At 42.1% G+C, this 72,089-nt stretch overlaps 1 protein-coding gene across 1 annotated transcript; it reads left to right on the top strand.

Moving 5' to 3' along the window:
- Positions 1-20,041: 20,041 nt before the first annotated feature.
- On the top strand, positions 20,042-50,518 carry LOC124589942. Its single transcript, XM_047131610.1, has 3 exons — positions 20,042-20,175; positions 35,018-35,907; positions 49,770-50,518. Exons 2-3 carry the CDS (start codon positions 35,044-35,046, stop codon positions 50,163-50,165), a joined length of 1,260 nt encoding a protein of 419 aa, XP_046987566.1. The 5' UTR covers positions 20,042-20,175; positions 35,018-35,043; the 3' UTR covers positions 50,166-50,518.
- Positions 50,519-72,089: the final 21,571 nt, after the last annotated feature.

Genomic DNA, 72,089 nt, shown 5'->3' on the forward strand with positions numbered 1-72,089 from the left:
AATTTTCTTAGACGCTTTGTTAAATTGGACGATTTGGCCACACCTCGTTTATCTGAACTATCTGGAAAGAATTCTAATTGGTGTTGGGATGAGGAAGCTCAAACAGAATTTGAACAACTTCGTGATGCTTTAGTTGCTGCTCCACTTCTTTCACACCCGGATTTATCTAAAGATTTTTGTTTGGCGACGGACTCATCATACAAAGGCCTAGGTGCACATTTGTTTCAAGAGATAGAAGAAAACGGCGTTGTAATACAGAAAACTATTGCTTTTGGAAGTCGTGTTCTCTGTAAATCAGAAAAGAATTATTCGATTACGGAACTTGAAGCCTTGGCTGTAGTATGGGCTTTCACAAAATTTCGCATATTTTTGTATGGCAGACATACTAAGGTTTACACAGTTCATCGAGATCTGGAATTTCTTATGTCAACAAAATTAAAACATGGCAGATTGTCACGATGGGCGCTATACCTACAGGAATTTGACTTTAGTATTGTTTCATACAGGGTTCTTCAAATATTGTTGCTGATGCTTTATCGCGTGCACCTATGGGTTTGAAACAAAGTGCTGAAGAGGACTGCAAAGAAAACAATTATTGTTTGATGTATATTCAAGGTGTTGCGTTTGAGAATTTAATTCGTCTTCGCTCCAGGACATCGCTAAGGAGCAAAATAAGGATCCAATCTGGAAGGACATTAAGGAGAAGTGGAGGAGAAAGGAAAGCATAGCGATTAGACAGTATTATTTACTTCGAAATGATATTCTTTTTAAACGAAAATCGGTCGACAACTCTGTTTGGTTTGTTTGTATTTGTGATGAGTGGGTTAATAAGTTGATTTGGTATATACATTTCAGTTATGCGCACTTTGGTCCCAGAAAATGTTTTCATAAATTACGAGAAAATTGCTACTTCAGTAATATGGAAAAACGTATTCGATCTGTTCTTGCCAAATGCAAATTATGTCAAAAGGCTAAGCTGCCAACTATTTCTCACAGAGCACCGTATTTTCCTATCATTCCAGCGAAATTAAAGGAGATGGCTGCAGTCGATTTGTTCGGTCCAGTGGTTCGTTCTACTAATGGTTTTGCGTACATTTTGGTAGCGGTGGAACTGACATCAAATTATGTGTGTTTTACACCATTACGCAAAGCAACAGCTCGTTCAGTATCTAACGCTTTCATCAAACATTTTCTTAAAGGAGTGGGTCATGTTGATAAAGTTATATCAGATAATGGATCACAGTTTCGCTCTAAAATTTGGCTTCGTACTCTACGCGTCGTAAGACTAAACCAATTTTCATTTCACTTTTTCACCCTCAATCTAACGCTTCAGAGAGATGGATGAAGGAAATCAATAAATTGTGTCGACTTTATTGTCATTAGAAACACAGAGCGTGGGATCAGTATTTTCATATTTTTCAAAACATTCTGAATGAACTTCCTAATGATGCAACTTCTTTACCGCCTATATTGATATTAAAAAATAAAGCACCGACAAATCGCATTTCTGAAATCGTTCCTTTTCCGCCTACACGGAAACTGCGGCATTCTGAAGTTGTGAACCTGGCTCTGCAAAATATTGCATCTGCGGCTGCTAGATGAGAGAAATCAGCTAAACGTCCTGGTCGTTTGAAAACCTTGTCAGTTGGTCAAAAGGTGTTAATTAAATCTCATCGTTTGTCTCACAAAGGAAAAGGCTTGTGCCGCAAATTTTTTCTGCTTTATAACGGTCCATATAGAGTTCGCAAAGTTATTCATGATAACACTGTCGAAGTAGAAACTCTTAAATCTCGACGCTCTAAGGGAATACATCATATATCGAACGTTAAAATTTTTGTGGAATGACATACTTTCGAGAAACCAACAGTTATACGTAAACACACGGAGAATGCAAGGATACCGCGCCGTGTTCCGGCGGCGCCAGATACTCAAAGCAACAGTCAAGTCTGCGCGCCGCACAAGGCAGTCGTTGACCGCAAACAATTACTTTCTACGTCACGCGCCTACAGCTGATCGAGCGCTCAGTGCGAATGCACTGACAGCCGTAAACAAATACACAGTCTAATTTCTCCGAATAAATTCAGTATAAAGCTATAGTGACTTGATAAATTATGTTGTTAACGTTCAGTATTTTTCAGGATACGGTTGTATAAAATATTTAAGAACTTCAGATAAATTCTGTGTGTGTCCGACGTTAAGAGGACTTGCTATCGAGAAAATTTCAGGAAGAATGTAATTTCGAAGAAGAAACTAATAAACTAAAAAGGTAACGATTAATTGAGTTTATTTTTCAGGGAAAATATTTCCACTTAGGTACGTACTTTAGACGTAATTTGCTGCTCGCTATTACGTGATTCATACTTTGTGCTAAATTTCATGTTCTATGAATTTACTTGTGAAGCGACGTGCTTGCGTACATTAACTGATTTTGACAATGATTGATTAATGAACAGGGTTGATATTTGTGTATATTATGCATTGCATTGCTGCTATACTTTTTCACTGATGTCACTTTTTTTTATGTGCCTGCTGTGCTTATTTATTTAAATTATAATTGTCACCTGATTAGTTGTGCTGATGTGGTTATATATGTAGGTTACACTTTGTGATTTATCTGCTTGCGCCTTCATATTTACTTATTAAGACTACATATGAACATTTATTTGCTTATGCTATGATGCTAATGACCTGTTTATTATGTAAGATATATATTTGCTGCTTTGCGTATGGATTGCATTTTTACACATTTCTGTTTTGTTGTCATAACTACTCTTTAATTTGGTATATAGAAATGCTGATATACTGTGTACAAACATGGAGTTTCGGTCACACTATGGTGTTAATTATAGATTGTTTGCTTGGCAGAGCCTAGTTGTAGGGATTGTGCTGCATCCACTTGTTGACATTCTGTTCTCTACTGGTATATTTACTCGCTATTGCATGTTTTGCTTACGCTCAGTGCCTTATATTTTTGAGATAAGAAAATGAACTGCTATAATTCTACGAACGACGTTGCTACAAGAAACTTCATTGAAGTCACAAGAGCTGGAGGTTTTATGGAAGCTGTATAAATTTATGTTACTAGGAAGGAAGCTAACGACATGACATACCAACACTAGGTTTAGACCATCGACAGTTATTACACTGCATTCTTAGTGAGCAATTGAAATAGCAAGTGACACTTGACACAAGAAATACTCCACATGTTTGCTTCTGTTTTGCCGTGATTCTTGAAGTGGTGTACACACTGTGAAAAATTATGATCATACACACTCCGTACTCGTACTTACTTACTGAAAGTTATTCGAACTAAAGGCTGTTAGAGGTCATGTATGCATTTCTTTTATTTAATGATAAACGAGGTAACCAAAATGTATTTTATGATTCATAATGAGTAGAAGATTTGGATCAGATGGATTACACAGAAGTTGTGTGTTGACATTGTTTCTTCGGATTGTATGGGATGATGAAGTTTGCACTAGGATTTTATCTGTACATGTTCAAGGAGACTGATTAGAGCAAAGAGTTGTTATGGAAGTGAAAAGATATTGGTAATAAGGTTTATATGTATCGACGTATTGAAGAGGTATTATTGAGGTATTGAGATTGTGTGAAGTTGATGATTATTGGAGTTTTGGTGGGCCAGAGAGTAAGGTAAATGATATTGATGATAAGGTTTATATGTATCGACGTAAGAGGTATTATTGAAGTATTAAGATTATGTGATGATAATGATTATTGGAGTTTTAGTGGATAAGAGGTAAAGTAATTGAGGAGCATATTTGTTTTTTTTTGTTGTTGGTTTATATGGAACAAGGAGGATGAAGATAGCAGACTAGAACACTCAAGTGGAAAGAAGATTGTCTACGCACACACACTTTGATAAATCACTAAGCAGTATATACTTTTTTTGGAGAGAGGAAGTATTTGCATATCTTGGCACACTGACAGTTGTTCAGCAACCATACATTTTGATTTGGCTTGGCAAACATTTGTCTTGACATGATGACTACGACGTTGACTAACTATTATTGACTGTTATACACTGCTGCCACTACTACTTGATACACATGTCCAACATCAAATCTTTGACAGAATTGCATTTACACAGTTAATACTATTCAATTACACAGTAGTACTTAATGTGGATAAAAGATGAGTGAGTGTGTTTTGTGTGTCTCCCCGTCCTAATCCCAAATAATTGGTACCGATCTATCTCCTAATCATTATTTTACTTGTTTGTTGTGGCCTGCACTGACACCCATAAATATTATAGGTTTACTGTTATCTGTGTATTGCAATAGTTAATATGACAATTATATCATTTGTGCGTTTGTTATAATTTGTGTGTTTAGTGTAAGAGCATTGATAATGATTTTGTAAAAGCAATTGTGTGTGCATTCAAACTGTTGTTCATGCTTGCACCTACTCCACATTGCTGGGTGCCACTGATGGAACTGCTACTACTGACATAATGTCACTTGTTGGTGTCTGCACCTGTTCAACAATGCTGGGTCCCACCGATGGACTGCTTCTACTGAAATGATGTCACTTGTTGGTGTCTGCACCTGTTCAACATTAGTGGGTGCTACTGATGGACTGCTTCTACTGAAATGATGTCACTTGTTAGTGTCTGCACCTGTTCAACATTACTGGGTGCCATTGATGGACTCCTTCTACTGAAATGATGTCACTTGTTGGTGTTTGCACCTGTTCAACATTGCTAGGTGCCACTAATGGAACTGCTTCTACTGAAATAATGTCACTTGTTGGTGTCTGCACCTGTTCAACATTGCGGGTGCCACTGATGGAACTGCTTCTACTGAAATGTCACTTGTTGGTGTCTGCACCTGCTCAACATTGCTGGGTGCCACTGATGGGACTGCTTCTACTGAAATAATGTCACTTGTTGGTGTCTGCACCGTTCAACATTGCTGGGTGCCACTGATGGACTGCTTCTAATGAAATAATGTCACTTGTTGGTGTCTGCACCTGCTCAACATTGCTGGGTGCCACTGATGGAACTGTTTCTACTGACATGATGTCACTTGTTGGTGTCTGCACCTGCTCAACATTGCTGGGTGCCACTGATGGGCTGCTTCTACTGACATGATGTCACTTGTTGGTGGCTGCACCTGTTCAATATTGCTGGGTGCCAGTGATGGACTGCTTCTACTGAAATAATGACACTCCTTGGTGTCTGCACCTGTTGACCATTGCTGGGTGCTACTGCTGGAACTGTCAACTACTTGTTTATTGAACTATGGAAAGCATTTTGTGTGAATATTTGTATAAACTATTTTTTTGTGTATTTACTGTTTGTGAAACGTTATGAGACTGTTACCTACACCTATTTGACATTGCTGGTGCCATTGATTGAATGGTACTTGTGTAAACTATTACGTAAAATCATATGTATGAAAGCATTTGTTTTCCTTACTGTATTTTATATATTAGGTTATTGAAGGGTCAGTAGAAAGCCAAAGTTTATCTAGTTATGGGATATTTACTTATTAATATTATCTTTTATTTTTGTCTGTATTTTTTTTGGACGAATTTGGTGGTATTTTCACCACCAATGCTGGCAAAAATACCATCAAATTCTAGCCTGTGGAGGAGGGGAATATGAATGCTTGCTACACTGAGCCACAGCGCCAGAGATTGCGCCAAAGAGTATTATTCAGCCACCTCCACTGGCAGTGCTTGTTGAGATGTGGTAGTGGAGAGTGCTTATTGAGAAGTAGCAGTAGGCAGTGCTTGTTGAGATGTGGTAGTGGACAGTGCTTATTGAGAAGTAGCAGTAGGCAGTGCTTATTGAGATGTAGCAGTGGTGAGTTCTTGTCGAGAAGTCGTAGTAGGCAGTGCTTGTTGTGATGTAGCAGTGGTGAGTCGTTGTTGAGAGGTTCCCATGGAGAGTGCTTGTTCAGATGTTGTCATATTGTTTTGATGGGCTAGACACCAGATGTTGTTGGATTAGGGATGCTGTAACGTGCTTTTCGTCAATATAAATATGAAGGTAAAAAAATTCCTTTTTTTGTATTATTTCAATGTCTTGAACAATAATCAGCAGAAGCAGTCCATCAGTGGCACCTAGCAATGTTGAACAGGTGCAAATAACAGTCCATAATATTCACTATCACTAATCAGACAGTTCATCAGCAGTAATTAAACATTTCCAAGTGGCACCCATGAATGATGATAGATGCAAGCACGAACAACAGTTTGAATGCACACACAATTGCTTTTACAAAATTCGTTGTTGAGAGGTTCCCATGGAGAGTGCTTGTTCAGATGTTGTCATATTGTTTTGATGGGCTAGACACCAGATGTTGCTGGATTAGGGATGCTGTAATGTGCTTTTCGTCAATATATATATGAAGGTAAAAAAATCCTTTTTTTGTATTATCTCAATGTCTTGAACAATAATGCCTATTGGTTACAGGTTCAGTCAACAAAGCATCTGGCTCGTGTTCTTGTATTACACTGTATTTCTGGTTTCTATGTGCAATTATAGTATTTCTGTTTTTTTTAATTACTTCAGTATAAATGATGTTTACAATATCTGGTCTTATTGAGGAAGAACCGTGCCAGATGTGTACGTTGAATCACGCTTCCACACACAGAACAGCTACACTTGTGTTTTGTTGTCTCGTAGGTTTTATAGTTGCTGGGGACTTAATTAATTAATTGTGTGAACGGAAGTTTTCTCTCATTCTTTGTTGTTATTCTACGCAGTCAGATTGCGTACTAATACTAGTCAGGGCCAACCGTTTACGAGACTTCGTAACCGGACAGTTAGCTACTAAAAATTAAAAAATTATTTCGAGAAGTCGTAGTAGGCAGTGTTTGTTGAGATGTGGTAGTGGAGAGTTCTTGTCGAGAAGTCGTCGTGGAGAGAGCTTATTGAGAAGTGGGCAGTAGGAGTTCTGATGTACCCGTGACTAGTTGTGAGCACGTTGTATGCAGTTGTTCTGATGGGCTAGACAGCCGATGCTGTTCGATTGCGGATGTTGTAATGATCAGAGTGTATTTTTCGTCAATATATATGAAGGTAAAGAAAATCTTTTATTTTTTATTTCAAATGTGCTAAATAACAATGCCTCTTGGTCACAGGTTCAGTCAACAAAGCATCTGGCTTGTGTTCATGTATTAGACTGTAATTCGGGTTTCTATGTGCAATTGTAGTATTTCAGTCTTATTTAATTAATTCAATGTAAATGGTATTTAAAATACCTTGTCTTATTGAGGAAGAACCGTGCCAGATGTGTACGTTGAATCACACTTCCACACACAGAGCAGCTACACTTGTGTTTTGTTGTTTCGTAGGTTTTATAGTTGCTGGGGACTTAATTAATTAATTGTGTTAACGGAAGTTTCGTTAATCGTGTTTGAGGGAAGCATTTCGTGTGAATGATATTGTTGGTGATAAGGTGTCATTGTGCGTAATTTTCGTATAATGACGAATTTTTTATATTTTGTAAATGATTACGTGATCGATGCAAAAGGCAAAAATGATAAATAGTGAGAATGACGAAATTGTTAACATGGCGAACTCGCCAACACAGGAGAACAGTATGATGAATAATGAAGTTGAAAACAATTTAATAAGTCGGGAAAATAGTCCGGAACCAATTCAAAAACAAGGCAGTCGTTGATTGCAAACAATTACTTCCTACGTCACGCGTACCTACAGCTGATCGAGCGCTCAGTGCGAATGCACTGACAGCCGTAAACAAATACACAGTCTAATTTCTCTGATTAAATTCAGTATAAAGCTATAGTCACTTAATAAATTATGTTACCAACGTTCAGTATTTTTCAGGATACGGTTGTATAAAATACACTCCTGGAAATTGAAATAAGAACACCGTGAATTCATTGCCCCAGGAAGGGGAAACTTTATTGACACATTCCTGGGGTCAGATACATTACATGATCACACTGACAGAACCACAGGCACATAGACACAGGCAACAGAGCATGCACAATGTCGGCACTAGTACAGTGTATATCCACCTTTCGCAGCAATGCAGGCTGCTATTCTCCCATGGAGACGATCGTAGAGATGCTGGATGTAGTCCTGTGGAACGGCTTGTCATGCCATTTCCACCTGGCGCCTCAGTTGGACCAGCGTTCGTGCTGGACGTGCAGACCGCGTGAGACGACGCTTCATCCAGTCCCAAACATGCTCAATGGGGGACAGATCCGGAGATCTTGCTGGCCAGGGTAGTTGACTTACACCTTCTAGAGCAGGTTGGGTGGCACGGGATACATGCGGACGTGCATTGTCCTGTTGGAACAGCAAGTTCCCTTGCCGGTCTAGGAATGGTAGAACGATGGGTTCGATGACGGTTTGGATGTACCGTGCACTATTCAGTGTCCCCTCGACGATCACCAGTGGTGTACGGCCAGTGTAGGAGATCGCTCCCCACACCATGATGCCGGGTGTTGGTCCTGTGTGCGTCGGTCGTATGCAGTCCTGATTGTGGCGCTCACCTGCACGGCGCCAAACACGCATACGACCATCATTGGCACCAAGGCAGAAGCGACTCTCATCGCTGAAGACGACACGTCTCCATTCGTCCCTCCATTCACGCCTGTCGCGACACCACTGGAGGCGGGCTGCACGATGTTGGGGCGTGAGCGGAAGACGGCCTAACGGTGTGCGGGACCGTAGCCCAGCTTCATGGAGACGGTTGAGAATGGTCCTCGCCGATACCCCAGGAGCAACAGTGTCCCTAATTTGCTGGGAAGTGGTGGTGTGGTCCCCTACGGCACTGCGTAGGATCCTACGGTCTTGGCGTGCATCCGTGCGTCGCTGCGGTCCGGTCCCAGGTCGACGGGCACGTGCACCTTCCGCCGACCACTGGCGACAACATCGATGTACTGCGGAGACCTCACGCTCCACGTGTTGAGCAATTCGGCGGTACGTCCACCCGGCCTCCCGCATGCCCACTATACGCCCTCGCTCAAAGTCCGTCAACTGCACATACGGTTCACGTCCACGCTGTCGCGGCATGCTAGCAGTGTTAAAGACTGCGATGGAGCTTCGTATGCCACGGCAAACTGGCTGACACTGACGGCGGCGGTGCACAAATGCTGCGCAGCTAGCGCCATTCGACGGCCAACACCGCGGTTCCTGGGGTGTCCGCTGTGCCGTGCGTGTGATCATTGCTTGTACAGCCCTCTCGCAGTGTCCGGAGCAAGTATGGTGGGTCTGACACACCGGTGTCAATGTGTTCTTTTTTCCATTTCTAGGAGTGTATTTAAGAACTTCAGGTAAATTCGGTGTGTGTCCGGCTTTAGGAGGACTTGCTATCTAGAAATTTTCAGGAAGAATGTAATTTCGAAGAAGAAACTAATAAACTAAAAAGGTAACTATTAATTGAGTTTATTTTTCAGGGAAAATATTTCCACTTAGGTACGTACTTTAGACGTAATTTGCTGCTCGCTATTACGTGATTCATACTTTGTACTAAATGTCATGTTCTATGAATTTACTTGTGAAGCGACGTGCTTGCGTACATTAACTGATTTTGACAATGATTGATTAATGAACAGGGTTGATATTTGTGTATATTATGCATTGCATTGCTGCTATACTTTTTCACTGATGTCACTTTTTTTTATGTGCCTGCTGTGCTTATTTATTTAAATTATAATTGTCACCTGATTAATTGTGCTGATATGGTTATGTATGTAGGCTATACTTTGTCATTTATCTGCTTGCGCCTTCATGTTTACTTATTAAGATTACATATGAACATTTATTTGCTTATGCTATGATGCTAATGACCTGTTTATTATGTAAGATATATATTTGCTGCTTTGCGTATGGATTGCATATTTACACACTTCTTTTTTGTTGTCATAACTACTCTTTAATTTGGTATATAGAAATGCTGATATACTGTGTACAAACATGGAGTTTCGGTCACACTATGGTGTTAATTATAGATTGTTTGCTTGGCAGAGCCTAGTTGTAGGGATTGTGCTGCATCCACTTGTTGACATTCTGTTCTCTACTGGTATATTTACTCGCTATTGCATGTTTTGCTTACGCTCAGTGCCTTATATTTTTGAGATAAGAAAATGAACTGCTATAATTCTACGAACGACGTTGCTACAAGAAACTTCATTGAAGTCACAAGAGCTGGAGGTTTTATGGAAGCTGTATAAATTTATGTTACTAGGAAGGAAGCTAACGACATGACATACCAACACTAGGTTTAGACCATCGACAGTTATTACACTGCATTCTTAGTGAGCAATTGAAATAGCAAGTGACACTTGACACAAGAAATACTCCACATGTTTGCTTCTGTTTTGCCGTGATTCTTGAAGTGGTGTACACACTGTGAAAAATTATGATCATACACACTCCGTACTCGTACTTACTTACTGAAAGTTATTCGAACTAAAGGCTGTTAGAGGTCATGTATGCATTTCTTTTATTTAATGATAAACGAGGTAACCAAAATGTATTTTATGATTCATAATGAGTAGAAGATTTGGATCAGATGGATTACACAGAGGTTGTGTGTTGACATTGTTTCTTCGGATTGTATGGGATGATGAAGTTTGCACTAGGATTTTATCTGTACTTGTTCAAGGCGACTGACTAGAGGAAAGAGTTGTTATGGAAGTGAAATGGTATTGGTGATAAGGTTTATATGAATCGACGTATTGAAGAGGTATTATTGAAGTATTGAGATTGTGTGAAGTTGATGATTGTTGGAGTTTTGGTGGACAAGAGGTAAGGTAAATGATATTGATGATAAGGTTCATATGTATCGACGTAAGAGGTATTATTGAAGTATTAAGATTATGTGATGCTGATGATTATTGGAGTTTTAGTGGATAAGAGGTAAAGTAAGTGAGGAGCATAGTTTGTTTTTGCTGGTTTACATGGAACAAGGAGGATGAAGTTGGCAGACTAGAACACTCAAGTAGAAGGAAGATAGTCTACACACACACTTTGTTAAATCACTAAGCAGTATATACTGTTTTTTTTGGAGAGAGGAAGTATTTGCATATCTTGGCACACTGACAGTTGTTCAGCAACCGTACATTTGATTTGGCTTGGCAAACATTGGTCTTGACATGATGACGACGACGTTGACTAACTATTATTGACTGTTATACATTGCTGCCAGTACTACTTGATACACATGTTGAACATAAAATTTTCCACAGAATTGCATTCACACAGTTAACACTATTCAATTACACAGTAGTACTTAATGTGGATGAAAGATGAGTGAGTGTGTTTTGTGTGTTTTCCTTTCCTAATCCCAAATAATTGGTACCGACCTATCTCCTAAATATTATTTTACTTGTTTTTTGTGGCTCGCACTGACGCCTATAAATATTATATTTGTGTGTTTGTTATTATTTGTATGTTTAGTGTAAGAGCATTGATATAATTTTGTAAAAGCAATTGTGTGTACATTCAAACTGTTGTTCGTGCTTGCCCCTATTCAACATTGCTGGGTGCCACCTGGAAATGTTTAATTTCTGCTGATAAACTCTGATGAACAGTGTGATTAGTGATAGTGAATATTATGGACTGCTATTTGCACCTGTTGACCATTGCTGGGTGCCACTGTTGGAACTGCTACTACTGACATAATGCCACTTGTTGGTGTCTGCACCTGTTCAACATTACTGGGTGCTAGCGATGGACTGCTTCTACTGAGATAATGTCACTTGTTGGTGTCTGCACCTGCTCAACATTACTGTGTGCCACTGATGGACTGCTTCTACTGAAATGATGTCACTTGTTGGTGTCTGCACCTGTTCAACATTGCTAGGTGCCACTAATGGAACTGCTTCTACTGAAATAATGTCACTTGTTGGTGTCTGCACCTGCTCCACATTACTGGGTGCCATTGATTGAATAATACTTATGTAAACTATTATCTAAAGTCATATGTATGAAAGCATTTGTATTCCTTACTGTATTTTATATATTAGGTTATGCAATGGTCAGTGCAAATCCAAAATTTATTTAGTTATGTGATATTTACTTATTGATATTACTTTTTAAATTTGTCTGTAATTTTTGGATGAATTTTGTGGTATTTTCACCACCAATGCTGGCAAAAATACCATCAAATTCTGGCCCGTGGAGGAGGGGCATATGAAAGGTGGCTACACTGAGCCACAGCGCCAGAGATTGCGCCAAAGAGTATTATTCAGCCACCTCCACTGGCAGTTCTTGTCGAGAAGTCGTGGTGGAGAGTGCTTATCGAGAAGTCGTAGTAGGCAGTGCTTATTGAGAAGTAGCAGGGGGCAGTTCTTGTCGAGAAGTCGTGGTGGAGAGTGCTTATTGTGAAGTAGCAGTAGGCAGTGCTTGTTGAGATGTAGTAGTGGTGAGTCGTAGTTGAGAAGTTGCGGTAGTGAGTGCTTGTTCAGAATTTGTAGTATTGTTTTGATGGGCTAGACACCAGATGTTATTGGATTGGGAGGCTGTAATGATGAGAGTGTGCTTTTCGTCAATATATATGAAGGTAAAAAAATTCCTTTTTTTCATTATTTCAATGTCTTAAACAATAATGCCTCTTGGTCACAGGTTCAGTCAACAAATCATCTGGCTCGTGTTTTTGTATTAGACTGTATTTCTGGTTTCTATGTGCAATTATAGTATTTCTGTTTATTTTTTTAATTACTTCAGCATAAATGGTGTTTAAAATTTCTGGTCTTATTGAGGAAGAACCGTGCCAGATGTGTACGTTGAATCACACTTCCACACACAGAACAGCTACACTTGTGTTTTGTTGTTTCGTAGGTTTTATAGTTGCTGGGGACTTAATTAATTAATTGTGTTAAAGGAAGTTTTCTCTCATTATTTGTTGTTATTCTACGCAGTCAGATTGCGTACTAATACTAATCAGGGCCAACCGTTTACGAGACTTCGTAGCCGGAGATACAGCGACGAAAATTAAAAATATTTGCATATTAAAATTTAATTAAGCCCCCATGCAACGTATCATCCTACATTTACAGCCAGATGGTTCGGATACAGACTGTGACGACGGTATAATGATGTACCTTCCGGAACAAAGCAAGGTAATAATACGCTGACGAAGAAAATGAAACACGAAGAAGGAGTAGAACGACATAAACGAAAGTTGTTAGACGTGTCTCCACATCTCAAAGATGCTGTCCCTTAAGATTTCTCGCCAGTCGCATAAGAGTGGCGTTAGTAGCATCACTATGAAGATGCAAATCCAGTTTGCTGTAAATAGTCGCTGTAGAGGTCATGATCGTTAGTTACCTTTGTGAGTGGGGGTTGTCACTTGATGTTAGCCAAGAAGGCCTCTAAGGCGACAAAGACGCTATTATCAGTACCTCAGTGAGGTTCAACGAGGTCATGTAATAGGGCCATGAGGAGTTGGACCTTTGTTCCACGACATTGCACAAACACTTGGCAGGAATTTAGCCACTGAACACGATTGCTGGCAGCGGTGGTTACGAAATCTACAGTCGAAAGAAGACTGGGCTCCGGACGACCACATGGCACTGCCGACAAGAAAGATCATCGTGTTCGGCATACGGCCCTTGCGCATCGCATTGCATTTGCAGCAGCATTCTGAACAGCAGCTGACACCACACTGTCACAAATAACTGTTACAAATTGGTTACTTCTAGGACAGCTTTGAGCTGGATGCCACATAGTGTGCATTACATTGGCCCCAAACCACCACCATTTGCGATTTCATTGGGGTAAGGCGAGAACTGTCTGCGTGCTAGACACTCTGGACCTTCACCTGGAGCTATGGTCTGGAGTGCGATTTCGTTTGACAGCAGAAACACTCTAGCGGCTGTTCTTTGCAGCCTGTCTGCAAATTTGTACGTCAAAACTGGTGATTCGACCTGTCGTTCTGCCATTCACGAACAGCACTCCAGGGGGTGTTTTCCAACAGGATAACGCCAGGCCACATGCCGTTGTTGTAATCCAACATGCTCCACAGAGTGACGACATGTTGTCTTGGCCTTTTCGATCATCACATGTGTCTCCAATAGGACACTCCAGTGTCATCCAAAACCAGTATTTCCTGTTCTTGTATTCACCGACCAAGAGCAACAGGCATGGAACTCCATCCCATAACTAACATTCAGCACCTGTATAACACAATGCATGCAAGTCTGCATGCTTTCATTCAACATTGTGGCGGTTACACCGTTTGTTATGGTACCGGAAGTTCACATTTGGAATGACTTACTTTGTGCTTACATTAACATGTAATCTTGCAATGTTAATGATTTAAATATGTTACCTCGCCAATGTATTCACGATGTTTCATTACTCCGCAATAACCATTTTTGGTGTTACGTTTATTTTTCTGTCGGTTTAATTCCTGCTTTTCAAATCCTATAAGACCTCTTTATTTTTTGAAAAATGAACAGTTGATTTCTCTGGGAGGATACACAATTGTGAAATAGTTTTCCTAAGCCCTTTGTGATACGACAGATTCTAGAACCATTGGCAGGGGGTAGCGTTTTGATTCATAATCAAAACGTCTCCCGTCCCGGGTTCGAATTTCGCCGCTGCTAAAATTTTGATTAATAATTAGCATTGGCGGCTGAAGACTTCCGGCGTAAGAGGTCACCCTCATTCAGCCAACTACCATGTCGAAGAGGGCGGAGGAGCGGACAGAGATTGAGGGCAAACTCTTGTCTTAGGGGTGGGAAGCTGCCCCTAAGGGTGGAAGAATCAGCAATGATCAACGGCATAAGGATGCAGAATTCAAACCACTGCATTAAAGACACTTGACGTGTATCCAAAGGGCCTTTAATTGAACAATTGTCATGATGAGCTCTCCATTGGCAAAAGATTCCGGACTAGTACCCCATTCGGATCACCGGGAGGAGACTGCCAAGGAGGAGGTTACCATCAGAAAAAGATTGAATAACCAACGAAAGGATAACTTTCTACGAGTCGGGGCATAGAATTTCTGAAACTTGAACGTGGTAGGAAAACTAGAAAATTTGAAAAGGGAAATGCAAATGCTCAATCCAGATAAAGTAAGGGTCAGTGAAGTGAAGTGGAGAGAAGACAAGGATTTCTGGTCAGATGAGTATAGGGTAATATCAACAGCAGCAGAAAATGGTATAACAGGAGTATGATTCGTTATGAATAGGAAGGTGGGGCAGAGAGTATGTGACTGAGAACAGTTCAGTGACAGGGTTGTTCTTATCAGAATCGAAAGTTGACCATCACCGACAACGACAGATCACGTATACATGCCGACGTCGCAAGCTGAAGATAAAGACATAGCGGAAGTGTATGGGGATATTGAAAGAGTGATATAGTATGTAAAGGGGATGAAACTCTAATAGTGATGGGGGAGTGGAATGCAGTTGTACGGGAAGGAGTAGAAGAAAAGGTTACAGGAAAATATGGGCTTGAGACAAGGAATGAGAGAGGAGAAAGTCTAATTGAGTTCTGTAACAAGTTTCAGCTAGTAACTGCGAATACTTTGTTCAAGATTCACAAGAGGAGGAGGTATACTAGGAAAAGGCCGGGTGATACGGGAAGATTTCAGTTCGATTACATCATCGTCAGACAGAGATTCCGAAATCAGTTGCTCGATTGTAAAGCGTACCCAGGTCACAATATAGTAGTGATGCAGATTAGGCTGAAGTTAAGGACATTAGTCAGGAAGAATCAATACGCAAAGAAGTGGGATACGGAAGTACTAAGGAATGACGAGATTCGGTTGAAGTTCTCTAAGCAATTAGGGATAGCTCAGCAGACAGTAGATTTGAAGAGGAATGGACATCTCTAAAAAGGGCCATTACAGAAGTTGGGAAGGAAAACGTAAGTACAAACAAGGTAATTGCGAAGGAACCATGGGTAACAAAAGAAAAACTTCATATGATCGACGAAAGGAGGAAGTACAAAAACTTTCCGGCAAACTCAGGATTACAAAAATACAAGTGGCTGAGAAATGAAATAAATAGGAAGTGCAGGGAAGCTAAGACGGAATGGTTGCGTGAAAAATGTGAAGACACCGAAAGAGAAATGATTGTCGGAAGGACAGACTCAGCATGCAGGAAAGTCAAAGCAACCTTCGGTGACATTAAAAGCAACGGTGAAAACATTAAGATTTTAACGTGAATTCCACCGTTAAATGGAGAGGAGGGAGCGGATAGGTGCAAACTATACATTGAAAGCCTCTATGAGGGTGAAGATTTGTCTGATGTGATAGAAGAAGAAACAGGAGTCGATTTAGAAGATATAGGGGATACAGTATTAGACTCAGAATTAAAAGAGCTTTGGAGGACTTATGATCAAATAAAGCGGAAGAGATAGATAACATTCCATCAGAATTTCTAAAGTTAGTGGGGGGAGTGGCAACAAAACGACCATTCACGTTGGTGTGTAGAATATATTAGTCTGGCCACATACCATCTGACTTTAGGAAAAGCATCATCCACACAATTCCGAAGACGGTAAGAAATGACAAGTGCGAGAATTATCGCACAATCAACTTAACAGCTCGTGCATCCAAGATGCTTACAAGAATAATATACAGAAGAATGGAAAATAAAATTGAGGATGTGCTAGATAACGATGTTTGGCTTTAGGAAAGGTAAAGGCACGAGAGAGGCAATTCTGACGTTGCGGTTAATAATGGAAGCAAGGCTAAAGAAAAATCAGGACACGTTCATAGGATTTGTCGACCAGGAAAAAGCTTTTGACAGTGTAAAATGTAGCAAGATGTTCAAAATTCTGAAAAATGTAGGGGTAAGCTATAGGGAGAGATGGGTCATATACAATACATATGTACAACAGCCAAGAAGGAGTAATAACAGTGGACGACAAAGAACGAAGTGATGGTATTAAAAGGGGTGTAAGACAAGGACGTAGCCTTTCGCCCCTACTGTTCAACTTGCACATCGAGGAAGCAAGATGGAAATGAAAGAAAGATTCAGGACTGGAATTAAAATTCAAGGTGAAAGGATATCAATGATACGATTCGCTGATGACATTGCTGCCGGCCGGAGTGGCCAAGCGGTTGTAGGCGCTACAGTCTGGAACCGCACGACCGCTACGGTCGCAGGTTCGACTCCTGCCTCGGGCATGGACGTGTGTGATGTCCTTAGGTTAGTTAGGTTTAAGTAGTTCTAAGTTCTTGGGGACTGATGGCCACAGCAGTTCAGTCCCATAGTGCTCAGAGCCATTTGAACCATTTTTTTTTTTATGACATTGCTATCTTGAGTGAAAGTGAAGAAAATTTACGTCATCCGCTGAACGGAATGAACAGTCTAATGAGTACAGAGTGTGGATTCAGAGTAAATCGAAGAAAGACAAAGGTAATGAGAAGTAGTAGAAATGAGAATAGCGAGAAACTTAACATCAGGATTGATGCTTATGAAGTAGATGAAGTTAAGGAATTCTGCTACATGGGTAGTAAACTAACCAATGACGGACGGAGCAAGAAGGACATCAAAAACAGACTAGCAATGGCAAAAACGGCATTCCAGGGCAAGGAAGTCTACTAATATCAAATATCGTCCTTAATTTGAGGAAGAAATTTCTATGAATGTACGTCTGGAGTACAGCATTGTATGGTAGTGAAACATGGGCTTTGGGAAAACCGGTATAGAAGGGAATCGAAACATTTGAGATGTGGTGCTACAGACGAATGTTGAAAATTAGGTGGGCTGATAAGGTAAGGAATGAGGAGGTTCTATGCAGAATCGGAGAGGAAAGAACTTGTGGAAAACATTGTTAAGGATAAGGGACAGGATGATACTACATCTGTTAAGACATGAGGGAATGATTTCCATGGTACTAGAGGGAACTGTAGAGGGCAAAATCTGTAGAGGAAGACAGAGATTGGAATACATCCAGCAAGTAATTGAGGACGTAGGTTGCAAGTGCTACTCTGAATTGAAGAGGTTGGCACAGGAGAGGAATTCGTGGCGGGCCACATCAAACCAGTGAGAAGACCGACGAAAAAAAAAAGAAGAAGATCAAGCCTATGTCATATTTCAATATACAACTTCCGTATGAGGACCTACGACTACGTCATAAGTCAAACCAAAAGGAAATAAAACTTTATTCTAGTAGCGCAGGCCTACCTTACGGTGTACAACTACGCATCCTGGTCCGAGATGCCTGCTTGGCAATGTTTGCACCCCAAGTGCCTTTTCGGGCTACCGTGCTCTCGCATTCTAGGAAATTCCTCGAATTCCTTTTGCGACGTGATTCAGGATCAACATTAACAAACGCTGTATCAGTATAATAGTATTCTCAGCAACTATCGAATGCAGTCAAAAAAGTATACGCTTCCATTTAAAAAGACCTGCGTTCTTCAATATCTCTGTTGATACCAGTGCTGGAAAAGCTAACCAAAAAAAAAGAAAAGAATCTCTCGATGCTCTAACATTTGTCTAAAACCGCTTTTCGATATGGGTAACCGTTCACGTACTGAAAGTGGCGTTTCGTCTTACGTGATTCACCCTGAATGTATGTGGTGTCTGTTCTGTCGTACATGTTCGAAAGAATAGAGGCCATTTTGATCCAGCAGCCACTATGAAATAAGAGACAAAGGTATTACAGACATTGGCTGTTGGTGGCCGTTGATCTAAATCAACAGGGAAAGTTGAAAATTTGTGCCGACAGTTCCGCAGTTCCGCACTGTCGCCTGATGAACAAAGTAAGAGCCTACGGAATATCAGACCAGCTGTGTGGCTGGATTGAAGAGTTTTCAGCAAACAGAACACAGCATGTTGTTCTCAATGGAGAGACGTCTACAGACGTTACAGTAAACTCTGGCGTGCCACAGGGGAGTGTTATGGGACCATTGCTTTTCACAATATATATAAATGACCTGGTAGATAGTGTCGGAAGTTCCATGCGGCTTTTCGCGGATGATGCTGTGGTATACAGAGAAGCTGCAGCATCAGAAAATTGCAGCGAAATGCAGGAAGGTCTGCAGCGGATAGGCACTTGGTACAGGGAGTGGCAACTGACCCTTAAGATAGACAAGTGTAATGTATTGCAAATACATAGAAAGAAGGATCCTTTATTGTATGATTGTATGATAGCGGAACAAACACTGGTAGCAGTTACTTCTGTAAAATATCTGGGAGTATGTGTACGGAACGATTTGAAGTAGAATGATCATATAAAATTAATTGTTGTTAAGGCGGGTGCCAGGTTGAGATCCATTGGGAGAGTCCTTAGAAAATGTAGTCCATCAACAAAGGAGGTGGCTTACAAAACACTCGTTCGGCCTATATTTGAGTATTTCTCATCAGTGTGGGATCCGTACCAGGTAGGGTTGACAGAGGAGATAGAGAAGATCCAAAGAAGAGCGGTGTGTTTCGTCACAGGGTTATTTGGTAAGCGTGATAGCGTTACGGAGATGTTTAGCAAACTCAAGTGGCAGACTCTGCAAGAGAGGCGCTCTGCATCGCGGTGTAGCTTGCTGTCCTGGTTTCGAGAGGGCGCGTTTGTGAATGAGCTATCGAATATATTGCTTCGCCGTACTTATACCTCCCGAGGAGATCACGAATGTAAAATTAGAGAGATTCGAGCGCGCACAGAGGCTTTCCGGCAGTCGTTCTTCCCGCGAACCATACGCGACTGGAACAGGAAAGGGAGGTAATGACAGTAGCACCTAAAGTGCCCTCCGCCACACACCGTTGGGTGGCTTGCGGAGTATAAGTATAGATGTAGATGTAGATGTACTGCAGTGTAACAGCCGAAGCAGCGTCGTCACTTGCGAAGAAATATTTCTCTGTAGTATACGAGCAATCGAAATCGATTACAACGTTTGTTATTCTCCTCACATATTTGAACGTATAGGACGATACCCAGTGGCCACATGAGCCTGACAGCCGTCGGCAGCACCACGACAACGACAACGCAAGATGACGTGCCTCCTCTCGGCCTCGGACGCTTACGCAAGCCTCATCCCTTCCACAGTTCCCTACCACTGCCCCACTCCCCCCCCCCCCCCCCCCCCCGCCTCCTCCACCCACAATGCGCTGGAGCCGACGTCCAACGCCAAGAACACTTGTAAAGTGGAACGTCCTGTATCAGGGCATCAGACTACCACCGGCGTTCTCTAGCACAACATACCTCTTGGAGAAAAAGTTGCGAAAAATCTGAGACTCAAGTGTGATGCTGATATTTCTTACTTACATATAAAGGTAAGTGCTGTATTATAAAACACTTCTTAATTATGATATACACTGCCATGAAATGCAGCAGTTTGTTATGTGCATTTCATTTCTTACGGACTAGTGCGTGAATAATGCGCTGGGAAAAAGTCCCATATGTGCTTAGTGAAACAACGTTTGAAAAAAATGATTAGTACTTAGCCATAGATTTATCCTTGAACCCTTCGTTGAAATCGCGAGAGGCAAATAATTTTCATGCTGCTAATAATACGAAAATGAGAAGCCACTATGTGGGACAACTTGCGTTGCGCAATCGCTTATTAAGCTTTAACGGTATGTACACCATATCCTACACATTGTTTTAAATTTGTTTTGCATTACAAGTGATCCATACATCACACACATGTTTTCTGAATTTTGAATGTATTTCTCATATTTAACTGTGACTTAAGTCAACATATTCCTTGTTATAACGCGTATCTCGTTTAAAATATTGAGTTTTAGATGCTTTACCTGCGAAAGTGTTAGAGTAGCAACCAATGTTAAACTCGAAAATACTCTCGTAAACATGGGCTGGATAACGATTAAGCTGTATGTGTTTACTTTTGCAATAAATATTAGAAAAATGAATTACGGGACCGGTGACCTCAGTAGTTTGGTCCCTTAAGAATTCACACACATTAAAATGGATTATATTGTAATCATCACAATGTTTCACAAAGTTTTGGCAGTTAACTCAGTGAGAAAAGTATTTCACAACAGTAATAAAGTGCTTGCTTTATTTAGTATCACAACGTGATTTACGTGAGCTTATTATGCTTAACAAAGGCACTGAACAGATCATCTATTGGATTTAACAACTGTGAATGACTCACCGTGAAGGATTTTGGGGATTGGAAGTGTTCCTAAATTATTCTCCTCATAGATTTGAACGTATAGAAAGATGTAACGTAGCCAAAAGAAGCACTGTTAGGAATACGGATTTCGCTCCCTCATTCCTCCACTCTTTGGCAAACCTAATCCCCTCCACGCTCTCCTATCACTCTCCGTCTCTGCACGGAGCCACCTTCTAATGCGATAAGCAAGGCTTATACAGTAGAAAGTGTTTTATCTGCACATTAGAATCCCACTGACCTCCTCCAGTGGAACAGAGTTCCTGCAGAGCACAATGTACGAGAAATCTGCTGCTAAAGGTTAATAGCGTGCTGCAAAAACATTCTTGAATATGTTATCCAACACAGTGAAATGTAGCATTTCTTTACGTGCATTTCGTTTGTTTCTGGACTGTGACTAATACGACCAGAAAAAGTCCACACAAAGTACCACATTTTTCCACAGGAGGTAGCACTGCTCAAGACCAGGAGAAAACTTTCTGAAAATAAATGCCTAGAAACTAATACACGTTGCATTTTTGGCCAGTCTGTCTTCTCATTCCCTTCTGTCTGTTATGGAGATGTATACACTATAGGCAGTGCTGCGTTTGGTTACTACACATACTGACACATCCTAGAACCCTGCTTCCCAGTGAATCAAGCACTCTTTCAAATACACCTTGCTCCACTCGAATTGCGTCTCATCCATCGGTCACACGCTTCTGTAACGTTTACACGCTATCAATTGACTGAGCATATTCCGATGTCTTTAGATGTCTCGACAGCCGGAAAACCAATGAACTAATGTCTGATGAACGGGAAGGCCACACTACCAATCCATCGTCGTTGTGGAGCGGTACCGTAACACGATCCACGGAAAGTGGGGTGGTGTCCCGTCATAAAAAAACTATAGCCGTGGTCTTTCCCCAAGGGTATATTGTTCAGTAGCTCTAGTAACTCATCGCACAGATATCGATGATAGACAGCACCCGTTAATGTGCTTGGAACGGTGTAAGGCCTTAACATTCTGTCATCAACCCTTTTTTCACAAAAAATGACAATAATGCTTCACTTACATGATTGCTCGACGATTTGCAACTATTCCACACATGCGTAATTTGTAATGTGGTAATTTACTATGCCATTTCTTGCAATTCATGCCTCGTACAATACACTATTCGTAACAAGTAAAATGGCCCATATTTTGAATAAATAATTACCATATATGTAATTCCTTGTAGTTCTGACCAATACCATCTCCTGTAGGAACATGTGAAAAAAACTACTTACTTTTTTTAGCCATAGGCTTACCATCGATGATTTCGTTGAAGGCACATTGAGGAAATAGTTTTCGTGCAACTGTTTATGCGTACATGTCCATGAACTTTGTGAGGGAACCTGTATTGTTCAATCGCTTAATAAACTTACACTTGATCTACACAATATCCTACATGTCATTTTAGTTCTTTGCATTATAGATAATTTATACATCAGGCACATGTTCACTGAATGTGGTATGTATTTATCATATTTCGCGAGGTATTAAGTCAACATATATCTTTTTATTACGCATATCTCGTCTAAAACGAATTATTTTTTAGGGCTGCGAAAGATTGGTCAATAACATTAAATATTCTTCATTGATCAAGTGTACAGTAACATCTTAGCTTTCATCGCTACACACGAAAATACGTCTATAAGTCGAACCTAAGCTGGATAATAATTATACTGTATGTATTTACTTTGCAATAAACCTTAGAAAAATTGGATTAGATCGTAATGTTTTACGGAAATCTGACAGCGCAGGTAGGCATAAAGGTGCTACGTTATCTTTCTCCATGGAGACGCCAGATAAAAAGTTATCTGTGTAATTGTCGTATCAAATTCAGATAAATCCCAAGCTTTCGATGATTTCGTATTAATAGATACTCGTCAAGTGCTACGTCTGACAGTTGTAATCTGGCGAAACTGCCACGGTTATGCGCAGATGACGGCCTCTGATCGGCTGCATTACGTCACGGAGAGGCGCATATTGAGGTGGCGCTCGCTGTGCCCATTTCTCACGTCTGCACTTACTGCCCAGCGTCCTTTACAGCCTAACCGCTTACATGAGGCGGTAAACTATGAGAAGTAATCCTCTGTGCTCTTTCTTAATCGAGTGCAAGCTTCCATGAATTGCTAAGTGCATGGCCAGTGTGTCTATTAAAGTTCTTCTCAAATAACTGCTTCCCTGATGACAAAGTTCAGATAATTTAATGCGTGAACCAGAATTTGGTTTGTTCAAACATAATATTGTGATTTTGTACTTATTTAACAGGCTGATATTCGGCATATACTGCATAAAAAAAACAAAGCACTGCTCCTGGTCACGACTACAGAACCTACAGGCACCTGAAACAGCGCCTCCTCTCCTTACTGGTATGGTAATTCTCGTCACGCTTTATAATATAATCATTCACACGTGTTTCTAATGTGCGCCATGGAAAACTACTAACTAGCCAAGCGTGGGGATTGCACCCTTCCATAATCCTCCATACCTATAAATCCCTGACCTGTCACATCCTCCCCTACACAAACGTTGCATGGATTTCCGCTCCTTTTTCATCATACCCTACACATCCTTGAACATCACGCACTCTGCTCAGGCCCAACAGATCCACTTACCCTCCCCTACACGAATCCTCTACCAAGTTATAAATTTCCCCATTTCCTCGTCTTGCTCTTCCATCTTGGACACCTCCGAATGTAGTGCATTACCCGCAAACTATACACTAACCACCCGCTATTTTCCCTATTGCTCTCCATTCTTGATATGCTGCTACATCTCTACCACCACATTCGCCAACACTACACCTCCACACTCTCCACGTCCTTTTCCAAAGGAACTTTAATCGTCTCACCCTACCTGTAAATGAAATTCATGCTGGTATATACCCATCCTAACAGATCTAGGAGAACCTGCCCTTCCTCCGTTGTCAAGGCTCCCTTCCTCCCCACTCCGTCCGCCCCCCCCCCCCCCCGCCCCCTCGCACCTACAGCTCTTCAGTCTCTCCAAATTGTCCTCCAAGCATCCACCCACCACACAAACCTACTCCTATGCACCGGCCCAAATGCTAGCATTCCGTGATACTCCCATCCTTGGCAGCCTACATACACTCATCATTTTAATCAATCAACACATCAGCTTCTCTCTTCTAATTTATGTAACTGGCCATCTGTCCTTTATATTCTGTTCAACAAACAACCAACTAGAATTTTACTTACGCAACAGGCAACCTGCCTTTCTATTCCGTCAAAAATTCCTTTCTGCTACCACCATTTATATACCATTCATAGTCAATCTGCTGTGGCGCTTCACTGCCATGTCACTAAATTAAAACAGATCGTCAACATATCTGATGAAACAGGGTGGATGGTGAGGGGCGCTATTTTACGCTCTTTGTTGACAACCCTCCATAAAAAATTAAGCTATGGTCGGTGACAGTGGTGAACCCATATTTGTTCCACTAGTCATGGGAGACTTGGGTAGCTATTAGTCTTAATGTCTCTTTCATCAGTACTTTCGTGAAAACGGTACCACGTCGATGTTGACCACAATTTCACTTGGGCATATCATCATCTGCTTAATGACATCTAAAAACATTTGGGAATATTTAATGTTGTGTCTACAGTAGCCAGCTATACGTTCACGATAATTTAGATAAGTACTTTGTCACTCAGTATATATGAGAGCTGATAGAACTCATGACTGGAGGTATTGGCCTCAATTTCTTCACAAGTTCGTCAGAGACTTCTCTCTGATGAACTTGTGGAGAGTCCCAAGAAAACTGAGAAACTTTCAACCAAGAACATCAGTGAGGGAAACCATGTTCATGATCGGGAGATTAGATTCGAAGCACTTTTTTCCGCTGCAGATCGATAGCGATGACGTCCTCAAGGAAGTATAAAAGGAGTCATATAATAAGAGAGTAGACTTTCACAACGCATATTCACAAAAAAGAGAGATATGCCTATGTCTGATCTACAGATTCTAAGTAAAAGGAATTCATGAATGTGGAATAAAACGTAACAACTTAAACACGTATTCATTTAACAGCAAATAACAAACTCTTCACAAAATGTGCAAATCTACAGTTCACAGAGGTTTGTGTGATAATTTTTTTGTTATTGCATCCAGGCATCACGAAAGTGAAAATCGGTATAGAACACTTATTTACAATGATCACATTTCTGCACTGAAGATGCGCGGAATTTAGATTTGACGTAGCGCTCAAATTGTTTGATTTTATTAATACGGCGGTTAGAACTTTAATAGTGGCAACTATTTCTTTACAGCTCCTACAAAATAGATAAGTGTTTCAAAGTCTTACTGGTCTTCAAAGTAGTCACCAGCATTGTGTATAACCCGTTGCCAGCGATGTGGAAGTCGTAGGATACTCTTAGCAGTTCCATTTGTGTTGACAGGTCGAGCGGCGCGGTCTATTGCCCGACGAATTTGTAGCAGTTCTGAAGCGCATGCCTTGAAGTATTTTCTTCAGTTTAGAAATCGAGTTGAATTCACGAGGGCTTAAGTCAGGGGAATGTAGTAGGTGGTATAGCACTTTGGAGACCCATCAGTCAAACAAATCAGTAACAGCTTGCACTGTACGTGATTCAGCATTGTGCTGCAAAACGATGGTCAGGTCCTGCAGAAAGTGTTATCGCTTCTGTCTCTATGCTGTTTATTTTTGGAACACAACCTACAACCAGCTTAGAGACAGAAATGATGACGCTTTCTCCAGGACCTGACCTTGACAATCCGTTTTTTAGTAAGATGATCTGCGGCTGTGACCATTTACTGGCAACACTGCTACCAAAAACGTTACTATTCACTTTCTTCGTCATTCACTTTGTCGTTCAGATTTATAAAACTCCAAAGTTTTAATAACCTATACAGCAGTGTAGACCTCATCGAAATATCACAGTCACGTAAATTTAAACCAATAATTACTGCTTTCCTCTTCGTGGCGCAGGGCTATGGGGGAGTTAGAGGGGAGAAGGAGTGTCTGGGGACAGAGGGAAATTTACTATGAAAATCTGGCTAGCCACTGCTAGAGAATTAAGAATCATTGAAGATGCTGAAACGTTATTTAATATTGAGCACTCATCCATTGCTTGTGAGAGTTTCACAAAGTTTTTGCACAAATACAACATATGTCACTGGACTGCTGGAAACATTTATCATATGTTCGTACGTGATGTACTGCATGTATGACATAATAATCAGTATTAATACATTTAACAATACATTTTTCACTTAGTTTATTAATAGAATAGGAAAAAGTTCAGTTTCAGTGAAGAAGGGGAAGGTGTGCTGGAATATTTGTTCACAAACATGTTTACGTCTGTTTCTTATGGCAACAGTTGTTGACAGATAATGTATGTGAAAGCTGTGTTTAATATACACTGGGTGCCTAGAAGGAATGCTCAGTATCCGTGGATAGGACAGGAATGCTCCATTGAAGCGAAAGACTTTATGTGGACATAAGACCTATTCCGAATGGTTTAGAGATAGAACACATTTAATTTACATTTGCTTTTGGGATAACTGATGCGTTCAGTCACTTTGGAAGAGTGAACTGAACACCCTGAGGACTTTCCGCTGGCCACGTGGACCGCAATGTACTTCCAGTGTGATGGAGCCTCTTAACATTTTACCAGACCCCTAAGAGAACTTCTCAGCCGCACTTACCCTAATCGCTGTATCGACCGCAGTAGTACAATTAACTGGCCACCAAGATCGTCAGATATTACACCATTGGATTTTGTTTATGGGTTGGAGGATATCTGAGGTTTACAAACGAAATGTGAATGTGTGAGATGGAATATGTGGTCAGATTATGGACGCTGCAGAAGTAACACAACATCTTTTCCTAAGGGTACACAAATGCATTGAAGCTGACGATGGAGTAGTCGAATATTTATTGTGAACTGTACCATAACTGCTGTTGTGTGAGTGTACTGTAATGCTTCTATGCGAATGTGCGTATTTTTCAATTAATACTTTGTCAGAAGCACTTTGTAAAGGTTTACTAACAGTTGTGCATGTATAAAACTAACACTGTATTGAATAATACAGAAAATAAATATGAATTACATTAAATGTGTTCCATCTTGGAAACCATTCAGTATATGAAGGTTTTTGCTTCAAAAGATCGTATCTGGCATATCCATTAATACTGACCATTCCTCTTGCGACATTCTGTGTCTATCAGGTGGAACAGAACTCCACTGACAAACAGTCAGAGGTTGTTCATGGTTCCTTGTGTGAATTTTGGTGTAAGAGAGACAAGCGGTCTCTGGCTGCTCGTTACAGAGTTACTAAATTTCGATTGGTTTCTTACCCCACTTAGCTTTTGTCTTTGTATTGCACTAAAAATACTGCACAACAGTGCAAATTTCGGCGGTATGCGTTCTGTGTGTTGTCTCCATTCGCTCACGGTACGTGTTGTTGATAACGGAAGTGTCCTTATCTTGTTGCCCTCATGTCTACATCCAGTACTCCTCGATTCGATGTAGAGTTCTGTTTTCCGGCAGCGTTAACGGTGGTATTGTAGGTAGGTTTATTGATGAAGAGGTGGACAATATGCACTCGTGGGTTTACTGAATGTAATGGAATAGCAGCACAGTGGCGTTATACAAAGCCGTTTCCGTACCGACAGCAACCAAATCACGGTAATTTGGCATCTGTAGTTACACGCCTACGAAATACGGGATCCTTCCGTACTGCAGTGTGGAAAGTACTGGCTGTATGAAGTGTCCTAAAACAGCCGAAATGGAAGAGCATGTATAACACACGATTGGCAACAATCAAAAAAATGACTCTGAGCACTATGGGACTTACGTCTTACGTCATCAGTCCCCTAGAACGTAGGACTACTTAAACCTAACTAACCTAAGGACATCACACACATCCATGCCCGAGGCAGGATTCAAACCTGCGACCGTAGCAGTCACACGGTTCCGAACTGAAGCGCCTAGAACCGCACGGCCACCGCGGCCGGCTGGTAACAATCGTGCCTATAGTAGTCGATGCGTTGCACGAGCTCAGGTCACAACCCGCACAGTCATCTGGTTTGAGGTGAATAACAGCTGCACCTCTGTCATCCACAGAATGTGGATTTATTGCAGCAAGTGGACTTCGCATTCCAGAGAGCGTTTGCAAATTGGTTACTGCAGCAATGCACAGAGTACTACAATTTTCCTGTAAGAGACGACGAAAATCCACACGCTCTGGTGTGTCGATGCTCTCAAAAGAAGTTTGCTTTGAAAGTAGGGCTTGGTATTATCACTGATTACGAGAAGTATCGATCTTACCTACTCCCTGATTCACTGAACAGTCGCATATAGAAAATGTTCCCTCCACATGACCTCCCACATTTCGTACAAAATGTGCCACTGGGAGTTCATCAGCTTAGAACTCGATGCGCCGATAACAGATTAGTCGTGGTGGACTTCTTCATGGCCAGTTCGATCACGAGACACCATACCAATTAACCTTTTCTCCTGGGGACATGTGGGGAGCCTCGTTTACGAGTAGCTGGTTGATACTCACATGGTCCTGGCTGCTAGGATCATCGCAGCCACGGAACTTGTATGCCAAACACCTGGAATCCTTGAGCGTGTGTCGCTATACAGTGTGCCGTGATCATGACGACTTGCATTTTGAGCAATACCTTTAAGGAAACAGTTGTGCATTTGTATGTTCCGTACTGTATTCTGACAGAACACGCTGAACACATTGTGATAAAAAGAGCATGCGTTTAGTTCGTGGGTTGCTGCTTTATGCTGTGTTGCCTATTGTACACTTCAGTTATTTCATATTATAGGCTTCTTGTTGTGTACCAGGCGAGAGGTACGCAACAAAAACCTTGAGAGGCCGCCACCACATAGGCACAGCTATTCGCCTACGTCTCTCAGCTCCACGCAGCAGCCTCGAGATGGCGCTCACAAACACAGACATTTTCTGTTTCTGCGTCACTTCCTCGGGTGCGTACGTCAGCTGATGGAGTGGATACCAGCCAATAGGGAATGCTGTCAAACGTGGACTACCTCGCTTCCACCTTGTACAGGCAGACATGGATATTCTTCCTCCGACAGGCTCAAAACTCGACGCACTGTAGACACTAATTCTGTTCCGCACCAGCTATTGTTCATTTCCGCACCAGCAAGTAGGCAGTTAATTTCAATGCCTGCAGTTAGCTCAGACAGTACTCTGAAGACTTCCTTCCAATGCAGCACTCGCTGTTTACAGAAAACTTCAACCAGAGTGTCGACAAACGTTACCCTCAGTGTTGCTTGGAATATCATAGACTGCCATGAGAAAGGAAAGTTAGCTAGATATCTTTGCATTAATTTTAGGACATGAAGGCATGTGTATCAAACTCTAACAATGTTAAACACCGCTTGTAACACGCTCTTAATAAATGCTATGTGGTGCAACTTACTGTGTTGCCACATTTTTATTAAAGCGTATCCTGCCACAGTGGGAAGCGCCAAGTAGCGACGCTATCTGAACCGCCTTGCCGCAGTCTGCGCGGCTGGCCCCGTTGGAGGTTCGAGTCCTCCATCGGGCATAGATGTGTGTTGTCCTTAGAGTAAGTTAGTTTAAGTTAGATTAAGTAGTGTATAAGCCTAGGAACCGATGACCTCAGCAGTTTGGTCCCATCGAAACTTACCATAAATTTCCAAAAAATGTCCTGCCACAGTATGTGTTTACTTATCATACGGATAAAATGTCAACCATTAAGGAATTATAATGGTGGAAACATATTTCTGCTACCTCAGGTGTTTGGGATGAGTTAATGGTAGCATTTAGTTACGGTATTCACAGCAAATTTGGCGATATTGTGGAACTACGCACATCAAAAAAACTTTTGCATCACCTCGGTTCCGAGAGTTCCGGAACCTGTACAGAAAATTGGAATAGAGATCAACATAAACATCATCTCCGTCCTTTTTATTGCTCATGAAACCACACATTGCATTTTGTACCACCATTCAGCGAAGACCTTCAGAGGTGATGGTCCAGATGGCTGTACACACCGGTGCCTCTAGTACCCAGTGACACGTCCTCTTGTACTTACACATGCCCGTATTCGTCGTGGCATACTGTCCACAAGTTCATCAAGGCACTGTTGGAGCAGATTGTCCCACCCCTCAACGGCGATTCGGCGTAGGTCCCTCAGAGTGGTTGGTGGGTCACGGCGTCCATAAGCATCCCTTTTCAACCTATCTCAGGCATGTTCGATATGGTTCATGTCTGGAGAACTTGCTGGCCACTCTAGTCGAGCGATGTCTTTATCCTCAAGGAAGTCATTCACAAGATGTGCATGATGGGGCCGCGAATCGTCGTCCATGAAGACGAATGCCTCTCCAACATGCTGCCGATATGGTTGCACTGTCGGTCGGATGATAGCATTCTTGTATCGTACAGCCGTTACGACACCTTCAATGACCACCAGCGGCGTACGTCGGCCCCACACAATGCCACCCCAAAATAGCACTCGCTGGACAGTATGTTGCCTCCAAACACGTACGACGATTGTCTGATTGAAGGCATATGCTACAGTCATAGGTGAAGAGAACGTGATGTCAATCCTGAGCGGTCTATTCGGCACGTTGTTGGCCTCATCAGTACCGCGCTGCATGGTGTCATGGTTGCAAAGATGGCACTCAGCACTATGGGACTCAACATCTGAGGTCATAAGTCCCCTAGAAGTTAGAACTACTTAAACCTAACTAACCTAAGGACATCGCACACATCCATGCCCGAGGCAGGATTCGAACCTGCGATCGTAGCGGTCACGCGGTTCCAAACTGAAGCGCCTAGAACCGCACGGTCACACCGGCCGGCCTAGCTGCGCATCATGCAGCCTGTAGCGCACAGTTTAAGTCGTAACACGGCGTTCTGTGGCTGCACGAAAAGCATTATTCAACGTGGTGGCGTTGCTTATCATGGTTCCTCCGAGCTATAATCCGTAGGTAGCGGTCATCCACTGCAGTAGCAGCCCTTGGGCGGCCTGAGCGAGGCATGTCATCGACAGCTGCAGTCTCTCTGTATCTCATCAATGTTCGAACAACATCGCTTTGGTTCACTTGGAGATGCCTGGACACTTCCCTTGAGAGCCCTTCCTGGCGCAAAGTAACAGTGGGCATGCGATCGAACCGCGGTATTGACCGTCTAGGTATGGTTGAACCTCAGACAGCACGAGCCGTGTACCTCCTTCCTGATGGAATGACTGGAAATGATCGGTTGTTGGACTCCATCCGTCTATTAGGCGCTGCTCAAGCATGGTTGTTTACATCTTTGGGCGGGTTTACTGACATCTCTGTACAGTCAAAGGGACTGTGTCTGTAATACAATATCCACAGTCAGCGGCCAACCTCAGGAGTGCCAGGAACCGGGGTGATGCAGAACATTTTTTGATGTGTGTATATAAGGTAGCTTCGATGTCTTGTAAAATCAACATCTTTCCCTTGTTATTTTCATAATTTTTAATTATTTGGACCTAGCTGCAAACGTTCTAGATTTTTGCATTGAACTATTATCAGTTACGAATGATTTGTTTCTTACATAGAGCAAGTTGCCAGTTAACGGTATAACACAACTTCTCTCCTTTGTAGTTTCAACTTCGTCTCTTGTTTTTTTATAAGTTCAGAGTTTACTTGGATTCAGGTATAAGTTTTTTAAGATTTTTGGTCTTAAATTCTTTCGGCTCGTTTACAACTTACCTCGCTCACGATGAAGTTTTTTAACTATGTACTGTCATAGTCTTGTTGGTCCATATTACGAATGCAAGTCGTTGCTTGACTACAGCTAATGGTGACGTTTGCAAATCGTGGGTGTGTGATTGCAATTTCTACTAACGCAGCTGGCCGTTTTTCCTTCTTCATTACCGTCATTTTGTGAGATTATGGCATGTTATTCATACTTTTTGTACCATGCTGTGCTTCGATGTTTCTTATCATTATCCATTTACGTAGGATTTTTTTTTTTTTTTTTTTTACTCACGGCATGGTACCAGGAGGAGGCGACCATGAGAAAAAGATTGAAGAACCGAGGAAATGATAACGTTCTACGAGTCAGGGCGTGGAGGAAGCTATAAAATCTGAAAAGGGAAATGCGAAGTTTGAATATAGATATAGCAGGGGTCAGTGAAGTGAAATGGAAAGAAGACAAGAATTTTTGGTCAGCTGAGTATGGGGTAATACCAACAGCAGCAGAAAATGGTGAAACGGGACTAGGAATCTGTATAATTAGAAAGGTAGGGCAGAGAATGTGTTACTGTGAACAATTCAGTGATAGGGTTGTTCTCAGAATGAAATTTTCACTCTGCAGTGGAGTGTGCGCTAATATGAAGCTTCTTGGCAGGCTAAAACGATTCACACTCTGCAGTGGAGTGTGCGCTAATATGAAACTTCTTGGCAGGCTGAAACGTTTCCAAATACCATAAAACACTGCTCAAGTGAAACACAGTTAGTAGGAAAGTCCGAAAAACTGCAACAATGGATAGCTGGGCAAGTGGAAACGGAAAGAATGTAAAGCCAAAGTAATATGAATGAGACCTGCATCTTTAGCCGGACCGAGACTCGAACTCGGGACCTTTGCCCTTCGCGGGCAAGTGCTGACAGATGTTGCCCCGGCGACTGAACGCAAACGGATACTTGAACTTTTTACGACAAATTCTGACAGAGTTTTTGTAACACGTTCCACTTAGCGAGCGATAGAGAATGTGGTACAACATGAGTTCACCTGCGCACTTCGCATATGCAGTGCGAATTCATTTGGATGAAACTTGTGGTGAGAACTGGATAGGTCGCGGTGGGCCGTTGACATGGCCTGGACGTTCTACCGACTTCAAGCCCACTGATTCCTCTTCTGGGGCCACCTGAACTATGTTGTCTATTAAAAACGTATTGCGACTGATGAAAAGCTGATATCGCCTCTGATGCAATTTCCACTTTTCCAGGAGTGTGTGAAAGAGTGCGGTAGTCACCCCAGCTTCGTTGCATGGCGTGCATTCGAGCAGCGGAGTAATTTCGAGAACTTTTTGTAACTACTCTCAAATTATGGCTATGTAACTTCATTCTGACTTCTTATTTACCTTGAGGCCACAGATTCATTGTAAACGTTGACATACGAAACTGTTACAATGACGTCTCGGATGGCATATTATGTAACGCGACGTTGTTCAATGACGCCAATCGCCATACGCTGAGGGATGCGGGTATGATTTGCTATGTGAAATATGCTTGTTGTGACCGACTCTAGCGGCCCTCCCATTTTCTTTTTTTTTTTTTTTCGATACGCGCTTTAGATTTGGCAGATACCTGCAATTTCCTTTTGCGATCTGCAGCAGGAGTCATAAAAAGAATAGAAAGAAATAAGAACGTCCATCACGTCTTTCATGCGACGTCCGATATCGACGGAAAGCGTCCAATGTTTCTCTCAAAACTTTTATGCAAAATTTCAACAGTCTTTAACCGATACTGAGCGACACAGGGCTTGATTGTTTCCAATAGTGAGTAGTCTGGTGTGGTAAGGTCCAGACTTGGTGGTGGCCATTTGAGCCGGGTTAGACGTGCTGCTGAACCACACCGAATACAGTGGCCTCTAAATCGTTCACCAATGAACGCAGTCACATGAAAAGCAGCTCTGTTCTACTGTAACGACACATTCCATACGATTCCCTTGTTTCATGCTAACATGTTAAGCACGTCCTCAACGTATCTAAATTAGAATTTCCATTCACACAGCTTTCGACAAACTATGGTCCCAACAGGTATTGTGATGACTTCCAGGCCCATATCAAAACATGAGGCCGACTCCTTTCCCAACTCTTTCATATAATGAGCATTTTCCTTAGTCGAGAAAACATCTATGTGAACTGCCGTACGTCGCACAATTTTTAAGCACAACAGTCACAAGTGAGCCATGGCATTTAGAAACTGTCCCAACACGGCAGGAAGCACGGAGTGAGGTGGCGCAGTGGTTAGCATTCGCGACTCCTCGCATTCGGGATTCGCCTCAAACCAACCAACCAACCAAGCAGGAACTCACAAATGTCGATCCACATCCTTCCGTTATCAAACATCTTGCGTTTTTCACAGCAGTATTTTGTCACCAAATTTTACGTAATTCTTTAATTTGAATTAAAATCTGATATTTCATCAATTGCACATTTCAGTTCATTAATGGATTATTATTCAGTCATCTGATAAATAATGTTAAAGTAACTTGTCATAGTGATTTCGTTTTTCATCACAAGATTACTTTCTAGATCTGTACACCATAAATCTTTGTGTCCAATTAAAACTGACACACCCATGCCACCAATTACTCCTCGCCAGTGTAATTGTATGCGCTGACATCAGCCATAGCGTCACAACTGAATCAATGCAATACTGAATCAAAACAATTCAGTACCGACAGTAATTCGTTTCACTAGCTTCAAAGTACGGGTACGAATAAAGCAAGCATGTAATTTCCTAATCGCACCAAGCGAGAAGGGATATAATGTGTGCGACGAAGAGATGATTTCTGTGGGGGTATGAGTGTGTATGTGTGTGTTGCGGCGGTGGGGGGGGGGGGGGGGAGGGGGGAGTGAGAGCGAAAGAGAAAGAGATGGATGGTTAGAGAAGGTAGTTGGTTTGACTCCACTGCCTTTGTTCACGTAATGCATATCTATAGAGCGTACAGCCGGCCGTTGTGACTGAAACGGTTCTAGTCGCTTCAGTCCGGAACCGCGCTGTTGCTGAGGTCGCAGGTCAGATTCGAATTCTGCCTCGGGTATGGATGTGTGTGATGTCCTTAGGTTAGTTCGGATTAAGTAGTTCTAAGTCTAGAGGATGACCTCAGATGTTAAATCCCGTAGTGCTTAGAGGCATTTGAACCATTTATAGGGTGTAGAGATCATTGCCTATGCACGTAATGATGCTGTGTTTTATCCTGTCCACAGATTTAGTTCCAAGACAAGCCAACAACATGGAATTATCAACTGATACGCGAGTTCCACCGCCTTCATGGATAAATCATGGTTTCATAGAATCTGCTTTGAAGAGTGCAGAACGAAAGAAAATTGCCGTCGATTCCATCGACGTCCAGTACGCAAATCCTGAAGGAGTTGGCTATGGAAGCTTGATGTTCAGACTCACTGCCAATATGAGATATGAAGGCAGTGAGCAGACAGAGAAGAAAACCATGATAGTGAAAACGGTTCTTGAGTCTGGTGAACTGCTCAAGGATCTCATAGAAAAATGTGATGTGTTCAAGATCGAGGGAGAGGTGCTGCACAATGTGATGCCGCAAGTCCATGAGCAGTTGGCAGCACTGGAGAATGAGGAGTTCCGGCCGATAGCGGCCAAGTGCTATCAATATGGCCGACAGCCCGCGCCCTTCTTAGTGCTGGAGGACCTGTCAGCAGCTGGATTCAGGCTGGCTCAGGCTGGCCAGCCATTGGACCTCAAACACTGTGAAGTCGCACTGCGGGCGTATGCACGGCTGCACGCCGCCTCAGCGTACTTACTCTGCAAACAGCCCCACTACAAGGACACATTCAGTTTCCACATATTCACAGACAAAAGCGCTCGACAGTTTGTAGCAACTATGGCCAAGAAGATTTTCATAGGACTAGCCAATGAGTTTGACAAATGTCCTGGTTATGAGAAATATTCAGAAAAATACAGGGCTTTTGCTGACCGCTTCCCCGATTTATCATGTGAAAGAATGGAGCAAATCAAGAGGCAAACAAAGCTTCCGGTATTGACCCATGGTGACTGCTGGAAGAACAACATGATGTTTAAGTATACGAATGGAGAAGTATCAGAAGTCCGTCTAGTTGATTTTCAGGTGAGATTGAGCTTTACTTGTTCGGTAATATTCATATCATCTTCCAATTATGCAATGGGATGTGGAATGAAAACGAGTTATATGGAAACACTGTAAGCAAACACATCCTTCCTACAGTCCTGATTTCTCTCTCCATGCCACTTCCATAGACATTCATGGTCGTCGGTTTCCTTTGAATGAAGAGCTGCACACCTGGGTACGATCATGGTTCCATCGGCAACGACAAACATTTTTTTCATCAACGCATTTGTGTTATTGTCTCACAATGAGAGAAATGTATTTACAATTACAGCGTGGCGTTTACTTTTGAAATAATAAACGGTTTACTTACTGTTTTTCCACCTGTCTCGTTTTCATTTGGCTGCCTCTTATATTTTGTAGTCTTTTCCTTTAGATGCCTGGGCAGAACGTAACATAAAATATGTGGTTTGAAGTTGTGGCAAAATTTTTTTATTCTTCTTAGTACATTGCTGAATATGCTGTGGTCTCCATGGGTAGAGTTAACTAAGTGGAGTCAGTATTTCTAGATATTCGAAAAGATTCAGTTTTAATACGATACCGACTATTGCTAAAGCAGATGTATATGTGAAAAAACTTCTCAATAGATAGAATCAGTGCGTCATCTTGAGGTGATAACCACGTGCAGATACAGAAGTAATTTCAGGAGTTTCCAAGAGGAGTATGCTTGAGACACTGTAGTACATATTACACACCAACAATTTAGCTGTTAGTGTCAGTTACATTCACGGACTGTTTACAAGTGGTAGTTTTATTTATGAGCGAGTATGTCTGGTAAAAGGTATTTAAATGTCCAGTCAGAGCACGAAAAATGAAAGCTATCTCTTCATGTGGAGTCTGCACTTCATAAATCGCAAAATTTTAGTAACTTTTGGTTTCTTAATTATTGAGAAACTCCCGATTACTCTTCGATAGCGAGTGTAAAAGGGAATAATAAACAACCACCGATAATTACAGCTCGGACGGAGGCATGTAGCAAGGTGTAATCTGCAAGAGGTTCCCATTTACTGCACAGTAATGAATTGGCTACCAACGACACTGTTGAGCAAGTGAATTACAGACATAGTCTTTGCACACCTTCTTTCGCCCTGATGACGCTTACAAAACACCGTAGTTCCAGCTAGACGGTGGGAACTCCTGGCTGTACCTGAGTGATGTGAGTGGGATCCCACATAGTTCGCTTGTAGAGAAACTTCGCCTGGACTAACAAGACAAACTTCACTCAGCGTAAACGTACACCACACATTATTACCTTCACCATCTGAGTGAATGATGCCCTGTTTGGAGGCAGTACGTTTTTCCTCAATGCCTCATGTGACTTCGACAGAAACACTCTTACAGGCGGGTGCTAACATATATCACAACTGATCACGCCTGATACAACCATTAGCGGGGGCTCGCTGCAATCTGAAATAACCAGTGCGAGGCACTGCAGAGAAGCGCCTTCCTTTTCAGTGTTGATGATGATGGTGATGTTTGGTTTGTGGGGCGTTTAACTGCGCGATCATCAGCGCCGGTACAGATTCCCAATTGCTACACAGTCCAATACTTTACACGGTCCACTCGAGCCATTGTCACTAATGATGATGATGATGAGGACAACACAAACACCCAGTCCCCAAGTAGAGAAAATCCCCAACCCGGTTTGGAATCGAAACCGGCACCCCATGATCCAGAGGCAGTAACGTTAGCCACTAGACCACGAGCTGCGGACGTTCACTGTGCTCGTGCTGAGATCAGTATAGTATCAGGCATACAAGAGCTCCGCCCATTTCGTGACCTCATCTGAAGGAGCGATTTGTTATTCTAATGACCTAGTTCTTTAGTAAATATTGGACATTGCACCTCAGGAGAATAGTACGTTACTTAATCCATCGAGTGATGCTTTAACAGTCAATAACAGTTCCAAAATATCCCGTAATCCTGTGGCAAAGAACTGCATCAAAGTTAAGTAAGCCTTTTATTCATTTATGGAATGAACTGAACTAGTATTTCATGTGTTCTGGTTTGATAAGCCTTCTACCAGAACTACCAAAGAACCCATAGCTATTGCCAGTAGCTTCTTCTCGTCACAACAATGCCTATATTCCACTTTTGACCGTTCAACAGCGGCGTTCGTGCTCCTCAGCATATCAGCTGTGTAGGTGCTTGCTGTAACCTATTTGCCCCGTAACTAGTACGTGGTTCCAGATAATTTGAGTGAGACCAGTGTGAGGAACGCTCCTTTCTCCTTTGGACGTCAAGGAGGTTGTCCAGCATCCCAAGTCACGTGGCTACCTGCACTATGTGATCAAAAGTATCCGGACACCTGGCGGAAAATGACTAATAAGTTCGTGGCGCCCGCCAATGCTGGAATTCAGTATGGTGTTTGTCCACCCTTAGCCTTGATGACAGCTTCCACTCTCGCAGGCATACGTTCAATCAGGTGCTGCAAGGTTTCTTGGGGAATGGCAGCCCATTCTTCACGGAGTGTTGCACTGAGGAGAGGTGTCGATGTCGGTCGGTGAGGCCTGGCACGAAATCGGCATTCCCAAAACGTTCCAAAGGTGTTCTGTGGGATTCAGGTCAGGACTCTGTGCAGGCCAGTCCATTACAGGTATGTTATTGTTGTGTAACTACTACGCCACAGGTCGTGCATTATGAACAGGTGCTCGATCGTGTTGAAAGATGCAATCTCCAACCCCGAGTTGATCTTCAACAGAGGGAAGCAAAAAGGTGCTTAAAACATCAATGTAGACCTTTACTATGATAGTGCCACGCAAAACAACAAGGGGTGCAATTCCCCTCCATGAAAAATACGACCACACCATAACACCACCGCCTTCGAAGTTTTACTGTTGGCACTACACACGCTGGCAAATGACGTTCACCGGGCATTCGCCATACCCACACCCTGCCATCGGATCGCTGCATTGTGTATCGTGATTCGTCACTCCACACAACGTTTCTCCACTGTTCAATCGTCCAGTGTTTACGCTCCTTAGACCAAGCGAGGCGTCGTTTGGCATTTACCGGCGTGATGTGTGGCTTCTGAGGAGTCGCTCAACCATGAAATTCAAGTTTTATTACCTCCCGAGTAACTGCCATAGTCCTTGCAGTGGATCCTGATGCAGTTTGGAATTCCTGTGTGATGGTCTGGATAGATGTGTGCCTATTACACATTACGACACTCTTCAACTGTCGGTGGTCTCTGTTAGTCAACAGACGAGGTCGGCCTATACTCTTTCGTGTTGTACGTATCCTTTCACGTTTCTTCTTCGTATCACATCGGAAACAGTGGACCTAGTGATGTTTAGGAGTGTGGAAATCTCGCATACAGACGTGTGACACAAGTGACACCCAACCACCTGACCAAGTTCGAAGTCCGTGAGTTCCGCGGAGCGTCCCGTTCTGCTCTCTCACGATGTTTAATGACTACTGAGGTCGCTGATATGGAGCACCTGGCAATAGGTGGCAACACAATGCACCTAATACGAGAAACGTATGTTTTTGAGGGTGTACGGATACTTTTGATCACATAGTGTATGTTTTCCTACATCACTAAAATGACGATACATTCGTGCTCTATAGCCTCTCTGCGCTATATTTGCCAGCGGTTCCTGTCTTCAGCAGTTGACGTAAGAGGACTGCGGGGTCCTTCGACAGGTACGTTCTTGACACGGTGGTTGCTGAAAATCCAAGTATTTGTTTTATAAATAGAGCCTCCTTTTCTTGTTGCAGTGTAATTTATTTCTCCCAGACGTGTTTCGCCTTTTTTACCGTGAGTCGTCTTCAATGGGTTCTAGAACGATACAATTTTGGTTTTGATGTATATTATTTTTAGATTATCAAACAGTTCACGTCGCGTTAGTTGGCATCTGAATTTCCTCTTATGTGGTCTGGAGATCACTTCATTTCCGAAAAATAAGTGCGCTTTTATATTACGAACGTTTTCTTCACACTGTTCATCTTGCTTACCTTTATTTTTGTGGTGGACTATTATTAATCTTACAATAACACATATCAATATCAAAACAAACTGTATCTTTCTAGATCCCATTGAAGGTGCCTTAGAGTTTAAAAAAAATAAATAACAATAAAGAAGGCGAAACAAATTACAGTACAGAAAGAAAAGGCTGTTTCATTTACAAAATAAATATTTCTGTGATTGCTGCCGAGGGTGGCCACGCAAACAAACTTGCAGAAGAAGTATTCCACTTCTAGTCAATCCACGATATGGTCGCAATGAAATGTACTCATAACTTGTGTCTTGCCCATCTAGCGTGTGCAAAATTACGCGTGATATCACAGATATAGACGAAGTGGGCCAAAATGGTCATACCTATACTATTCAAATGGTATCTTCTGAGCATTTTCAGAAAATTTGAAAAATACAATTGTGGACATGAATAGATTTGCTTTGCGAAAATTTTGGAGCACAGAGCATAAAAATAAAATAATAGATTTTTCACTTATAATCAGACATAAGTGCCAAAGCAGCACCGGCAGCTGTGGTCGAGCGGTTCTAGGCGCTTCAGTCTGGAACCGCGCGACCGCTACGGTCGCAGGTTCGAATCCTGCCGCGGGCATGGAGGTGTGCGATGTTCTTAAGTTACTTAGGTTTACGTAGTTCTAAGTCTAGGGGACTGATGACCTCGGATGTTAAGGTCCATAGTGCTTAGAGCCATTTGAAACATTTGAACCATCTTGCCATGTTTAGAAGTCTTGGTGCGACGTAAGAGTGATGACATTCGGTGTTTCGAAAGCCTGCTCACACAGATCTGTGTCTACAAGCTACAAAGTTGCCATTATCCGGCACAAGCGATGAGCGTTCTAAAGACCTTAATCTGCAGAGCTCATGCCTTCTCTGGGGGGTGGTAGTCTTCAAACGAAACTGGACCACTTGCAAACTGTTTTACAGAACAACATGTATTCGTCCCAGCAAGTACAGAGAGTGCTACATGCGCACAAACCCTAAGGCTAACAAAAGGATGAGGCCTTCAGAAGGACTACTTATTTACCATAAACTGGAAATATTTCGGCCAAAATAGGGAGAAAAGAAGACATAAAGGTAAAGCAGTTTTTCGTCCTACTTCAAAAATATCGGCGGTGTTGGGATCTGTTAAAGACGACTTAGAATTGGGCAAGGCAGGCGTTTACAGAATTCCGTGCGAATGCGGCAAATCTTACATGGAGCAAACGACACGCACAGTACGGGAAGGCATCGTAGAACATCAGTGGCATACCTACCTCCTCCAAGCCAATAATTGCGCTGTCGCCCAACATTTTATTTCCAATGGTCATTTGATGAAATAAGACCAAACTAAAATTTTGTCTCATACGTCAAACTTCTGGAGCTCCGTCATCAATGAATCAGTGGCAATACAACTGTTTGAAATTCTGAAGGTAGGAGGGATTAAAATACAGGGAGCAAAAGCTATTTACAACTCTGCGCAGAAACCGGAAAGCAATTATAAGACTTGAGGGATATGAAAGGGAGACATGGTTGCGAAGTGAGCGAGACAGGGTTGTAGCCTATTTATGATGTTATTCAATCCGTACGTTGAGCTAGCAATAAAGTAAACCAAAGAAAAATCTGGAGTGGGTATTAAAGTTTAGGGAGAAGAAATAAAAACTCCATGGCTTGCCAATGACACTGTATTTCTATCAGAGTCTACAAAGGACTTGTAAGACCAATTGAATAGAGTGAACAGTTTTTTCAAAGGAGAATATGACATGAACATCAACAAAAGCAAAGGAAGAATAATGAAACATAGTCGAATTATATGGTGTGATGCTGAGGGAATTAGTTTAGGAAGACAGACACTTACCGTAGTAGGTGAGTTTTGCTATTTTGGCAGCAAAATGACTGATGTCCGGAGCAGAGAGGATATAAACTGTAGACCAGCAATGGCAAGAAAAGCGTTTCTACAGAAGAGAAATTTGTAACACCGAATATAAATTTAAGTTTTACGCAGTCTTTTCTGAAGACATTTGTCTGGAGTGTAGCCTTGCATGGAAGTGAAGCGGGGATGATGAACAGTTTTCACGAGAAGAGAACAGAAGCTTTTCGGATTTGGTGCTACAGAAGAATGTTGAAGATTAGATGGGCAGATCACAAAATTATTGAGGTATTGCACTGAATTGGAGGACAAAGACTTTGTGGCAGAACTTGACTAAAATTAGGGGTCGGTTGATTGGAAACGTTCTGAGACATCAAGGGATCACCAGTTTATTACTGAATTAATCTAAAGCCGAAAAAGTGTATGCTGTCGTAACATGAAATTTCATGCTCTACGACTCTACTTGAATTTTTTCATTTGGAGTAATGAAAAATGGGGCTGACTTTTTAGCCAAGTTGGTAAAAATGTGCGAACTTTGACAACTGATTGCGGCCAAATTGCTGCGCCGATTTTGACGCAAAATTGAATATTCTTTAATTTTGGTATTGGTAACATTTTCAGGAGAGCGCATAATTTCCAAGTAATAGGTGGAAACCTGAAAAAAGTGCCAAAATTTCTTGGTTTTTTGCCACAAAAAGTTGTCCCGAGGATATTGAAGGATGAAAACTTGGATTAGAAATACTCTCACCTACATGCATAAGAAAAAATGTAAAATCTTCTACCTCGCAAAAAGTACCCCGCTACTATTCGCGGTAAGAAGATAGGGGGAGAAACGGGATCTGTGCGAGAGGGTTGACTGATACTGGGTCATAGAGAGCCCAGGCCTTGAACAATAAGGCAAGTCGAAGTTGTGAAGCTAAAAATGCGACCCCCCCCTTCCCTCAACTGTTTATCACAGTCCAGCCTGTGGACACTATGTCGCGTCCGAGGATGGTTAGAGAAACTCGCCGATGGTGTGAGAAAATTCAGAGAAACACTCTCCTGGGCACGCAGAAGTGAAGGATTTGACCACACGTAATATCTTCAGGAAGCGTACAAAAACAATACGGAACTGTCACATTTTTGTGTGGTTATTGGCCCTCCAAACCAACGCTGAGAGAGTAGATCATATTTATCCCTTTTTTTTTCACGGTAGAGGCATCACGATGACGGGAATAAATCGATTGGGAGAAGAGTTTTTACGGAGCCGTTGGAGGAAGTATGAAAGACATTACAAAATATGCCATTGGTCAATGTTGGCAACAAAATGGGATATAGGTTAGGAAACCTCAGGCGCTCTAAAAACTATCAGACATTCTTTCTCCTGCTGGATAGGATTCTTGCTTGTGTTTCCGTAAGAGAAGATTTGGACTCCAGCCTTGGAGTAGTAAAGATTAAGATTCGCCTTATGGCGTTCAAAACAGACACCCGAATTTGGAGACGCATTCCAGACCAGCAATGACGGAGGGGCCCCTCGAGTTACTTCGGTTCGACGGCGACCATCGAATCTCGAAATAGCATTACATTGTAGTACCACCGTGACAGGGAATAATATGCATAAAAACCACTTGATTGAGATAGAAGCGATGACCTCTCTAATCGTCGTTTCGGTCCAGCAGCTTATTTATATTCATTTGCTATCTCATTCACGATTTGCAATCACTGCGTACCTATCATACGACGTCATGATTCCTCAATGTCCGCCTCCGTAGCGCAGTGGTAGCGTTACCGCCTCCCACGGAAGGGGGTGAGGGTTCGATTCCCGTCAGAGGACTGGGTGTTGTGTGTCCTTCATCATCACTGACACCCAAGTAGCAGAAGTGGCGTCAACTAAAAAGACTTGCAATACGGCGGCCGAACCCCGAAGGGGATATTCCACCCAATAAATGCCATATGATCATTTCATTTTTTTTATGATTCCACATCATGATATTAAAAGTCATAACCAAATTAATACCTCGCCCATCTTCAAACGTGGCCAACAAGTAGTTACAGTCACCAATCTACATCTACATCTTCATGAATACTCTGCAAATCACATTTAAGTGCCTGGCGGAGGGTTCATCGAACCACCTTCATAATTCTCTATTATTTCAAGCTCGTATAGCGTGCAGAACTCTGATTTCCTTTATTTTATCGTGGTGATCGTTCCTCCCTATGTAGGTCGGTGTCAACAAAATATTTTCGCATTCGGAGGAGAAAGTTGGCGAATGGAAATTCGTGAGAAGATTCCGTCGCAACGAGAAACGCCTTTCTTTTAATGATGTGTGACACTCTCTCCCATATTTCGCGATAATACAAAACGTGCTGCCCTTATTTGAACTTTTCCGATGTACTCCGCCAGTCCTATCTGGTAAGGACCCCACACTGCGCAGCAGTATTCTAAAAGAGGACGGACAAGCGTCGTGTAGGCAGTCTCCTTAGTAGGTCTGTTACATTTTCTAAGTGTCCTGCCAATAAAACGCAGTCTTTGGTTAGCCTTCCCCACAACATTTTCTGTGTGTTTTTCCCAATTTAAGTTGTTCATAATTGAAATCCTACGTATTTAGTTGAATTTACGGCTTTTAGATTAAACTGATTTATCGTGTTTAACGAGTCCCTTTTAGCACTCGTGTGGATGACCTCACACTTTTCGTTATTTAGGGTCAACTGCCACTTCTCGCACCGTTACGATATTTCTTCTAAATCGCTTTGGAGTTTGTTTTGATGTTTGATGATATTATTAGTCGATAAACGACAGAGTCATAGGCAAACAGCCGAAGATGGCTGCTCAGAGTGTCTCCCAAATCGTTTATATAGATAAGGAACAGCAAAGGCTCTGTAACACTACCTTGGGGGACGCCAGAAATCACTTCTGTTTCACTCGATGACTTTCCGTCAATTACTACGAGCTGTGGCCTCTCTGACAGGAAATCACAGATCCAGTCACATAACTGAGACGATATTCCATAAGCACGCAATTTCACTACAAGCCGCTTGTGTGGTACAGTGTCAAAAGCCTTCCGGAAATCCAGAAATACTATGTGGCAAAGGCAGTGTGACTGTAAATAATGAATGTTATGCCGTTGGAAGTGTTAATATGTTGTTTGTGAGATAAATGCTGGATCTATAATATTCTACGATTCTACTTCCATAGTCAGTAAATCCCATCCCACAGAAAGCCGGCCGAAGTGGCCGCGCGGTTCTGGCGCTGCAGTCTGGAACCGCGAGACCGCTACGGTGCAGGTTCGAATCCTGCCTCGGGCATGGATGTGTGTGATGTCCTTAGGTTAGTTAGGTTTAACTAGTTCAAAGTTCTAGGGGACTAATGACCTCAGCAGTTGAGTCCCATAGTCCTCAGAACCAGTTGAACCATTTGAACCCACAGAAGGAAGTAAGATAAAGTGCAATGAGAATCACTAAGGATTAAGTGTTTAGGGCCCTCTATACGAAATCACATTAATTAAATTTCATTGCATGACTTTATTACTCAGTACTTCCCACTGAGAAGGGATCTTCTGGCGTAATAAGACCAGTCAGACCAGGACGATGTAAAGCTGAAGTAGACTCGCAGTCCAGTCTGACTAAAATTAAATGCTAGTGAGAGCATGTAAACTGATGGAAATTTGCTAGTCCTTATTTTCAAACACTGTCCTGTTGCATCTTCTACTTTGAAGAAATATTCTGCTACACATGCATTTAATCTGCCCCACGTAACCTTAAAGATGATGATGAGCTCCACTAGATTATGTCGATCTTTTCTTGATGTAGATATGTAGATAAATGATTACATGAAAATATGTTAGACTCACGGTTATTCCTTTTGACATATAGGACATTACTCCTATTTCTTTTGGCACCTACTGTTTTGGTACAACATAACCACTCAGTTCACTACATTATTTTATCATATTCGCCATTCCGTTAAAATAAATAACTTTCGTATTCGGTAGTGACACCGATGTCATGCACACAGTAGTCTGTCTACAATTGTTAATTTTTGTCAATATTCCTACAGCACTCCCATATCATCTCCATCGTTCATTAGTAAGTCCAGCACTCTCGCCATCTGAGAACGCTCTCCCTCTGCATTGCGACACTACCTTGGCATACTTTCCAGCGGTTTGAGGTCCCTGCGTCGCATATTACGCCTTTCGTCGAATGCACCACGGGACTTACAATTTGACAATGACTTCAGTATTCTTTGTAATAGTTTCCACTTCCTACCGGTGCTTTTCTTATCAGACTTTTACATATAACTAAGGCTGAGTTCTCGGTTAATTTGACCATTCGTTTATCTTTATAAATTTTTAAATATTTTAATTTAATAAAAGTATGTAGTGATGTCAAAAGTATCTGCAGATATTATTACCTTACAATGTGAAACTCCCTGCTGTTAGCTTCTTTCCCAGTCGTGCGGGTCTGAAAGACGATTACCTGCACGCTATTATTCTCAATATTCTAAGTGCAATTTATTTCCTAGCGTTTTTGGGAAACATGAGAAAGGACTCACGAACGTTTGTAGACCCTGAACAGTAATCTCTTTTGGAACTGTGGGCCCAGATTTCGGTTAGACTGGAATTTGGCTGGGGTTTATCCGAGCATGGGCTCTTAACAATTGTAATTTGATGTTATTAACAGTCTGAACCATATAATTACCACGGCACACACATAAGACAAAAACCAATAACTCGCATTCTGTTTTCCAAATGACTTCCAACCTAACATATCAGCATTAATATGCAACCGTGAAAGATAATTATCCAATTGAAATACCTTGCACTACTGAGATTAGCTTAATAAAACGGGCACCAGTAAACAAGGTAGCACAAGGAAACACCACTGTGACTAACACCTTAAGCAAACATAGACAGACAACACAGAGAACACACACGGTCTAGAGTGAGGCAGTAACTAAACGTACAGCAGTAATAGGTACACATAGAAAGGGAGCTTGAATCACTACTCCTCAAGTAATTTACAACTTTACAATATTGAGGCTCCCCACGACCTCTCCGTGTTTCACCAAAATGCAGTACAAGGTACTGCGTTTCAAATTAAGCGTCCAATAGTTGCCCCATCGTGTTTCATAAACTGAAAGCCATGACAACACAACATGCTACCACAGGCCATCACATCAAAATCGCACAATCACTCTTACGCATAGTCTGAAAATCGTCATTATGGAAAGCTTTCTCCTGCAAACGCTTCTTGGCTCCAGGATGCCATGTTCTCTGGACATATGCAGACAAACGACGTTTGATGCCCGCGCCTGGAGATGCCCTGTATTAGCCGTAGGCCGAACCCACTGTCGATGGCCTGACTTCCTGCTTCGACGCTGTCTGCTTTGACTCCAGGTAGCACTGTTGAGCTTCCTCCTGGATGTATTCACTTTCACTGGCAGGTTACAACTCAGTTCCAGCACCTCATTAGTGGACGACCGTACCCTGCCACAAGTAACCAAACCGATACAGTCACTTCCTGGGCAGACGCAGCTGGCACCAAAGACGCTCGGTTGTCGTGCCAATGCCTGGTCCCAGTGATGCACTGCAGACGAGTCTGCCACCATCCACGGTGACCTGGCACTGACTGCCAGAAGATGTGGGTCATTCCATCCCAGTCGGGCGTCTCACGTACACCAGTCGGCGTCACATTGACAATTCTATATGCCAGGCATGCCTATGTCAATACAAGCTTGGCCGGTGTGCAGTCCGAAACCGAGGCGCCAAGCCAAGTCCTGTCAGCCGCTGCGCACTGTGACTTGGTGTAAGCTCCCAGTCCAAGATGCCGTTCCAGTTTCATACTTCAGACTGCCCTTAGCTCTCCTGCAGTGTCACAGGAAACGTCAGCGTGGCGCTGCATCTGTCAACTCGCTGATATGTGTTCCCTCTGGTGCGACTGGAGAACCTGACCTGCTCTGGCTCATGCTGCTGACTGAGGTAGGAATTCAAACGTGCCGTGAAATAACTATGACATGGGTCAAAATATTATAACTCGTGCTATGAGACTTTGAGTACTAAGCCCTGTTCACTATCGGAGCCTCAGCACTCTGTATCCTAATCGTCTGGGATCTGATGAAGTTCTGCCTGAGTGTCTTGGGTGTTAACATACGAGCAGAGTTGCACTGTGCTGCAGACTTTCACTCTGGAATCGGTGGATTCAGGAGGGTAATACGGAACGCCGTGCTGGATCCGAACGGCCTCGTATCACTAGCAGTCGAGATGACAGGCATCTTATCCGCATGAATGTAACGGATCGTGCAGCCACGTCTCGATCCCTGAGTCAACAGATGGGGACGTTTGCAAGACAACAATCATCTGCACGAACAGTTCGACGACGTTTGCAGCAGCCTGCACTATCAACTCGGAGACCATGGCTGCGGTTACCCTTGACGCTGCGTCACAGACAGGAGCACCTGCGATGGAGTACTCAACGACGAACCTTGGTGCACGAATGGCAAAACGTCATTTTTTCGTATAAATCCAGGTTCTGTTTACAGCATCATGATGGTCGCATCCATGTTTGGCGACATCGCGGTGAACGCACATTGGAAGCGTGTATTCGTCATCGCCATACTGGCGTATCACCCAGCGTGATGGTATGGGGTACCATTGGTTACACGTCTCGGTCACCTCTTGTTCACATTGACGGCACTTTGAACAGTGGACGTTACATTTCAGATGTCTTACGACCCATGGCTCTATCCCTCATTCGATCCCTGCGAAATCCTACATTTCAGCAGGATAATGCACGACCGCATGTTGCAGATCTTGTACGGGCCTTTCTGGATACAGATAATGTTCGACTGCTGCCCTGGCCAGCACATTCTCCAGATCTCTCACCAATTGAAAACGTCTGGTCAATGGTGGCCGAGCAACTGGCTCGTCACAACACGCCAGTCACTACTCTTGATGAACTGTGGTATCCTGTTGAAGCTCCATGGGCAGCTATACCTGTACACGCCATCCAAGCTCTGTTTGACTCAATGCCCAGGCGTATCAAGGCCGTTATTACGGCCAGAGGTGGTTGTTCTGGGTACTGATTTCTCAGGATCTATGCACCCAAATTCAAAAAATGGTTCAAATGGCTCTGAGCACTATGGGACTTAACATCTATGGTCATCAGTCCCCTAGAACTTAGAACTACTTAAACCTAACTAACCTAAGGACAGCACACAACACCCAGCCATCACGAGGCAGAGAAAATCCCTGACCTCGCCGGGAATCGAACCCGGGAACCCGGGCGTGGCACCCAGACTGCCTGAAAATGTAATCACATGTAAGTTCTAGTATAAGGTATATTTATCCAATGTATACCCGTTTATCATCTGCATTTCTTCTCGGTGTAGCAATTTTAATGGCCAGTAGTGTAGTTAGGATCGTGACAGAGGCACAGCATCTAGAGTCAGCGTTAGTTTTTCTTCTACTTCTCTGAAGCTAACATTTTGAGTTGCTGTATGGATAATTTATTTTAATTCCCTGGTGCGATTGAACGCTAGCTAGTTAATTAAGTTGATAAGCTCACTGTATGGGAATGGCATGATACATGTTTCTAATCCAACAGAAAATTTAATTTACACCCAAGGGTGAACCCAGGATGTGAGCAGAGGAAGTGGGATGTAGATGAAGTCAATTTCGCCGTGCTTGGATAAATAGTTTTGAGATTTAGTGAGAAATAGCTGTGGGTACTTCACACTCCATTGGTACGTTTGACTGTCTGACTGGGCAGATCCCTGGATAAAACCTCCTTTACAGTTCAGTGTAATTACCTCCAGTTCAATGTAATTACCTCTAGATTAGAACCACAGTGTTCAGTTATCTTTCACAGCTCTTCATCTCAACTCAGCTTTCACCATTTGACATTAACTATTTACCAAAGACTAAGATGAAACCTAGTTCAAAGACAATAATAAGATTTGAAAAAAGGTTATGCCCTTTCTACCTGTGAGAACGGACGTAATCTCGAGAAAGTTTTCTAATAAATGGCCCCTTGGTGGCCTTGCAGGCTGTATCAGCAACCAGCCCGGCCTCGGACCTGCTGTACTTCCTGTACGCGAGCGCCAGCGAAGACGTCCACCGGAACCACATGGAGGACCTGCTGCGTGAGTACCACAGCACGCTGGTGGGCCTGCTGCGGCGTCTGGGACTGGAACAGCAGGCAGAGGCCTACACCTTCGAGGAGCTCAAGAAGGACATGGACTACTGCTTAGCCATCGGCGTTTATTTCAGCAGCAGTAGTGGATTTTTCCTCACTTCCGAGAAACATGCCAAAGAATATGCAAAAGCACTCAACGATCCAGAGAAGTTTGATGAGGTTATCGTTAAATCATTTAGGAATCCGTACACAATGCCATATATAAAATATCTCACGTCAATTTTTGATAAGAAAGAAATTTTATGATCGTATTTAATTTTTAAATGCACAGGACCTACTTTTCGGCGCATCTGAAAAATGGGTTGTAAGGACTAATCGTCGAATCGACACTTGCAAAAGGCAAATCTTAAATTCATGAGTGATTAATAGCTATACACAACGTTTCGATTGTAGTTGTAATACCTTTCCGCTACTCTACCACACAAAGAAATTTGTCTGATTTTATTCTCCGTGTATATCTACGGGACAAACCTTTCCAATAATTCATGTTTGACCTGTGTCTGCCATTGTTCATATGATTATCGGACACTAGTAAATATTTTCATTGCTTCTTGTTACAACGCAATTAAGACCAATAAACGATTAGTAATATAAACAATTAGAGTGGTTTGTATTTACGAAACTATTACAAATGCTTGTGTCTTTTGTTCAGAATTGATGCGAGTTCACTTTTCAACACATTACCAGTAGAAATGAGTATATCAACAGGAAAATTAAACTTCATACATGTATGTGAGTTCAACTAGCAAATGTTCATAGTTTTTTGACGGAGATTTACTGAGTGATATCGTGCTCAGATGTCGGAACATAAGAAGTAGCTAAGTTGGGTAACATTTTTAGCATCACGCCAAAGGCCATATAGTATCACAAAATTTCTCCACAACGAGACAATGGAGCTCGTAGGTCTCTGACGTCAAAGCACCCAAACAACACATCCCAGTAAAAGATGCACGTTACTTTTTAATTAGATTTAACCTTATTCTAAAATTCGGCACTATTCCAAATACAGGGTAAACTATTCGTAATATTAGATGGAATTTGTAGAGTTATTGTGCTTCTTATCAGGAGCAAACAGTGTCCCTTTATTGCTGTGTCTATAGCGTTAGAGAACTTCAAACGTATCTCGTCATTCATTAGTACTTCCGTATCCCACTTCTTTGCGTATTGATTCTTCTTGACTAATGTCTTGAACTTCAGCCTACTCTTCATCACTACTATATTGTGATCTGAGTCTATATCCGCTCCTGGGTACGCCTTACAATCCAGTATCTGATTTCGGAATCTCTGTCTGACCACGATGTAATCTAATTGAAATCTTCCCGTATCTCTCGGCCTTTTCCAAGTATACCTCCTCCTCTTGTGATTCTTGAACAGGGTATTCGCTATTACTAGCTGAAACTAGTTACAGAACTCAATTAGTCTTCCTCCTCTTTCATTCCTTCTCCCAAGCCCATATTCTCCCGTAACCTTTTCTTCTACTCCTTCCCCTACAACTGCATTCCAGTCGCCCATGACTATTAGATTTTCGTCCCCCTTTACATACTGCATTACCCTTTCAATATCCTCATACACTTTCTCTATCTGTTCATCTTCAGCTTGCGACGTCGGCATGTATACCTGAACTATCGTTGTCGGTGTTGGTCTGCTGTCGATTCTGATTAGAACAACCCGGTCACTGAACTGTTCACAGTAACACACCCTCTGCCCTACCTTCCTATTCATAACGAATCCTACACCTGTTATACCATTTTCTGCTGCTGTTGATATTACCCGATACTCATCTGACCAGAAATCCTTGTCTTCCTTCCACTTCACTTCACTGACCCCTACTATATCTAGATTGAGCATTTGCATTTCCCTTTTCAGATATTCTAGTTTCTCTACACGTTCAAGCTTCTGACATTCCACGCTCAGACTCGTAGAACGTTATCCTTTCGTTGATTATTCAATCTTTTTCTCATGGTAACTTCCCCCTTGGCAGTCCCCTCCCGGAGATCTGAATGGGGGACTATTCCGGAATCTTTTGCCAATGGAGAGATCATCATGACACTTCTTCAATTACAGGCCACATGTCCTGTGGATATACGTTACGTGTCTTTAATGCAGTGGTTTCCATTGCCTTCTGCATCCTCATGTCGTTGATCATTGCTGATTCTTGCGCCTTTAGGGGCAATTTCCCACCACTAGGACAAGAGAGTGCCCTGAACCTCTATCCGCTCCTCCGCTCTCTTTGACAAGGCCGTTGGCAGAAAGAGGCTGACTTCTTATGCCGGAAGTCTTCGGCCCCGAATGCTGATTATTTATCAAAATTTAGGGAGTGGCGGGGATCGGACGCGGGACCGAAGACGTTTTGATTATGAATCAAAGACGCTACCCCTAGACCACGGGTACCCAGACAACTGTCAACCCACTAATGCTCATCCGAAGACTGCCACAATACGCTCTCCGTTGTTGGCTGCAGGATGGTGTAGTGAGGGCACATTCACGGATGACAGCCATAAACTTTGTATGCTGAGATACAATGAGGGAATAAAAATAGAAAAAGAACTTGTAGACATACCACAGAAATGTAACAGAACCGACAAAAGTGTTGTGCAGGCTATATTGCAAGCAGATATGTACGGAGCACCAATACAGATAATAGTCGATACTGGTGCGTCAACCAATGTCATGAGTGCAAATTTTTGCAAGTACTTGAGTCAAAATAATAGAATACCCGTATTGCCAGTGAAGAATTGTCGTGTAACAGGTGCAATAGGTGCACAATCTCATATCATAAAGCACCAGGTGCAAGTGGAGTTTACGGTAGGAAATGAAGCAATGAAAACTCGTTCCTAGTAGTTAAGGGATTAGGTGTTGCTTGCATCCTGGGGATGTAATTTTTACGCCAGAGGGACGCAAAAATCGACCTCTTGTGCGGGGAAGTAAGCCTTATGAATGAGGGTATACGGGTAATTTTGCCATTGGTGAGGACACGGGAAGTGGACGGTAAATATTGCCGGGGCTTTCAGTCTAGTTTCGAAGGAATACAGGTAATGAATTTATATTCTGACTTAAGTACAAGACAAGCATATTATAATGAATTTATTACTGAAGACAAAGAGGAAAAAAGGAAACTGATAGCCATGAAAGTCAGGGAGTCAGAACATTTGACTGAAGCACAACAAAACGAATTGACTCAGCTACTTACAGATTATGAGAATGTGTTTTCGGAAAAACGCGGTGTTATCGAGGGCTACACCTATAACATTGAAGTGGTACCTCACGATACTTCCTGTCACGCGAACTACACCATCCCGTGGTCAAAGAAGGAGGCAGTTACGAAGGAAATAAGAAAAATACTTACAAAGACTTAAAGAAGTTAGTGCAGTAGAGTAACTTTTACATATGTGTGTAGTAGGTTAAGTTTAGAGCGTATTTTTTCTGTGTGTAAATGTTAAGATTTTAGTGTAACATTTAAAGACAGTCAGTCACACAAGATTAGTGTGATTCAATTTTGTAGATGTTAAGGAATAACAGTATTTTTAAGCAATTGCATTTTGAAAGAAAAAAAATGAACGTAGGTTTAAGAATATTTTACAAATTTCATGTTGAAAAATGCTTTAAAAAATATTTTAAAAAAATTCAACAGCATGTAATGATGAAAGAATTTTTCATTCGTGTGTCATGAATATTTTTGAACTGTGGTAGTAATGCAACTTATGAAATTCAGTATTATAGTGTATATGTTGTTCCATGCATTTATGTCTATAACGATCCTGAAATACGCTCAATCATAATTTACTTAACATAATGAGTGCAGGGTGTACATCACCCAAGGTACCTCATGTGTTGTGGACAAGGTACAAAGCAAATCAATAAACGCGACTACCGCTAAGCACTGTTAAAATATATTGCCCTCTGCTAAGGCAGAGATTTGCACGAATTTGTAGTGTAAACAAAAGTCACAAATCTAACATTAATCTAGGAACTTGCACGCTAGGCCAAGATTATAAAATGTGTACAATAATGCGAGAGGCAAAGTTTTGTAAAGTCGAGCCTGGCTCTGGAGGGCAAGTACGCAATGAGTGGGCAGACATGCCATGGGGACTTACCTCAGATGAGACGGAAATACAATTGTATAGTCAAAAAATCGGAAGGCAAGTACGACTCTGTGGAAAATGAAAAGAGATAATTAGTGCGAGAGACTGGTAAAATCCAACACGAGCCAAAATCCAGTTCAGACTGAATGAAATACATTAGTGCTTGTGAACTGATCGAAACAGTTACTTTAAGCAGCGTGAAAAACTGTGAAGGTGAAACTGTGATACGGACAGTGAAGTGCTAGTATTGAACGTTCGACAGCGGTAAGGACGCCAAACGCCAATATTACGCACGAAAAACTGTGAATTTGCTTATAAATGTGAACTGTTAACGTGAAGTGAACCCACAGTCAATATTTTTGGGACAGACTGCAAATTCAGTGAGTACAATAATGCGAGGTTGGAAGGCGATGCGTAGACTGTTGCAAAACAGCGACCGCAGAAACGGCGAATGTTTGTGCTAAGCTCGTATTGGGACACTCACTAGTGCCTGCGAATGCGGCGAAAACATAAATAATTTTATCAAGACAAAAACTGACGTGTAATGGAAACAGTGGCGCATCAAAAGTTCATTCACGGGAGAAGATCCATGTCATGTATTCTGCAAGACAGTGCTACCTTGACACTCGGAAACTGGGCGAAAACTTAACAACAACTGCCGCACTGATAAATGCTTCTTTCCCACTAGCGTAACCATCTGCAGCGGGAAACAAATATTACGTTGGTTGTGTGTATGTTTCGTGTACTACGTCGGAGATGCGTAGCAGAGCTGACTCCTGCCAACAAGCGCGGGGGGCGGATATCATCCCACTCCGCCACGCCCGGTCGAGACATAAACGTATCGCCAACCGCGCAGCCGATCAGCTGATTCTGACGTTCCACGACGGCGAGAGACACGCTGTCGTCGAGCGGGCGTTGACCTCTCCGCAGCCGCCGCGAACGCCGAACACCGAACACACCAACGGGCGCCGTCGCGAGCTAAACGTCGCGGCGAAGATCATCAACGACACCACAATCAATTGTTATGATTACCTCATTTTTTGCAACAAAAAATTATTTGTACTGTATGCACATCCTGTACTCCAATGACATCCCAGAAACATTTAAGTGAAAGTAACCAAAGCAGTTAGTCTGTCGCTCCGCCGAGGTTTTCCCCAGGGTTTCCCTACGGCCACGCCAAATGGGGAGCGAACAGTTGACACCCCTGGGACTTCAAGTACTACAGACTAACTCGTGATTGTATACCTTGAACACTGCAAAAGTTGCAACCCTAAAAAGAAGCAGCCAAAATGAAACTAATTGTATTCTATGTCCTTTTCTTTTGTACATGACTGTATACGTAACCAATTGTATATTACATTGTTATGTAGATAACTTCATCTGTATTACACTTTGTGTGCAACACACCTCAGTAATTACAACGGTTTAAACATACGATGTGACATATGTAAACTGTGAAAGAAAAATTTGCGTGTGGACACTGTGGACATGAAAGAGGAAATATTTATGTCAAAAAACACGAACATTTTTTATGACATAAACATTTCGGGGGGCAACATAGCGTCCCCAGTGCTATATTACGAAAAGACTTAAAAAACAGTATTTATAAAGAAGAGACATTTAAAAATTTAATAATATATTTTTAACATGTAGCCGTAAAACAATAATTTCTCTATGTAAGTTTCGATTGCAAAGAATTAATTTATGACAAAATGATCTAAAGAGACGACAAGATACGCTCTTTTGTTAATTTTTTAGTCGTCTTCACTTCTTCTCTTGTCTTGATTGTGTATAGACGGACATCCTGCGAGTGCTGGCAAATGTAAGCATATTTGTATAAGTTAAGCATATAATGTATTCATTTAATATTATTGTGCACTTTTAATTTGTAAGAGGTGATCCCGATTTCATGTCCGCCTTCCTCGAATTAACCTGCATTCAAGTAATTTACAGTTCAACAATCACAGCGGCCGATGCAGCCAACGACGCCATTACATGGCGATATTAACTTATGAAAAATTAGCGGAAGCGAGAAACTCGCCCGCTATTAACATAATATTAATTTTTCTTCACAGCCGCCCGACGTTGCAGAAAATACGTAACTTTAAGATTCTTATTTTCAGTACCACAGCCGAGAGCCAGAGCCAGGACTCCGACTACAATACAATGGTTAAAGGAGGTAAGAAGAAATACTCTCGCGCGTGTGTGGGCCGCAATTGTAATTAATAACTAAAGATCTTTTGCTTTAAAGTGAACTGACTAGCCGAGGAAATTAATATGAAAAGTTTATTCCAATGTTCAACTTGTATGCTCATGTTTTAAGATTCAGCGAGTCTAACATTCATTAACGTAACAAATAATTTGAGATTAATATTGTTAAAAAGAAGAACTTCAGGAAAGCATTTAATCGTAAATCAAAATTGAATGAAATATCATTTTTATCAAGGTCCACCACGTAAGTCGGCAACAATCAAAAAATTATAGTAACAATAATAATATATTAAATTACGACGGCCGACGGCCGCGAGAACAGGACAGAGTAGCATGGAGAGCTGCATCAAACCAGTCTCAGAACTCATCAAACCAGTCTCAGAACTGAAGACCACGACAACAACATACGAAATTTATTATTAACAATCCGAACGAATTCAAAAGTAATAACAGTGTACATGGCTACAACACTAGGAGAAGGGATGGTCTTCACTACGCAAGGTTAAATCTAACTTCGGCTCAGGGGGGGTAAATTATGCAGCCAAAATGTCTTTGGTCACTTACCTAACAGCATCAAAAGTCTGACAGGTAACCATATAGCATCTAAAAAGAAATTAAAAGAATTTCTGAATAGTAACTCCTTCTACTCATTAGATGAATTTTTGGATATAGAAAGTGGGTAATTTCCCCACCCCCCAGAAAGAAAATTAAAAATAATAAGTGTCATGTAATATTTTGTGTAATGTAATATCTTGTATAGACACCTTTTGTTAACCTGACAAGTTCCACATCATTATGAAGTGTCGTATTCATGATCTGTGGAACAAGTACTAATCTAATCTAATCTAATCTAATCTATCCATCTGACACTTCATTTCGATTGATGACAGTGCGCGACAGCTTCGAATAGTACCTTAGAAGAAGCTTTTGAAACAAGATAATATTCAGCGAATGGATTCTCCTGCAAATGCCCCCATCGTAAATACTTTCAAGCACATGTGCGATGCGTTGGGAGAGGTAATGCATAATGCATCACGTCCACATGTAGCAACTGCCATTCAGCAATTGTCAACTGCGCTTATGGCTAATGGAATGTCCTGTCTCATAAATTCCTTACTGATTTGATTGATGACTAACGTGGTATCACGTTGGAGGGCCTGTAATTCGATATGCGATGTTCACGCTCTATGTTAGGAACCATGTCCCGCCTTTTGTAACGTCCAGGGGACCATCATGAATCACCATGGTCTTAGTGTAATTATTGTCTTTGCGTAAAAGTGTCTTTTCTGTTCGTCTCATTGCATATTTCCTTCAGGTACTTTCTCTACTATACTGTATCAGCTCTTTCTATGTATGGTGTTAGTTTCACCTAGCTATGTTACCTGGCAGAGATCCATTATACAAAGGTTACTTTTGCCCTTATGTTTTACTCACCATTGTACTATCGAAAGCTTGCGCCAAAATTGTCAGAATTTGCACGGCCATCAAGTATCTATGGGCAGCATAGCGTGGAAAAGCGTTCGGTAGATTGAAAGAATTATTGACAAATGGGCTTGTATTGGTTTTTCTAATTTACAAGGAGTTTGTGCTCACATGTGACATAAGGAATTATGCAGTTGGATGTGTATTGATTTGGGATGTGTAGGGGGCAGAACATCAAACTGCCTATACAGCACGACAATTGAGTAAAGTGGAAATAACTACTATATGACCGAGAAGGAAATATTGTGTCTCAACTTTTGGTGTTATTTAATTGGAAGTGTGGCAATCATGCAGCTCTGCAGTGGTTGTTAGGGTTAAAAGATCCAGCAAGTACATGAATACTCTGGGCGGTAAAACAGTGAATTTCATTTTGAGGTGATTAAAAACCCTGGCAAGGAATTAATACTCTGGGTACTAAAACTCAGTGAATTTGATTTTGAGGCGATTCAACACCTTAGCAAGAAACACAGGTTTATAGATGGCATCAGTCAAAAGTCTTGTGTGTTACAGAGGGTGGGCTTCACTACTGTAGGAGGGGAAAAGCCGCACCCTCGGGTTGACGATATCAAACTATTGGCTACTGAAGCATAATCCATTGTCCACGATAAGCTGTTGTGTAGGCAGTCAAAAACTCAGGTCCCGTGTGGTAGAGACAGTTACACAGTGGGAGCAGATGCTGAGAAAGGTACACGATAATGTATCAGTAATTCTTGGAGCCCACAGACCGACGTCTAGCGTAACACTATTGGAAGCGAAGATGGAGCCAGTAAAGAGAACAGTACTTAAAGAACTGTGTACCGTGTGTGCAACAAGCTGAAATAAGTTATAGGCATATTCTGTTTCAGAGATTGACAGGAATCAGAAAACGATTTAAATGATCAGAGCCGGCCGGAGTGGCCGAGCGGTTCTGGGCTACAGTCTGGAACCACGCGACCGCTGCGGTCGCAGGTTCGAATCCTGCCTCGGGCATGGATGCGTGTGACGTCCTTAGGTTAATTAGGTGTAAGTAGTTCTAGGTTCTAGGGGACTGATGACCTCAGCAGTTAAGTCCCATAGTGCTCAGAACCATTTGAACCATTTTTTTAAATGATCAGAAGGTATATCTTGGGTCCTTTTGGACAAACATCAGTGATAAACCGTTATATATTAACAATAACAGATAATTTATAGTGCCCTGTGAGTACGATAGCTATCCCAAATCAGCATGTCAGTACAGTGGCACGAGCAATGGTCAATATTTGGTTGTTAAAAACCTGAACCCCAGACACAATTATAATAGCTCAAGGTGCAAACTTGATGTTGAATGTAAGAAAAGAATTGAGTTGTTTGTTTCGAGTCATAAGTATTGGAAAAGTGCGTTACTCCCAAAGCAAATGGCAGAACAGAATGAGTGCAGAGGACAATTGCAAATTTTTTGGGTCACTATGTCAGCAGTCACTATAGCGAATGGATACGCTATTACCTTACGTTATTGCCATGTACAATTCGAAAATCCATGAGAGGATAGGTGTATTACCACACAATGTGGTGTATCGTCGAAAAATATCGTCAGCAGTCGAAGTATTAAAATACAGAGGGCGGGATGACGGTGAATGAGTACAAGAGTTTGCAAAAGTGTTATGGATGGTGTGGCACTAGATGTAGAAAGCTTATACGGCTTTGGAACGATAAGAGCAGATAAGGCAATGAAATGCCAAGTTGCCAAAACATCTTGTGGAACAACAGATGATGTTGACAAGTCTTTACAGCTCGAAGAGGAAGGATAAAATATTCTACACTTGTTATCAGGCCCCTACGAAGTGGTGGGGATGACCTCACCAGTAAACGTGAAATCACAGCTACCTACACAGACAACAGTTGTCCATCTTGGGCATGTTTGACTATTTCAGGACACACTGGTATTTTTTAAACCATTACTGCCATCAGTCCCAAAAAAAGTTGGTAAGGGAGTAATGTACACTTATTAGTACTGGCACATAGTTAATATTAACCTCATTATCTGTGGTGTCACCGCCAGACACCACACTTGCTAGGTGGTAGCCTTTAAATCGGCCACGGTCCATTAGTATACGCCGGACCCGCGTGTCGCCACTGTCAGTAATTGCAGACCGAGCGCCACCACACGGCAGGTCTGGAGAGACGTCCTGGCACTCGCCCCAGTTGTACAGCTGACGTTCATAGCAATGGTTCACTGACAAATATGCTCTCATTTGCCGAGACGATAGTTAGCATAGCCTTCAGCTACGTTTGCTACGACCTAGCAAGGCGCCGTATTCAATTGATATTTATTATGTGAAGCATGTATCATCAAGAGAGATGTTCTACAATTGTGGATTAAAGTTAAGTATTACATCATCTACGTACTTTATTTGCAATTCTCAAGACGTCCTGTTCCAGACCTCACGCCAGTCAGCGTGTAATTAAACGCGTGCATTTCGGCCTCCTCTAGAAACACAACATTATCAACTGACTCATCACCATTAAAAACATATTACATAAATACTACACTTTGAATAGGATTATACACATTAATATTTGAAGAATGAACGTCGTCAACATTACTCACACTCTTTATAATATTATTAAACACTGCACACCTACATATCAATTCCTTACCACTATTAACTTGATCGCAAGTAATGAAATCGGCCACAGTTCCATACCAGCAACCGCTTTAGCTTTTGGCAACACAACTTTGTCTCAGACATCTGATTCATTGTAATATAAGCCAAACCCTTCCTGTGTTAATTATGCTCTATTTCAAACTCATACCACAACTCCATAACACAATAATTAGAATAGTGAATACTTTCATTATTATTCTAACATTTATTCTTTTTATTCTTCTAACACTTTGTTGTAACTACTACAGCCTCCCAACATCTTTTCATTTCTGTTCCATCTCCTCAATTCCGGCCTCTTCTTGCCGTTTATTTCTCCAGTCTGTATCCTAACTACTCTGCCAATGTTTACTATCTCTCCATCTCTTACTAGAATTGCTGTTATAATAATGCTCATGCCAGCTATAAAATTATCTTTGGACGCTTCAAAGAAATTTTCAGCCGTTTCACCATTGAAAACTTTAGCACGCAGGCCTTTCCCCATAGGTTATTCCAGTGGCACACCTGCGACGTTAGCTGCTCTTATATGGACTTCAGTACTCTCATTATTAGCTCTTATATCTGTTTTGCACTCGGATATGGGTACATTCATAGACATTAATAATACCTCCTACACTTCTGGTGTTATGCCTCAGTTCATCCTCCAAGATTATTTTCCACAGATCTCTCCTTTTTTAATAGTGACTTTTGTAGGTTATCAACGGTATTATTTATTCCTTCAAGCACATTAACAGTTTTTTTTTCAATTTTGTTTTCAGTTCCCTTGAATACATCCTGCAACTGTTGAATTTCTCACTTACTACAGTTATTTTCTTACTGAACTGGAAAGTTAGATTCCATTGTCCCAAAATTTACTTTCATCTCTCCTAATTTATTGGAAAATTTAGATTTCATTATAGCAAATTCTGATTTCATTTTCCCAAATGATGTTTCCTCACTCTCCTTGAACCCATTCAATCAATTCAAAATTAACGACAGTAGATTTCCTACCTCCCATTGACTCTCCACATCTACTTCATCCCTTCCCACTTTAGTGCTACATGAATCACTCGTTACACCCCCTGTGCCACAATCATTCAATGACTTTTTAACAATATTGGCCGTGACTGATGTTCAGGTAAATACAAATTACGCAATACAACTGCTACCTATACTTATCTTAATCTGGATGATTGATACCATCTCTACTGCTCTGTGCCCAGTATAATGTGATGCCATTATCTGCTACTGCTGCAGTGTGAAGCCATTGTCCACAATGTGAAACTGTCAACTGTCCAGTGAATATGCTGTTTTCTGCATAAAGACAAGTGTTTATTTAAGCGTTTCCTCAATTGTGTTTAACTTTTGAAGACTTTGTTCCATTGTGTCTAACATTTGTAGCTGTTGCTGTGTTCGCTCCTGACTTTGTTCCATTTGTTGCTCTGATCTTTTTGATTTTCTTCCATTGCGTCTAACTTTTGAAGCTGGTGCATAATTTGCAATAACAAAGTATATCCTTTCTTTCAGGAGTGCTAGTTCTGCATGTTTCGCAGGAGAGCTTCTGTAAAGTTTGGAAGGTAGGAGACGAGGTACTGGCAGAAGTAAAGCTGTGAGTACCGGACGTGAGTCGTGCTTCGGTAGCTCAGTTGGTAGAGCACTTGCCCGCGAAAGGCAAAGGTCCCGAGTTCGAGTCTCGGTCGGGCACACAGTTTTAATCTGCCAGGAAGTTTCACAAAGTATTACTGTTTGGGACTTGTTCCTTTGTGCCTATCGGCAGTGCATTTGCACCGGCAGCATTCGTATTTTGAAAAGCAAAAAATGTGTCGTAATTGAGAAAAAGGTGAGGATGCAAAACCTGAATCTATAGAATTTGCAAAATTTTGTCCTGTCATTTCGGATTCCTGAGGCGAGCTGTTGCCGACCGATCGACTGACAATGCTTCCCTGTTTACTAATTGTTTCAATTGTCAACACCATTATTTGCACATGGTCCATTTCCCTATGCACAATTACCAAATTACTACTTTGAATGTCTGTTAATTCATTACACAGTGGTGCTGATAAGCTACGCTCGTCGTCACTATCATTTCTCAATTTACTTTGGAGCCTAGTGTTACGTTTTTCACACACAATAATTGTCACGCATTTCACACGATAAACACAGAAAAGCACAATTTGAAGCGCAAAAATAAGAAAACACATTAACATAGCACTGAAAATAATATCTAATTAATTGCAAGTGCGGTTGTAAAACACTTGGTGCAAATCTACATGCATGTCACAACTGTTTTACAGTACTACAAGAAAAAACTACAAGTACAAAGGAAATTCTCTCTACAATTACGCGCTAGCAATAAACAATAACTACACTAATTACTCAAACTACAAGAAAAAAATCAGAAGATTCCAGCGAAGTGTCCTCGGCTAAGGGTCGCCATATGAAATGTCCCCTTTGAAAAATTATGAATGACTGTGTTGGTAAACTTCTACGTTATTTGATTTTCAAACAGCTGAGCAAAACTCAACGCACTCAAACAGTTGGTCCTGACTGACAATAAACTATACCTTCCATGAATCACTTACCCCACGAAAATCTTCGTTACTCAGACTACTGCAATACAGAGAGCGCCAATGCTGCGAGCTAAATAAAAGATTCTAACCACTGAAGGCACTAAGTACTGAGAGGCATAGTTAGCAAATGAAAGATTTTGATGCAGAACAAACAATGTATTTATCTTAATAGCGTTCAAAAGTCATTATATGTATATATCAGTTCATGACATCCATCTTTACGAATTTCCTTTTTCTGACGGACACACGTCCAGATCGTTCGCTTATAGTAACTTCTCAAAACTCTGGCATCTCCCTCCCCACATCCACCACTGCTGGAGGCTCACGTCCAACTGCGCAATGCTACGCGCTGTTCACATCCAACTGCCCAACACTACAACAGCGAATATTCCAACAATGCCAACCAGCCACAGACTGCACACAGCACAGTCAGTGATTTTCATACAGAGCGCTGCGTGGCGTTACCAACATAATAACCTAAACAGCCTACTTGCAAATTATACTCGATCACACAGAAAACTAAGTACAAACACGTGGACATGCACATGTGAGAGAGCATGCACGCGCGCAAGCGCACGCACGCACGCACACACGCACACACGCACACACACACACACACACACACACACACAAAACACCACACATCGTGAACCGATATGCCACTTTCACTCTGCCGGAGCAATACATCCCGGTACTCGTTGCATTTATCACAGCCTGCTTATGGGGCTATGTCTTCCCGTGCAATAGCGATCATGCGTTGTAATGTGCCCTTTCTTATAACTATTTATACTGTTTCTGCTTATTAAAATCCTGGCAGAGTGAATCAACTATAAAGTGACTACTTTTGCTTTTCTATTGTTTTGGACTTGTTAAGTATTAATTTTGAAATGTTTGTTTGTGTAACGGATTTTAAAATAAAATCATATATCAACAATAAATAGAGATGGAATGGAGTTAATATGCTTATAACATATAGAACCGGAAAATTGTCCCAAGAATCGTAAGGAAGTTTATGGCACTGATTGCAAGATCAGTATTAACTTTCAGTAGAGCGGAAGAGTGCGAAGGACAGCCATAGGAATCATTCCCTAGGGATGCAAGTGGCGGTGCCTTTTTCAGAAAATGGGCAGTGAATTTACACCAAGTAGAAAGCAGGATGAACAGGCTTTGTGCCAGACGACAAACAGAAGCCATACCACAGTCCGTCCAGTCCAAGACAATATAGCAGGATGTAGTTGCAGCGCTTAACATTAAACCCCCTACTTGTTTGCCTCAGTCCAGCTAGCTGACAATATGGCACGTCCGCAGGTGGACGAGAAAAACTGGCTGGTGGTGTCAGGGAATTAAGAGAAACGTCACCTTGGGCGTGCAGAAGCGTAGGCTCTAGTTGCATGTAACATCTTTAGAAAGGTTACCGAAAACTACCACCGACTGAGGTTTATTGCATTGCTGGTGGTCCTTCAAGCCGATGCTACAAGAGTAAAAAATTATTTTTTTTTTTACTTTTTCTCAAGGTGGCGAAATCGCTATGGCGGGATAAACTCACTGCGTCATTGGTAGGCAGCCTGTGGTGCGGATCTTGACTTCCAATATGTGGACATGGCAGTGAAGAAGCTGGACAGGGCAGTAAAGAAGTCGATTGGGAGAGGATTTCTTACGGAGGCGCTGAAGGATGGAGAACATTTTAAAATTATGCCATTGGCAAATGTTGGCGGCAGTAAAATAAGCGATTGGTTAGGAAATTTCAGGCGCGAAAATATATTGTCGCGACGCACGGGGAGTGCGCATTTAATAAATTCTTACTCCTGCCAGGGAAATGACGGAATTCATGCTTGGGCTTTTGAATGAGAAGAGTCGGCCTCCGGCTGTGAAGTAGGAAAAATTTAGATTCCCTTCCAGGCGTTCGAAGCAGACTTCAGACTTGGAGACTGGGACTCTGACAAAGCATACCCGACCAGCAATGATGAAGGGCCCCCTCTAGCTACTTCAGTTCGACGGCGAACATCGAAGCTCATTGTAACATTAGTTTGTAGCACCATCATTATAGGGAATAATATGCACAAAACTAGTTGATTCAGATGGAATCGTTAACCTGCCTAATGGTTGTTCTGCCCAAGTACCATATTTGTCTTAATTTTCTGTCAACTTCACGACTTGGAGTCACTACCACACGACTTGACGATTCTTAATCGTGATACTGAATCGCCATGACCAAATTGACACCTCGTCCTTCTAAGAGCGTGGCCAACAACTAATTTCAGTCACTAATGTTATTCACCAGATGTGGGACTGCAAATAATGAATGTTCCATCCTCGGAAGTTTTATTACGTTGTTACAATCAGTATATTATTACATTGTTTGTCTAATAAATTCTGGATCCATAGTATTCTATGATTTTATATCCATAGTCAGTAAATCCCTTCCCACAGAAAGGAACAATTAAAAATTCGATGAGAATCGTTCAATATAAATTGCTTAGGGCCCCATAGTCACTCTAATTAAATTCCACAGAGCGTTTTTATCATTCAGTACTTACTGCTCAGAAGGTATATGCTGCCGTAATTAGACCAGTCGGGTTAGCCAGGTGTAAAGTCTATGTAAGGGGACGGAGTCTCGTAGACCAGTCCGACAGAAATTAAATGTTAGTGACAGAATTTGCAACATGTAAACTTTAATCTTGATCACTGAATTTCCCTAGTCTTTACCTTGAAACACTGCTCTGATGTACTAGTTTTGAGGTATATTGTGCTACACATGCACATAATCTGGTCTGTGTCAACGTCAAGACGACGACGATGAGCTCCACTTAAGTGTGTCGATCCTTTCTTCTTCGTGATACGTAGGTAAATGATTAAATGAAAATATAATAGGCCGACTCTTATTCCTTTTGACTTATAGTATTTCCTGTTCATTTCTGGGCACCAGATGTTTTAACACAACATTACTATTCATTGCAAAAAATTATTTCATCATGTTCGCCAGTCTTGTTCGATAACTTTGTTATTCAGTAGTCACCACGATCTTATGTCCTCATTATTCTGTCTAAAACTGTAAACACTATCGATATTGCTACAGCACCCCCATATCATACCCATCGTACATTACTACGTCCAGCACACTTTCTGTCTGATTCCGTTTTCCCTCTGTGTTGCGACACTACCTTGGCTTCCTTTCCGGCGGTTTGGTGTACCTAAGTTACATGGTACGCCTCCCACCAACTTCATTACGTGCCTTGTATTGTGTGTGTATTGAACAAGGATCTAGAAACGACGGAGAGAATTCGTCCCGACGGAGCCATCAGTAGTTCACACCCCACAACAGACCACAGGTGTCCACCGGCCCCACCACCGTCCCACGCCGAACCCATGGTTACATTACGGGCCTTAGTGTTCTTACAAAAAGTTTACATTTCACTATCCTTTTTCTTATCAAACTTATAAAACTTCCAGGTAGATACACTTCCCCATAAAACCTTGAAGAAGGTACAAGCGAGTACACAGTCATGAAATATAATCATGTAATAGAAGTACTGCAAGTAGAACGTTTAGGTTTTTTTATCCGTATTAAAATCGTTGACTGTGCAGTGTGCAGTCTGTGGCTGGTTGGACTCATTCTTGGATTATTCACTAGTGTAGTGCCGTGCAGTTGGATGTGCACAGCCAGTAGACCTTAACTTTTCCCGGCGAATTGACTGTTCAAATAACTTACGGGTTTGCTGCCGGGTGACGTCGTCGAACGCCGTCGATATTTCGACAGCAGCACACCCTGCCATTCTCAAGGCACAAATGCAAGGAAGAAGAAACGTGCAAGCAAATTTAATAACTCGGTTCACAGGGGAGAAACAAGGAAGACACCACAGACAGAACAAGTGTCAACACAAACAAAGATAACCAACATCAGAAACATCGATAGTTACTATTAATCAACAGGTGAGGTAGCACTAATTCTGTCCCTCTCTTTTTTGATGAGAGACAGAGCCGGATTTAAACAAAATCCACAATCTCTGTTAATAAGGTTGCTTGGTAGTCTGATTTCAACAGCTTCCTTAATAACACTATCCCAATAGCTGGACGTGCAAGCCGGAATCTCCGTGTTGTTGTATTCCATAGGATGACCGGTGTCAAGGCAATGTTCTGCAATAGCGGATTTGCTCGGCTGTTGTAAGCGTGTGTGACGCTTATGTTCAAAACACCGGTCTTCCACAGTCCTGATTGTCTGACCAATATATGACATGCCACAACTGCAAGGAATACGATAGACCCCAGCCTTACGCAAACCAAGATCATCTTTTACGGACGCCAACAGGGCCTTAATCTTAGAAGGTGGTCGAAAAACACATTTCACATCACATTTCCGCAAAATACGGCCAATCCTGTTGGAAATGCTTCCTGCGTAACAACACGGAGTGTTCGACGACGTCACCCGGCAGCAACCCCGTAGTTATTTGAATAGTCAATTCGCCGGGAAAAGTTAAGGTTTCACATTGTTTACCTCTACGGGGAGGAAATGTATCGTTGCTTGCGGAGGTTAGATAAACTTCGCAGCAGTAGAGTTAAGCTGGAATGTGCATTATCGTTTTTATTGAAGTGTCAAAATCATAGTGTGGTTCCAACGTTTGCTAACTATACGCCTATCGGTAGTTATTGCCTTCAGTAGTTAGAATCTTTTATTTAGCTGGTAGTATTGACGCTCGCTGTATTGACGTAGTTCGAGTAACCAAGATTTTTGTGAGGTAAGTGATTCATGAAGGGTACAGGTTGTCAGGACTATGCTTTTGTAGGGATTATTAAAAGTCAGATTGCGTTGCACTAAAAATATTGTGTGTCAGCTTAGAAATGATCAGAATAAGTAAATAGAAAACTGAGTACGTTCAGTTTTACTCAACTGTTTCGGTGTCAATGGGCAACGGCCTTGCCGCAGTGGATACATCGGTTCCCATGAGATCACCGAAGTTGAGCGCTGTCGGGCGTGGTCGCCACTGGGTGACCATCCAGCCGCCATGCACTGTTGCCATTTTTCGGGGTGCACTCAGCCTCGTTATGCCAATTGAGGAGCTACTCGACCGAATAGTAGCGGCTTCGGTCAAGAATACCATCTTACGACCGGGAGAGCGGTGTGCTGGCCCCGCGCCCCTCCTATCCGCATCCTCCACTAAGGATGACATGGCGGTTGGATGGTCCCGGTAGGCCACTCGCGGCATTAAGAGGGAGTGTTTCGGTATCAAATAACGTAGAAGTTTACCAGCACAGTCGTTCTTTGCATTCAAAGGGGAAAGTTTCGTGTGTCGACCCTTAGCCAAGGATACCTCACAGGAATCTTCTGATTTTTTCCTGTAGTTTGTGTAATTAGAGTAGTTATTGTTTATTGCTTGTGCTTAATTGTAGAGACAATTTCCTTTGTAGTTGTATTTTTTCATTGTTGTGCAGTAAAACAGTTGTGACATGCATCTAGATTTTCACCAAATATTTATCAGCCACACTTGCAATTAATTAGATATTATTTTCAGAGCAATTTTAATGTGTTTTCTTATTTTGCTCTTGAAATTGTGCTTTTCTGAGTTATCGTGTGAAGTACGTGACAATCATGGTGTGTGAAAAGCGTAACACTAGGATGCAAAGTAAATTGAGAAATGATAGTGACGACGAGCGTAGCTTATCGGTACCACCGAGTGATGTGCTGTCGGTGCAAATGCACTGCTGAAAAGCACAAAGGAACATGTTGCAGACACAAATACATTGTTATTGCAATTCATGCAACGAATGGAAAGACACAATGGAACGAAATCTGCAAAAGCAACAGAAGTTAGATACAATTGAACAAAATCTTCAAAAGTTAGACACAATGCTTGAACAAACACGCGAAGATTTAACCGCTGAGTTACTTAAAATCGAATCCAAATGTCAAAAAGTCTGTAATTACGTAAAAACACAAATTTGTGATCATTTTCAACCCATGAAAATGCATTACAGAATCATGAAGCAGCCATAAAATAACTGAAAACTATTTAATGAAAATCACGGCATCTTGCTGGCTAAAACTGACTCAGTTCCGTATGCCGATTCGGTTACGCAACTTGCAAAAACTCAGAAAAACTTAAAGGACACAGTATATACGCTTTCAACACAAATGGACACTTTGAAACTTGATTCAGAAAAACACATGGAGGAAATCAGTTCATTATCGGAGAAAGTAGTCGAACTTTTGGGATCAGTTCACTAACTTACCTACAAAGGTAGATGATGATCTGAATGACACAAAACCGGTAGCCTTTACTGACACAGAAGAGGATGAACAAATTAAGAAATTTAAAGAAAATCAGAATCAAATCAATACACAGTACAAATGAGAAATGCGGGAAGTACAAGATCATTTGACACACGTAATGCAAGAATTATTATTTCGGAGGACACTCGCGATCCGACACGGGAAGAGGGATTTAGAAATACAGGTAGGTCACAAAGTAACAACACAGGGTATTTTGGATATTTCGAAAGAAATTGGCAAGGTGCACCATATTTTGTGAAGGAACCGCTGACACGACGTAACAGTGACCAATATGCGACTCGTCGTCATGATGACTTTGACTATAAGCTATTCATTACTACACTCCTGGAAATGGAAAAAAGAACACATTGACACCGGTGTGTCAGACCCACCATACTTGCTCCGGACACTGCGAGAGGGCTGTACAAGCAATGATCACACGCACGGCACAGCGGACACACCAGGAACCGCGGTGTTGGCCGTCGAATGGCGCTAGCTGCGCAGCATTTGTGCACCGCCGCCGTCAGTGTCAGCCAGTTTGCCGTGGCATACGGAGCTCCACCGCAGTCTTTAACACTGGTAGCATGCCGCGACAGCGTGGACGACAACCGTATGTGCAGTTGACGGACTTTGAGCGAGGGCGTATAGTGGGCATGCGGGAGGCTGGGTGGACGTACCGCCGAATTGCTCAACACGTGGGGCGTGAGGTCTCCACAGTACATCGATGTTGTCGCCAGTGGTCGGCGGAAGGTGCACGGGCCCGTCGACTTGGGACCGGACCGCAGCGACGCACGGATGCACGCCAAGACCGTAGGATCCTATGCAGTGCCGTAGGGGACCGCACCGCCACTTCCCAGCAAATTAGGGACACTGTTGCTCCTGGGGTATCGGCGAGGACCATTCGCAACCGTCTCCATGAAGCTGGCCTACGGTCCCGCACACCGTTAGGCCGTCTTCCGCTCACGCCCCAACATCGTGCAGCCCGCCTCCAGTGGTGTCGCGACAGGCGTGAATGGAGGGACGAATGGAGACGTGTCGTCTTCAGCCTTGGTGCCAATGATGGTCGTATGCGTGTTTGGCGCCGTGCAGGTGAGCGCCACAATCAGGACTGCATACGACCGAGGCACACAGGGCCAACACCCGGCATCATGGTGTGAGGAGCGATCTCCTACACTGGCCGTACACCACTGGTGATCGTCGAGGGGACACTGAATAGTGCACGGTACATCCAGACCGTCATCGAACCCATCGTTCTACCATTCCTAGACCGGCAAGGGAACTTGCTGTTCCAATAGGACAATGCACGTCCGCATGTATCCCGTGCCACCCAACGTGCTCTAGAAGGTGTAAGTCAACTACACTAGCCAGCAAGATCTTCGGATCTGTCCCCCATTGAGCATGTTTGGGACTGGATGAAGCGTCGTCTCACGCGGTCTGCACGTCCAGCACGAACGCTGGTCCAACTGAGGCGCCAGGTGGAAATGGCATGGCAAGCCGTTCCACAGGACTACATCCAGCATCTCTACGATCGTCTCCATGGGAGAATAGCAGCCTGCATTGCTGCGAAAGGTGGATATACACTGTACTAATGCCGACATTGTGCATGCTCTGTTGCCTGTGTCTATGTGCCTGTGGTTCTGTCAGTGTGATCATGTGATGTATCTGACCCCAGGAATGTGTCAATAAAGTTTCCCCTTCCTGGGACAATGAATTCATGGTCTTCTTATTTCAATTTCCAGGAGTGTATATGTAAATTCAAAACATTTAAGAATTCCGGCAACTACATTCATCCACAAGCATAGCTTCATCAAGTATCTCACTATTTTCCTCCCAACTGGTCATCAGAGCACAGATTAGAATTTGTGTGTAGCTACTTAGAGAATGAACCAGCTGTAAGAATGCGATCGGTCATTCGCTGTTGTCACAGTGAAGGAAAATTTTATCATGCCTTCCTCTCAGCATAATGGTCTCAAGCTACTCAAGATCGAGTAAAACATAGCATCAAAATGATGAAGCATTTTGAAGAATCTGAATTTTCCAGTCTGGTAATATTTTGAACACATGTTGCACAAAAATCAGTATTTGACAAATACGTACAGTCCCTCGGAACTCATCCGTATTTGCTTGATTAAATTTCCAGAACATTTAAGACTTATTATTTTCGCAGGAGATTGCAAAGACGACATTAAAGCTTTTCAGGGACTTTTACAAGAATTGGAAATCGACGCAGATTGTCGCGGGATGCGAAAACAGGAAAACAACAATTACAGATCACATCCATCAGAACTTCGTGATGACAGAAATAATAACTGGACACAACAAGGCTATTCTTACAACGCAAATCGTGATCAAATCAGACACCTTCTGTATGACAACCATTGGCAGAATAATTACAGGGAAAGATCACCTCTCCACAGAAATGACTATGATAGAGACAATCATAGAAACAGACAGTATGGGAAATAAACTAATTATTTTCAAGGGAGACAGAATAACTTCTAACGGTCCACCTCGCAGTTACGATCACGTTAAAAATTCTGCACCACATGACCGACAAGAAAGAAAATATGGAAACTACCGACAAGATGACAGACGATATAATCTTAGCAACAGACCAGAATTTAACCAAAATTGGCGTGATTATCGACAAGGTGAATATGTAGAAGCTAGATCTTCAAATCCCAGTACTGATGTGCGATAGCAAAGAGGGAACAGACAATGACTCACACTAAATTTGGACACGTGTGCTGCCTGAGCTTCAGAAAAATAACATAAGCTAACCTTAAGAAAAATTCCAGTATTCCTTACTGACGAATACCACAAGCTAACTGCATTGAACTTGAAACTCTTAATACTAGTAAAGGTAAAGGATTACACCACATTTCACTTGCAAAACCGTTTATTGAGAAATAATCTGCTTTTTAACTTAGTCTTCGCCATAAAATTTTTCACTTCACGTT

This window comes from Schistocerca americana, chromosome 2, assembly GCF_021461395.2.
Source record: "Schistocerca americana isolate TAMUIC-IGC-003095 chromosome 2, iqSchAmer2.1, whole genome shotgun sequence".
Classification (NCBI taxonomy): domain Eukaryota; kingdom Metazoa; phylum Arthropoda; class Insecta; order Orthoptera; family Acrididae; genus Schistocerca; species Schistocerca americana.

What these genes read in the sequence shown, in the direction of transcription:
- LOC124589942 (XM_047131610.1), top strand. Translation starts at nt 35,044, where the DNA reads ATGGAATTATCAACTGATACGCGAGTTCCACCGCCTTCATGGATAAAT. An exon ending in TCCGTCTAGTTGATTTTCAG is followed by an intron (nt 35,908 to 49,769) that starts GTGAGATTGAGC and finishes GTGGCCTTGCAG; the next exon opens with GCTGTATCAGCAACCAGCCC.